The sequence below is a fragment of the Schistocerca nitens genome, chromosome 8 (genome assembly GCF_023898315.1).
Source record: "Schistocerca nitens isolate TAMUIC-IGC-003100 chromosome 8, iqSchNite1.1, whole genome shotgun sequence".
Lineage (NCBI taxonomy): Eukaryota > Metazoa > Arthropoda > Insecta > Orthoptera > Acrididae > Schistocerca > Schistocerca nitens.
The window spans coordinates 315827916-315900004 of record NC_064621.1 but is presented as its reverse complement, the minus strand read 5'-3'; the positions used below and the strand labels follow the sequence as shown (position 1 = coordinate 315900004).

Below are 72089 nucleotides of genomic sequence, written 5' to 3'. Positions count from 1 at the left end.
TTTTAATTCACAGTAGTGTATGTTTAGACACACTTGTACTTTGCCCAGCATTAAAGTCTGATGTTAGTTCCGTCACAGTTCACAGCCTATAGTACTTTACCAATCTGCCCAGTCTACGACGTCCGACATCTGGAACAGCACTATGTCTGGACGTGGTTTCGCGCTTTCGTCCGATCGCGTCTTGACTGTGGATGCACCGTGTATGGGTCAGCGATGCCATCGTATCTGAAGATTCTTGACGACGTACGCCATGAGGGTAACAGTCTGTCCACTGGTGCCTTTCGTACCAGTCCCATCCCCAGCCTGTGTGCTGAGGCAGGTTAACCACCGCTCGCCATCCGGCGGAAACTCCTCATGGTGCGACCGGAGTGTCAATTCCTTGCCAGTCCTACCTCCCTTGCGTACCCTACCGTTGCCCGACCGCCTATGGAACGTCTCTTGTCCAGTCGTCCCAGGGCAACGAGACCATTTGGGATTCGTGCCTAGCATTTGCTTGAGTCCCTTGGTGTGGAGCGTGTGGAACCCCGACTCCAGGATTTTACCCGCCTGCCTCCCTGGTTGCTCCAGAGGCCCAGCGTCCTTTTAGACTTGTCAGAGTACCGGAGGAGCTGCACTCCTTGCGTTTGTTTTTACCTCCTTATTTTACGATATTTTAAACCAGCATCCCGACCATGTACCAGTATTTACGAATGGCTCTAAACAGGGGGACTCTGTTGGTTGTGGTGTTGTTTTCCCTGATCGAGTCGTCAAGTTACTGCTTCCTGTGGCGTTAACCATCTTTGATGCCGAATTGTTTGCGATGTTTCGGGCATTGCAGCAGATGAGATGTGTTCCCAGTCGTAAGTTTCTCATCTGTTCTGACTCCCTGAGTGCCCTTCAGACCATGCAACACTTGTACCCAGCGGATACTGCTGTCCAGAACATCCACGATGCCCTACTCCACCTGCAACGTCAGGTGAAGGAGGTATGTTTCTGCTGGGTGCCGGGGCACATGGGTATTAGGGGAAACGAACTGGAGGATGTGGCTGCCAGAGATGCATGTTCCCTCCATCACGTTGTTGAATGTGCCTTCCCCCTCAATGCTCTTACATCCCTTTTGCGTTTTCGTGTAATGCGTAAATGGGAAGAGGAGTGTCTGGCAGTCGGTGAAAATAAGCTGCGTCTGGTCAAGGCCACCACGCGGCCATGGCGTACGTCCTACCAGTCATGCAGGCGGTATGACGTTCTCCTCACTCGCCTCCGCATCGGGCACAGTCCCTTAACGCATGGTGTTTTACTCCGGCGGGAGGACCCCCCAAATCTGCAGTGCTTGTGGCGTCCAGATTACTGTCCGCCACATTTTACTTGAGTGTCTTTTATTCTGTGACCAGAGGGCGATGGCTTCCTGGCCACCGGATTTGCCCTCTATTTTGCAACACGACTCAACGACTGTGGTTATGTCTTACGGTTTTGTGTTCTGTCCAGTTTGTTGCCTTGGATTTTAGGGAGAGGATTTTAATGTGCTGCTGGGTGACTGGCTCACCCAGGTTTTAGGTAAGAGGTCCGCCAGTTGTTTCACTTCGATTTCTCTTCTGTTTTCCTTTTTTAGGGTGCTTCTTCCCCTCTTGTTTTGGCTCTGTATGTGACGATTTGGAACTGCGTCAGATGTGTGTCTTTTAGCCGTTCTCCTTGTTCGCTGTCCGTCTTCGTCCCTTCACCGCATGTGTTCCTGTTTCTATGCGTTTGGGCGCTGATGACCACGCTGTTTAGCGCCCGAAAACCTCAAACCACACACACACACACACACACACACACCCTCGTTCAGCCACGTGTTGAAGACACTCACCACAGTAGTCTTTGGACAACTGACAAGTCTTGTAGTTTCCAAAATGCTTGTCGCGAGCTTCTGGGCGATGCAATCTGGCTTCGGTCAAACTCAGATACATCGCGGGCCTTTCCCATTTGGCAGACGGACAGCACATTCACTGATCGACGAGCACCATGTGTGTATCCAGCTAGCAGTCATTCCTCGCCAGGTGACGCTGCTATCGCCGACAGATTTATATCGATAGTAGGTTGGTGATCTTCATGTTCTGGCCGATAGTGTATGTCTCTCCGGAAGAATTACCACAAAGATTTGTCGTATCCCTTGATGATATAGAGAAAAGGTGTTAAGTGTTTCACTATGACAGGCATTTGCGGACGATGACAGAGAAGCTTTAATGGATGTGCAACAGATGCAAAGGACCGGCATAGATAAATGAAATGTAATGCAGAAACTGCTTCGAAAACACGTTCTTTCTGCTCCAGAACTCTCTCTCTCCGCCGGATTATTAGCTAAGGTTCGAGTATACAAATAGGCTGCACTTTCCGAGTTCATTTCCAGTGATTTACGAAGCCCATCTAAAATGCGCAGATGTCACAGTATTAATATTCCGTCGCGCTCTTATCCCTTTCCATAATAATTACCGCGCGGCGCTCGGCTTGTCAGTAATTAAGCCATTCGCTTAATTAGCAACACCTTGCGGGCCCACACCGCGGCGCCACCGCCTAAGCCCCAATAATCCCCGGTGGGCACACGGGGCGTTCCTCGGCAGGAGCGCCGCGACCGCAGCGCCATCTGCGCCCGACGCCAGATTGAGTGCCGGCGTTAGCGGCGGCCGTCTGGACGCAGGCCGGTCGGTGGACGGCGCGGCGTGGGTCACCGCCGCCGAGTGAAATTTCACTTAATCTGAGTTATCCCGTGCGACAGTGCGCGGAGGGCCCCTTTCATGCCGCACTCCACGCTGTCCCGGATACCGCCGGCACCTCGTCATGTAATTTACTGCGCGTAATTGCTGCGCCTCTGTGCGGATTATGGGCGGCGCCACGCAGCGGGGGGATTAACTGCAGCTCCGCGTTTGCGACTCTGGGGGTCCCTGTAGCCGCGCAGCTACTGCGGACTATCGGAACCGTAATGAGCAACAAATGCGCGCGGTTTCCTGTTGCGCCCGGAACAAGTCCGCGTGTGTAACGGCGTGAGCTTCGTCGGGGGTGTTGAGAGCTGCTGGAACGGCCGTACTAGGCGACCGAAATTGGATATCACGGTGCGCTTTGCTGTTAGCATAATCCCTAGCGGCAGTGGAGGACTTTGCGGTCTGACGACTCGGAATACACGTAGGCGAGGCCACCGAGCTCCCTGCGTGTAGAACACCCGGTGAGATAACTGCGGTAGGCTGTCTTTGCAAGATTCTCTGCGTCGACAAGATCGCGACCACGATCGTGCGTAGCCACCATCTACATGGATGCAGGCCTCGCTTATCACTGCTCACCTGTGACCACCACTATTTTCGACAGTCGAGAATCGGTGGCCACTGTCATAATACTGTATTTCCCATTGACTTCACCTGTCACAGAAGTAGTATTTAGACATAGTTGTTGTAAAGTTAGGTTTGCGTTTGTCAGATAATTGCGAAATTTAAAAATACAAAAGCTAAATGGATTTCAAATTTAATTTCAGTAAAGCATTTGGCCCTTTTGGGGCACCGTCGGATTGGCAACAAACCAAGAAAACAATACAGGATAGACGGAGAGACATGGTCCAATCTTGTACGACTTTGCTACTAAATACTGCTTAACGCTTATTATCACTGCAAGAGAAACTGCACATGCAACCCATCCGCGATGAGTCATATGGAATAAGAGGTGTACCTAGATACAAGAAAGAAATTACGACAATAAGCTACCCAGCGTAAGGAGATGGGAAAGTTTCAAAAACTCTTTGTTACCTTAAGCACACGAGCAGACACGACCAGGGCAGCACAGCATAGGGCCACGCTCACAAACGTTCAAACGCGGTATCGGCTGTGCACCTTTATTCAACAGTTACGTCTAGTGCTCACACAGATATGATTACGACAGTCTACAAAACACACACTGTGCTAGTGTGGCAAAAGAGAACTAGATATGCGCAAAACTAGCCATAAGTCTCGTACAAGAGTATAAAACTATGTAAAACAAATAAAGGAAAATGCATATATGCAAATCATAAGAATTCATATAAATTACGTAGTACTAAGTATATAATAAGATGCTCAGACACGAACAAAAGAAAAATTTTAATGGATGGTAGCATGGTGTACAGCGTTTGAAGTATGTCATTAAAGCCCAGTAAACTCTAGTAAATTGGCTACATTTTAAAGTGCATGCCCAACTCATTTATTCATCAACCAACAAATTGCAATATCAAACCACCCGCATCAGGAGTTTCAAAAAGAAAAATCTATCCTTAGACATTACCAAAATACAAATATAAAAAATCAAAAAATGTAAAACACAAAATATGTCACATAAAATCAAGTAAAATAAGCCCCTAAAACACCCCGTAACAGTCCTCCCCCTAACGTTTCTTATACCAAAAGGGCAATATTAAAATAAAACTGTGGTGTGAGAAGCCCTAAAAGAAAAACCGAAAAGTATCAATGCAGCAACACTGTAAAAACCAGTAAAACTGAATTGTAATACACTTGATTTTAGTAATCAGTTGATCGTTCAGCAGATTCTCCCCATCAACCTCGTCTCTCCCTCTGTTTTATTCTTAAGTGAATCTTTTCTTGTTTTGTAAACAATCTATGACGTCTCAGATGGGCGAAACACTCTTCTGCAATGAAATAACATTGCAGCTCACACTATTTTACTAACTGGAATAATTCAAAACGATTGTTGTAGCATCTGGGCTGAATGGAATGGAATAAATTTAAATAGAAAACTTTAATTTTTCTGTCGAAGAAATGAAGCGGTGTTCATGAAGGTCTGGCGACGGTAGTAGTCATACTCTACATATTCACCCCTCATCCTTCAGTGTAACACTGTTGCTTCCTGCCCAAGGGTGACTTCACGGAAACTTTTTTTTTACTAGCATTTTGTCTGTTTAGAATATGTCCCATCATGAAATTCATCTCCACGTCCCTCTGAAAACGCCTTCTGTGCAATATTTTCTTCTTTCGACGTAAGAGGAACAGATCACTGAGAGGTATGCCCCGATCTGTTGCAGAGTTTTGGAGCATGTTCGGTGCTCGCATAATATTAAATTTCAGGATACTTAAGTATCTGCCCTGTAGGAACCAACGTGGGTTCCGAAGAAAACTACCGTATGAGACCTACCTCGCTCCGTTCTTCCATGAAACCTTCATAGATTCCGTGTGCCTTAACGTCCAGATGGCATTCGGTGCACATTTGCACTGAAGCCTAGTGAACGACATACGAGTGTGCGGGATATCCGACCAAATGAGTGACTGGATCGAGGAATTTCTTGGAAACAGGACACAATGCGCTATACTGATCGGAGAGAAATCTTCAATTTATAGATCCTGGGAGTGTTACAGGATTATTGCTTATCACAGTACATACGAATGGCATAAAGTAACGTGGGAAGTACGATGAGACTTTTTGGGGATAATGGTCTTGTATACAGAAAATTGTAGCGAAGTGTGAGAAGATCGGGCGAAGGTAAACGCTTGGTGCAGGAAGCGGCAGTTGACCTTCAACATAATGAATATATAGTTACAAAGACCCTTTATCGTATAATTATACGACTGCAGAACTATCAAAGAAGCAATTAGATAAAATGTCTATAAGCAGACATGTAGAGTGATTTGGTGAGGAACTACCAATAAAAATTAATACTTGTTAAGACACATGCTGGAAGGGCTACAATAGAAAATTAATCCAAAAACGAAGGAAACAGCTTACAAAACACTCATTCAACTAGTAATGGAATATTGCTCGCCAGTCTGGGATATGTACCAGACAGGTCTGCTAACAGTAGATAGAGACAAAATCAGTCCAAAGATGAGCATCACGTTTTGTTACAGGTTCAATTAGTACGCGCAAAAGCAACAAGGACATGTTCAGCCTACTACTGTGGGAGGCGCATCAGGAGAGGCGTTCTACATTAAGAAGTGAGTTACTGTTGAAATTCCGACAAGTGTCGTCCAATATATTGCTTCCTGCTCCGTAAATTTCGCAAGAAAATATAACGAGGACATGAGTAAAAAGATACGAGGCCACATACAGGATTACCAGCAATCGGCGTTCCCGCGATCCATTCGCAGCTGTAACAGGAAAGGGGAAATGTGATAGAGCTACACGAAGTATCTGGCACCATATACCATACGATGGCTTTTGTGGTAAGCATGTACATGTAGTTGAAAATTTGATAGCTCACAGGGGCAGTACGTACGAGTGTGCCCTATGAAAATGTACAGGGGCGCTGTCGTGAATCATAGACACGTCATTTGATAGCGACCGGAAACACTGCCTTTTGGCAGTCCTTCCTTAACCTCCCTTACGAACGTAATCGATTAGCAGCAATCATGCCATTCCCAATAATTACTCAGTTTCCCACTGTCCGATGGTTGTTGGATTTTAATCTTTTATCGGTGATTGTGAATCGTAATTGTTTACACTGCTTACTGTTGCTACTTGGTCTGGGATTTGTGATGATACACCCATCTTTCGTCCATGGTGATGCTGAAAACTTTAATTTTCCGTTTTTGATCTCATGTAAATTCGATGTTGATTACCGATTACCAGACGTTAAGGACTTTTTTTACATTCGTATGTTATTTTCGTACAGTCCCCTAATTCACGCTTACTCTATTCATTTATAACTGTGTCATACGTTCTCCAGATATTAGAAATGCACCTCAGGTGCAACTGTAGAATTCAATTCTTACCAATGGAAGTGTTTCAGTTTTATGTTTGACGTGCTGATGTTGATATACACACCTGGAAATGGAAAAAAGAACACATTGACACCGGTGTGTCAGACCCACCATACTTGCTCCGGACACTGCGAGAAGGCTGTACATGCAATGATCACACGCACGGCACAGCGGACACACCAGGAACCGCGGTGTTGGCCGTCGAATGGCGCTAGCTCCGCAGCATTTGTGCACCGCCGCCGTCAGTGTCAGCCAGTTTGCCGTGGCATACGGAGCTCCATCGCAGTCTTTAACACTGGTAGCATGCCGCGACAGCGTGGACGTGAACCGTATGTGCAGTTGACGGACTTTGAGCGAGGGCGTATAGTGGGCATGCGGGAGGCCGGGTGGACGTACCGCCGAATTGCTCAACACGTGGGGCGTGAGGTCTCCACAGTACATCGATGTTGTCGCCAGTGGTCGGCGGAAGGTGCACGCACCCCTCGACCTGGGACCGGACCGCAGCGATCCACGGATGCACGCCAAGACCGTAGGATCCTACGCAGTGCCGTAGGGGACCGCACCGCCACTTCCCAGCAAATTAGGGACACTGTTGCTCCTGGGGTATCGGCGAGGACCATTCGCAACCGTCTCCATGAAGCTGGGCTACGGTCCCGCACACCGTTAGGCCGTCTTCCGCTCACGCTCCAACATCGTGCAGCCCGCCTCCAGTGGTGTCGCGACAGGCGTGAATGGAGGGACGAATGGAGACGTGTCGTCTTCAGCGATGAGAGTCGCTTCTGCCTTGGTGCCAATGATGGTCGTATGCGTGTTTGGCGCCGTGCAGGTGAGCGCCACAATCAGGGCTGCATACGACCGAGGCACACAGGGCCAACACCCGGCATCATGGTGTGGGGAGCGATCTCCTACACTGGCCGTACACCACTGGTGATCGTCGAGGGGACACTGAATAGTGCACGGTACATCCAAACCGTCATCGAACCCATCGTTCTACCATTCCTAGACCGGCAAGGGAACTTGCTGCTCCAACAGGACAATGCACGTCCGCATGTATCCCGTGCCACCCAACGTGCTCTAGAAGGTGTAAGTCAACTACCCTGGCCAGCAAGATCTCCGGATCTGTCCCCCATTGAGCATGTTTGGGACTGGATGAAGCGTCGTCTCACGCGGTCTGCACGTCCAGCACGAACGCTGGTCCAACTGAGGCGCCAGGTGGAAATGGCATGGCAAGCCGTTCCACAGGACTACATCCAGCATCTCTACGATCGTCTCCATGGGAGAATAGCAGCCTGCATTGCTGCGAAAGGTGGATATACACTGTACTAGTGCCGACATTGTGCGTGCTCTGTTGCCTGTGTCTATGTGCCTGTGGTTCTGTCGTGTGATCATGTGATGTATCTGACCCCAGGAATGTGTCAATAAAGTTTCCCCTTCCTGGGACAATGAATTCACGGTGTTCTTATTTCAATTTCCAGGAGTGTAGAAGGGTACGAAATAAGTGTTCGACAGTGTAAAATTCGGCAAGATGTTCGCAATTCTAAGAAAAAATTGGGTGTACGCTGTAAGGAAAGACGGGTAAAATGCAACATGTATATGAACAAAGAAGGAAAAATAAAACTGTAGGACCAAGAACGAAGCTTTCGGATTAAAAGGGATTCATGACAGGAATGCAGTTTTTGTCCCCTACTGTTCAATCTGTAGATCAAAGAGGCAATGCCGGAAGTAAGATAATTTCAAGGGTGGGATGGAAACTCAGGGTAAAAGAATGTCAATCATAAGTGAGTAGTCTAATGAGTAAAAAATATGGAGTGTACAAAACATGGATTGAGAGTAAACTGGAAAAAGACCAAAGTAATGAGAAGCATGAGAAATGAGACTAGCGACGAACTTAAGATCACAGTTGGTGACCACGAAGTAGAAGAAGTTTAGAAATTCTGCTATCCTGAAAGCAAAATAGCCTATCAGCGACGAAGCAAGGGTGACATAAGATGCCGACTAGCATAGACACAGAGGATTTTCCTGGCGAAGAAAAGGCTACAGGTGTCAAACATACGTCTTAATTTGAGAAAGGAATATCTGAGATTGTACGTTAGGTGCACAGCATTCTATGATAGTAAATCATGGGGTGCTAGAGATGGGAGCAGAAGAGAATCGAAGCGTTTTAAATGTTGTGCTACTGAATAATATTTGTAAATTAGACTGACAAAGAATTACGAGATTTTCCAGGGATCGTGAAGAAAGGAACGTATGGAAAATACTGTTAAGAGAATGTGACATGGTATAATGTTAAGAAACAAAGTAATAACTTCCGTAGTATTGGAGGTAAGTGTAGAGGGTAAAAACTGTAGGGGAAGAGAGAGACTCGAAAGCTTCCGGCAAATAATTGAGATAGGTTGCAATTGCCACTCTGACATGAACACACCGGTGCATGAGAGCAATTCGTGGCGGGACGTATCAATTCAGTCAGAAGACTGATGATTCAGAAAAAGGGTGGGTGGGGGGTATTGGGGATGAACAGTCTATACCTATGATATCGGTACCAACAGCATACATTCAATTACTTCATGATGTAGAGATTTTAGAGCATCGGAACGGAAATACGATTGGGGTGGGTGTAAATTACAGCCTTTCGACGTTTTAAGTCCATGCTGCCTTCGTAGTAGTTTCAGGAAACACAAGCAAAGCAGTGAGAACTGAGCACTGTAATGAATATACCAGATATTAGTGACCAAGCCATTGTTTCAAAGACATTTCACAATATTTGCTAAGCTAATTTTATCCTACTTATCGAGACCAAATACCTACCTGTGGTAAAAATTTGGCTTTTGTGGTTCCCTGTTGATATACTACTACAACTGATACAATGCTTGCTCATTATTTACCTAATGTGCCTCGGGTCGATGTAACTGAAACGCAGCAACAGAGTTATACGTTTCCATTGCAACAGCTGCAATTGATTTACAACAATAAGAGGAAATCCTCCGACCGTTCCCGCATGTTCGTTAAAATTTTAGAGTAAATTCAACAGAGTTTTGCACGAAGTCCACCGAAGCCAACTCATTGCGCCAGGTGAGAGTTCGCCATTCCTCACGTACGATCTCGCATGTTCTGCGGCAGCGTTTGTGTTTCACACTATACGCAATGTAGTTGCTCAAAATCCTTCATGGCGATGACAAAAACCAACGTGTACCGTTCTGTGATTTCATTTTGGCCTTGGAGATAGAAGTACTCATTCCCTTTTACGGTTACTCTCCGGTGTTGGGGCTACGTTGCATTTAAACGGAAAATGAATCATCACAACAATCTAGTAACGAAAATACAGCAGTCGCGTATCACAGTCGAGCACGACAGAGACTCCAAAGTTAATTTGCCGAGAAGACGACTGATTATAGGCGTCATGTACGTGGTTTTGCTGGAGATCTGACTTTTTCCATATTTACGAGAGAATACAAGAAAACAGATTTTGCAACAGGACTGAATACCACCACACAAGCACCCGCATATAAGAGCATGTCTTAACTATGGGTTGCCTCAACGTTGACTCGGCCTTGAGACTCGCACCGGTCTTACTTTCTAGAATTGTACTCCGAGATCGCCTGATCTCACGGCATATGATATTTTATGTCGGTATTTACTTAAGGCTAAGTATATGCCCCTTCCTTTCCACTTTTTTGGCTGAAATGGATCGCGGCATAACAACAACTACGTATATTTCGGTCGTGATTGCCTAGTATCGGAAGAGTTTCACTGTAGTATGGATGTTCGTCGCCCGTTCGGTGGAGGTCACGATGAACTTTTGTAGAGGGTGAATGAAAACTTTGAATACTAGATATAGCTGTAAAGAATATAAGGTTGTATGCGCTTGCATGGGAAAGACAGTTTTGGTTCCACTCCTGTGTCAATCTCTTCTTTCCAGAAGAGCACTTGCACCTTATCTGAAAGTTATTTTGTAGCTGTACTCGAGTCTATGGTTCTCCTACATGTTTTGCTCTCTACTGTTCCCTCCAGTACCGCTGAGAATATTACCTAAACCGTTAACAAACCGTTAACAAAGTCCTGACACTCTATCACTTTCATCAGTGTTATCCGCATGTTCCTTCCATCGCCGATTCTACTGAGAACCTCATAATTCCTTGTCAGACCACCTGATTTTCAACATTCCTTTGTTGCACCATATCTAAAGTGCTTCGATATTCTACTGTTCCCAATATCCGACTATCCACGATGCAATACCATACGAAGTAGTGCTCCAATTAGGGCCTATGTTTGGCACTGTAGCCTTATCTTGGTTAGGAAAGGCCGCTTTTTTTATCCTCGTTTCTTCCCCCGTCATGCTTCCAAGACAGAAGAATTCTTCAACTTCCTCTTCTTCATCAACACCAATGTCAAGTCTCTCGCTGTTCTCATATCTGCAACTCCTCATCACATTCGTCTTTTTCAGGTTCTCTTAATCCATGCTCCCAGTGCATGTTCTGCACTCACTACACTGTTCGCTCCATTTAACAGATCCCGTAATTCCTCTTCACTGAGAATAGCTATGCATTTAGCGAATCATATCATTGACATCCTTTCAACGTGAATTTTAATCCCCCTCTTGAACTTCTTTTATAATTTTTGCTAATGCTTCTTCGACGAACAAACTGAACAGTAGGAGGCGAAAGACTGCATCCGATCCTACACCCTTTTCCATTCTAATAGTTCCCTTTTGGTTCTTGTAAATGTTGCGTACTATCCATAATTCCTTGAAGCTCACTTTCAATTATCTCAAAATTTCGATCATCTAGCGCCATTTCACACGACAAATGCAATGTATGTCGATTCTCCTTCACTTTAGCGTCACCTATTTAGTCCGAACTATCTCACTGATGTCTTTAAGTCTCCTAAAGCCAAACTGATCGGCATTCATCCGATCCGCAATATTCGTTTTCGTTATCCTGTATATTACGTTATTCCGTATAAATGTTTTATACGATAGTTTTCACTTGTACATGCTCTTGCTATGTTTGTAAACTTGTGAAAAACAATTTTCCGCCAGTTCTACGGTAAGTAGCACAATGAAACTATAGATTCTGCAGACTATTCTTACAAGCCGTTTAGTTGCCATGTTACCACAACAATTTTAGGTTTTCTAATGGAGAGTTATGCCTACTGTTTTATTTGATGGCAAGCCTTCCAGAGGTCATTTGAATTATAATACGCACATCAAAAAAAGATTTGCATCATTTGGGTTCCAAGAGCTTCGGAACCTGTACAGAAAATTGCAATAGAAATCAACATAAACATCATTTCCTCCCATTTCATTGCTCATGAAAACCACACATTACGTGATGTACCACCACACAGCGAGACCTTCAGAGGTGGTATTCAAGATTGCTGTACACACCGGTACCTTTAATATCCAGTAGCACGCCCTCTTGCACTGATGCATAACTGGATTCGTCATGGCATACTATCCACAAGTTCATCAAGGCACTGTTGGTCCGGAATGTCCCACTCCTCAACCGCGATTCCTCGTAGATCCCTCACAGTGGTTGGTGGGTCACGTCGTCCATAAACAGCCCTTTTCAATCTGTCTCAGGTATGTTCGATGGGGTTCATGTCTGAAGAACATGCTGGCCACTCTACTCGAGCGATGTCGTTATCCTGAAGGAAGTCATTCACAAGATGTGCACAATGAGGGCGCGAATTGTCGTCCATGAAGACTAATGCCTTGCCAGTATGCAGCCGATATGGTTGCACTATCTGTCGGTGTATGGCACTCATGTATCGTACAGCCGTTACTGCATCTTCCATGACCAACAGCGGCGTTTCGGTCCCACATAATGCCACCCCAAAACAGCAGGTAACCTCGACCTTGCTGCACTCACTGAACAGTGTGTCCAAGAGCTCAGCCGGACCGGGCTGCCACCATTCACGTCTCCGACGAATGTCTGGTTGAAGACATATGCGACACTCATCGGTAAAGAGAACATGATGCCAATCCTGAGCGGTGCATTCGGCATGTTGTTTGGCCCATTTGTATCGCACTGCATGATGTCGTAGTTGCAAAGATTGACCTCACCATTGACGTCGGGAGTGAAATTGCGCTTCATGCAGCCTATTGCGCTCAGTTTGAGTCGTAACACGACGTCCTGTGTCTTCACGAAAACCATTATTCGACATGGTATCGTCACTGTCAGGGTTTCTCCGAACCATAATCCTTAGGTAGCGGTCATCCACTGCAATTGTAGCCGTTGGACGGCCTGAGCGAGGCATTTCATCGACAGTTCCTGTCTCTCTGTATCTCCTCCATGACCGACCAACAACGCTTTGGTTCACTCCGAGACGCCTGGACACTTCCCTTCCTGGCTCCAAGTAACAGTACGGACGAAATCGAACCGCGGTATTGACCGTCTAGGCATGGTTGAACTACAGAAAACACGAGCCGTGTACCTCCTTCCTGGGGGAATGACTGGAACTATTTGTCTGTCGGACTCCGTCCATATAATAGGCGCTACTCATGCAAGCTTGTTTTTAATCTTTGGCCAGGTTTAGTGAAGTCTCTGAACAGTCAAAGGACTGTCTCTGTGATTCAATATCCACGGTCAACGTCTATCTTGAGGAGTTATGGTAACCGGGCTGATGCAATACTTCTTTGATGTATGTCTAACACAGTGCACACCATATTGAGCCACCACCGCCATTCACAGTGCCTTGTTGAAAATCTGGGTCCTTTAATTCGTGGGTTCTGCACTACACTCGAACCCAACCTCCAGCTTTTACCAACTGAAATCGGGTCTCACCTGATGAAGCTATGATTCTCCAACCGTCAATGATCCAATTAATATTGTTACGAGCTCAGGTGAGGCGCTGCAGGCGATGTTGTGCTGTTAGTAAATCACTCGCGTCGGCCGGCCCAGGATCCGTGCCGGAGCTCTTGGCGTTGCGCGTAGGTAAGCATTCTATTTCGCCGAGTTAGCTCTGCTTTGCCATCTTGCGGGTATCTATCAGTGTCAGCCTGAAGACAGAGGCGGCGCACAGGTGTATAGTCCTCTGCTTCTATTTCACCAAGGCTTCCTTGGAGGACGGAGTCTTATAACCTATACTACGTGGCTGAATTATTGACGGTAAGCTTCAGCCATAGCAGTCTTATAGAATTAAAAGTGTGATGTTTGCCCGTTCCAGCAACACTGGAGGAGGGTCTCTTGTAGCAGCCTTTTACTGTGAGCAAACTGTGTTAAGTTCTGCGTGACTAATTCTGTTTTAAGGCTTTTCTCCTTTAATAACTTTAGTAGTAAATGATTGTTTCCCTTCTTAATATCTAGTGGGTGAAACCGATTCTCACTACTTAGGTAATATTCACAAATTTCATGGTAATGCTTAAGTTATCTTCTAATGCACAATCGTTCTTCTGAAGATTTAAACCATATTGCTGCTGTTTTTCTTGTATCTTTTTAGTTAAATCCTTTTCAATTATTTACGTTCTTTTTTAAGGGTTTTATCTTTCAGCAATTTGCAAGAGAATTTTGTTTGAATTAATAATGCTGGCTCAAGCATTGGGGCTTCAAAGGAAAATTATTGTTCTGTGGTGTAATAAGAGGTCTCCTTTGTTTTAGAAAACCTGCTATTTTGAAAGTGTATTTTAGGCTACGTGCCTGGACGCTGCTGCTGTTGGCATTATCTTCGTAAGGGGGCTGGTTGCAGCCGTTTCCCTTTAATCAAGAGGGATCAAAATTTAATTTTGTCATATGCTTGAATATTGCTTGATCATTACTTGTAATCCAGCCTTTACAATAAAGTGACGATTTCTTAAATTTATGGCACCTCAATTATGATCCTACTAATCCTAGTTTTGATCGTAAATTGCTTAGCTCGTATGACTATGGGAAACGTACTAATGAAATACTGATTTCTAAACTCAGCGTCAGTTAGAAACTGTTTCGTTGAAAGGTCCTTATTCATCATCGTATATGTAGTGAATCGGATAAAGTCAACTGGGAAGTCTGAGTTTCAGAACACACATCTCGTATGGGCAGACAGACAGGAATCTTATTTATCATAGCTATACATGTACCTGAGGTATAAATTTCTCCTGCAACGCTGTCAGTATCTAGTTGATTGCCGAAAAATATGACAGTAAATCATAGGTCAGGTGACAGAGCAAAATAAAATGTAGTCGCCAGAAAGACTGGGAAGCTTGGTGGAGTAGCGTATTTCAGTGTAAAAATTTGTACTGATTGTTTGGAACAGTGTTAGAATGATCGACTTCTCTTGTGGTATTGCAGTTGAGTCGCTACCATGTAGGCGAGATGTAGTTTGTATATTCTTCGACGCTTTTAAGTAAACAACCGGCTACAATATTTTGTGATTGCGATAGACGTCAATGTAATGACATTTAGTAGTTTTGGTTATTTTTTAAATTATTGAGAGATTGATGATTCTGAACAATCTGTGTACAGTGACACTATGAATGGTCTTCCAGGATCCTCAGCGAAGACTACAGTATTATATTTACTCCCGATATTACGTACAAAATGCTGGTTACGATCTGTGATGCTGACATTATGGTTTTTCTACATACATACATCATAAAAAGTATTGCATCACCAGAGTTCCGATAAATGCTGAAGATAGACGTTGTCTGTCACAGTCTCTTTGACTGTGCAGAGATGTCACTAAACCCGTCCAAAGATGTAAACAACCATGCATGAGCAGCGACTATTAGAATGAGTGAGTCCGACAGCCAGTCATTCCACCAGGAAAGAGGTACACGGCAATTGTTATCTGTAGTTTAACCATGCCTAGACGATCAGTACCGCGGTTCGATCACGTCTGCATTGTTATTTTGTGCCAGGAAGGGTTCTCAGCAAGGGAAGTGTCTAGGCGTCTCTAAGTGAACCAAAGCGATGTTGTTCGGACACGGAGGAGATGCAGAGAGACAGGAACTGTCGATTGCATGCCTCGCTCAGGCCGCCCAACGGCTACTACTGCAGTGGGGGACTGCTACCTATGGGTTATGGATCAGAGGAACCCTGTCAACCACGCCACCATGTTGAGTAATGCTTTCCGTGGGGACACAGGACGTCGTGTTACGACTCAAACTGTGCGCAGTAGGCTCAATGATGCGCAATTTCACTCCCGACGTCCATAGCGAGGTCCATCTTTGCAACCACGACACCATGCGACGCAGTGCAGATGGGCCAAACAACATGCCGAATGAACCACTAAGAATTAACATCACGTTCTCTTCACCGATGACTGTCACATATGTCTTCAACCTGACATTCGTCGGAGACGTGTTTGGAGGGAAGCTGGTCAGGTTGAACGCCTTGGACGCAATTGTCAGCGTGTGCAGCAAGGTCGAGGTTTCCGGCTGTTTTGAGGTGACAATGTCTGAAGCAGGTGGTCATGGAATGCACCGTAACGGCTGTACGATGCGTGAATGCCATCCTCCGACAGACAGTGCAAGCATATCAGTAGCATATTGACGAGTAATTCATCTTCATGAACGACAATTTGCAACCCCATCTTGCACAGCTTGTGAATGACTGCCTTCAGAATAACGACATCGCTCGACTAGAGTGACAGCATGTTCTTCAGATATGAACCCCATGGAACATACCTGAGATAGATTGAAAGGGCTGTTTACGGACGACGTGACCCACCAACCACTCTGAGGGGTACACGCGGAATCGCTGTTGAGGAGTGGAACAATCCGGACCAACAGTGTCTCGATGAACTTGTGGATAGTATGCTACGACGAATACAGGTATGCATCAATGCAAGAGGACGTGCTACTGGGTATCAGAGGTACCGGTGTGTACAGCAGTCTGGGCCATCACCTCTGAAGGTCCCGCTGTGTTGTGGTACTACATGCAATGTGTGGTTTTTATGAGCGATAGAAAGTGCGGAATTATTGTTTAAGTTGATCTCTATTACAGTTTTCTGTACAATTTCCGGAACTCTCAGAACCGAGGTGTTGCAAAAGTTCTTTTGATGTGTGTATAATGAATATTTTGCTAGCAATAAGAAAGTTTTAAGAAGACAAGAGGAGCTTAATGTTTGTGCATTGGAGAAAGAGAATAAGAGTTTAGAAGTCAGCTACAGAGGTTGTTCCTTTTATTTACTTTTATCCTTCTTAAGAACGTGTGACTAAACTTGAAGACCAAGATATACAAATGAGGCGCAAGTGTTGAGTGGTGAACATGTAAACTATCCATAAGTTCATCGAGACACTGTTGGTCCGGATTGTCCCACTCCTCAGCAGCGATTCCGCGTGTATCCCTCAGAGTGGTTGGTGGGTCACGTGATACCAGTGTAAAAGCATCATTTTAACAGGCACGGGACACCAGCGCCCGTTTCCGGATTCGAACGAGTGTTTTCGGCCGGGTATGAGGAAGAGGATGGCGAGAGTGTGTCTACGGATGACTCCTTATGACATAATTCCAACATTTACTTATCAACAGCAATATATTGTTTGTGGGGACTCTGGGCGACGCTTGCGTCCACTCGTAATGTTCTTGGCGGTGACGGAGGTGATAGGCTGACATTCACATATGCGACTAAAGTTGCGCTGGCGTAACTCGAATCTGCTGCCAGGACAGCGGCGCTCCGGCCTCTAATGTACTTCTGAGGCCACGGGCCTCTGTTGTGATGACCGCTGCGTGGGTATGGCAGTGGGACAGGTCAGTGCCCCGTCTCAGCGGACATATCATGCGGCTGTTGTCTGGCGTCGGCGGGGCAGTGTCCCCGACTCCTTCCCCAGTCACGGCGTGCCTTGTGGCAGCGCCTCAGGACGACGGCGACGGTGCGTTGCCACAAAGCACCCCAAGCGATGACTTCCATGTCAGGCCACAGCCAGTTGACGGCGTCTGAGTGACTGTGGTGCCTCCTTGGAGACGACGTGCGTTATGACAGTGACTAATACGATGACTGTGATGTCAGTGACGACTCCGAACTGGTGCTGGTGCTGGGTCACACAGGCTCTGTGTCACTTCAACACCTCACGGCGCACATTGTTGACAAGCTGAAGGACTTTCCTTAAATATGGCTTTCTGTCGCTGATATCTACCGTTCGTCTTCCCCAGTAGGTCGGTGGAATATTCCGGTGTTGCTCGGCTGTAATTTACCTGGTTACCGCCATTCCTGTCGACACCCTGGCGTGCGGCGAGGTGCTTGTCACGTCTTCTGATGTGCGGTCAGCTAGCTGTCGGCGCAGCGTTCTGCTTCAAGGTGCTGATCTCGGAACTCTACCAACCTACGCCATGGTATCGTAGCGCTGAACTGCGCAACCGAACCTGATGGACATACGACTTCTGGCTCCCAGTATTCCTTCACATTTTAACTAACTTAATCATTCCTATCTCTCGACCTTGTACATATGAGCCAGATTTCAGTATAATTACTAACAACTTAATGCACATGAAGGCGAATAAAACAACGTAAATCAGGAATGTCTTGATAAAGATGAATAAGTAGTAGAAGATTCAACTGCATTCAAAGAGAGCCAGGAAAATGAGGAGGGGGAATTTTTAATTAGCATAAATGAAGTTGAATCTTCCTAAGATTTACGCAAACTGTCATAATAATTACTAGGCCATTGATCAGCAGTCCAAAATTTGGAAGATGGGCTGTAAACCTTCAAAATTTAGTGCTAAATATAAATTAGAGAGAAATAAGGGGAAGGTGAAAGGAATTCCAGAAAGGATTGATAAATTTTTAACTACTGTTGTTCAGTTCTCATTAAGTAATGTAAGTATTTCTGATTAGAAAGTACCAGACAAGGTCGAAGTTCCAAAACAGGTCAGAACATTGATGAAGCTTGTATGTTTCTCGATCTCGATGGGTGTGCCACAACTAACATTCCTTTAAGTGGTTGTGCTGAGAGGAGTGCTTTTGCAGTGACTTTGTTAAGTGATTTGAAGGACAATAATTTTCCAAAGGTTTTATATCATAATTTACTGAATGTACATTGTGCGTTGCCCATTTCCGAATTAATTATTTTTCAAGTGCCCTACATCATGATTTAACATTGCGAAATTCCAAGTGCTAAGAGTTCAACCCAGTTGGAGAAATGTAAGGTATAAATAGAGCACTTTGTTCACTGAGGTGAAAAAAGACGTCAGTTGTAAGAGATAGGTGTACTCTGATCCATTGGTAGTATGGTGTATGTAAAGTGTAAAGTTACTGTTGCTCTTGTTTTGTTATTTTCTACCTTGATAATGAAGTAATTTTTATAATTTTTGTATAATTTTTCCATACTTGTAATCTGTTTATGGAAAAATGTGTGTGTGTAATTATTTTCCATTTTAGGATAATCTTTGTGTTCGTAAATATCAGGGACAAAGTTATGCGTTTCTATTGGGTATAAAGAAATATTGCGTGACTTGCCTGTTGACTGTGGTTTCTCGTGAAATCTGCAGCATCTGCGTGGTGAAATTGGCAAATATTGTAATGGTGAGGAATGGTTTAGTGTCGTAGTTTTCACTAGTTTTTCATTAGGTTTTTGATATATATCAGACGTAGGATGAATTATAAGATTTATTTGGACTTCAGGATGATACAGTATGATAAATCTTGTATTCCATGTGATTTGCAAAAAGGACAAAGTAATCAGTCTGCTTTCATGAATATTTCATCTACTGCTGATAGTCTCGGTGTACGTGTGTTTTGCAGCTGTCATATTCGTGAGACAAAGTAACAAGTTTGCTTTCTTGAATCTTAACGGTTGATGGTAGATTACTCTTTATGTCTACTGAAGCTGTGTGGGATACGATAGTCATTTGGAATTTAGAAAGGCCGTGTGGAAGTACGTTAGCCACAGAAAATTGATTTTAATGGTGTAATAGATTAATTCTTCGATTTGTCAATTAACTGATTTGTGTGATTCATACGACACAGCAATTTCTCTGGTTTTCAAATAGATGCCGTATTGAAACTTCCTGGCAGATTAAAACTGTGTGCCGGGCCGAGGCTCGAACTCTGGAACTTTGCCTTTCGCGGGCAAGTGCTCTACCAACTGTGCTACCCAAGCACGACTCACGCCCCGTCCTCACAGCTTTACTTCTGCCAGTACTTGCTGTGAGGACGGGGCGTGATTCGTACTTGGGTAGCTCAGTTGGTAGAGCACTTGCCCGCGAAAGGCTAAAAAGGTCCCGAGTTCGAGTCTCGGCCAGGCACACAGTTTTAATCTGCCAGGAAGTTTCATATCAGGGCACACTCCGCTGCAGGGTGAAAATCTCATTCTGGAGATGCCGTATTGATTCGATGATACAACTCACCTCTTCATCTAAAAATTTCAGAAATAAAATAAGAATGAGTACTATAAACTTCATAGTGTGAGTAGGCCTCCAGTCGGGTGGATCTTCCGCCGGGTGCAAGTCTTTCGATTTGACGCCACTTCGGCGTGAAATGATGATGAATAGGACAAAACAACACCCAGTCCCTGAGCGGAGAAAATCTCCGACCCAGCCGGGAATTGAACCAGGGTCCTTAGGACTGACATTCTGTCGCACTGACCACTTTTTTTTATTCCACAAAAAAGTAACAAAAATGACTACAATGAAATGACATAGATGAGGCGACAGATAATGGCAGTAATAAATTGCAGCATTCAAAGAATGAGGAATCATATTCAGTCAGCTACCGGGGATGCACCACTTCATAGTGATCACTCGTATTCGTGTTTGAGCGTGTAAAATTATTGGCTACCGGGAAAATTACCATTCTGATCTGTTCAATATGATATGTTGTAATTCCAGCACAACATATGTTTCCTCCATTACCCTAAATACGATGCCTCACATTGTTCGACATCTGTCCAGTATCCTGCCATTAATGAAGCGTGGGCTTGTAAAATGGAGATGGTGGTGGTGTGTTGGGGCTTATGGGCGCTCAACATCGAGGTCATCGGCGCCCTGACACACATTAAAAGGAACGAATGTGGACAGACCTAAGAAAACTAAAGCACACACTCAAAGAAAGCAGGAAAAGAAGGAAAATGCTACATAAGAAAGTAAAACCTAAGGAAAGGGGAAACATAGCAACAAGAATGTCACAGGAAATTGTTATTGGCTGGCCACTTACATAAAATATGGGCGAGCTTGTCACACAGTGACCAAATTAAAATCCTCTCCCTAAAATCTTTGTAAAAACATTTGACAGGGCACAGAACTTTAAAATTTTAACCACATTCGTCCGAGTGTTGCCTAAAAGAGATGGCAGATCCGCTGGCAAGTCAGCCGCGACCCGCTGGTCAGAAAATAAAACGCAATCCAATAAAACGTGGCGCACAGTGACCTGGACGCCGCAAGCACCATAAATTGGAGGGTCCTCTCGCCAGAGCAGGAAGCCGTGCGTGATAGGGCTGTGGCCTATTCGAAGCCGAGTGACGAGAACCTCGTCCCGTCGATGGGGCTGAAAGGAAGTACACCACACACGCGTTGTGGGCTTGACTATACGGAGCTTATTGTCAGTCACTTCCAGCCACTCATCCTCCCACCGACGCATGACCCGTGAGCTCAACAGCGAGGTGAGTGCGTGCAAGGGGATAGCACACTGAGATACTTGTGGGGCGAGACCCGCCTCCTTGGCTGCGAGATCTGCCCTTTCATTCCCAGCAATGCCAACATGCCCCGGAACCCAGCAGAAAGCTACAACCTTCCCCAGTCGCTGTAGTCGGAGGAGGGCATTCTGGATGGTCTGGACAATTTTGTCTGCCGGATACAAACGTTGCAATGAGTGAAGGGCAGTGAGTGAATCGGAACAGACAAGAAATTTAGGAGAGGAAGAATGTCTCATGTGCTCCAGTGCCCGCAAGATCGCAAACAATTCTGCATCAAAGACCGTAAAAGTCTGAGGCAGTCGGGCCTTGAGGACACGATATGGAAAAACAACTGAGCAACCAACAGAATCCCCTTGTTTCGACGCATCCGTAAAAACAGCTACATAGTCGTGTTGCTCAGATAAAATGGCAGAAAATGCTGCATTGAAAACGGTGGCAGGAGTGCAATCTCTCTTGCACTGCAATAAATCTAAAATCACTCCGGGCCTCTTCAGTAACCAGGGTGGCAGGCGGTTAAAACCTTGGATTTGGGGTTGTACAGACTCCACACCGAGGGACTCTAGTACACGTTGTACACGGATCCCAAACGGCAACGTAGCCTGGGGACGGCGGGAAAAAAGGCGGTCCAGAGGTGGAAGGGCAACAAGATGGTGAGCAGGCGATCTGGGAGCTGCAAGAGACTTACAAGCGTGGCGCACCAGCAGGAGCTGCCGCAGGATGGTAAGTGGTGGTTCGCCAGACTCAGCACAGAGGTTGGGTACGGGACTGGTCCGATAAGCACCCGTAGCCAGTCGGATCCCAGCATGGTGAACAGCGTCAGGGATCCGCAAATGAGATGGCCTCGCTGACCCATATACTGTGCACCCATAGTCCAGCCGTGAACGCACAAAAGCTCCATAAAACTGTTGGAGACGCGCCCTGTCCGCGCCCCAAGACCTGTGGCTGAGGCACTTGAGGATGTTCAGTACCTTCAACGTTCTGGCTTTCAAGTCACGTAGGTGTGGCAGCCATGACAACCTGGAGTCAAAAATTAGGCCCAGTAACCGCACCGTGTCTCTAAAATGTAGGACAGTATCCCCCATATGCAAGGCAGGCAAATTAAAAATATGACGAGAATGATTAAAATGAACACAAACACACTTATCGGCAGAAAACCGAAAACCCGTCTTTGCAACCCACTCCTCTAACCGCCGCACTGTTAGCTGCAACTGACGGCTCACGGTTGCAACACTGGAGGAGGAACAGAAAACAGCAAAGTCGTCCACAAATAAGGAGCACTGTACTGGACTCCTCACTGTAGACGTTATACTGTTGATGGCTATGGAAAAGAGGGTAACGCTTAAAACACTGCCCTGGGGGACACCGTTCTCTTGCTCAAAGCGATCGGACAGTGTGTTACCAACGCGGGTCCGAAAAAACCGCTGAGACAGGAAAGACCGAATGAAAATCGGGAGACGGCCACGAAAGCCCCATTGATGCATTTGTGCAAGAATACAGTGTCTCCAAGTAGTATCACAGGCCTTACTGATATCAAAGAAGATACCGATACAGTGATGCTGACGGAGAAAAGCCTGCTGAATAGCCGCCTCTAGGAGGGTCAGGTTGTCGACCGTGGACCGAAATTTTCGGAATCCACACTGAAAGCGGCTAAGGAGCTGTCTGGTCTCTAACAGCCAGACCAGACGCCGGTTAACCATCCGTTCCAGGGTCTTTCCGACACAGCTTGTCAAGGCGATACTACGATAACTACCGGGACATGTGCGGTCCTTTCCTGGTATGAGGAGAGGGATGAGAATTGCCTCCCTCCACGTGGTGGGGAACACTCCTGTCTGCCATATGAGATTAAAACATTCGAGGAGGATTTCCTTTGACGTCGCTGGCAGATGTCGAAGCATGGAGTACCGGATGCGGTCGTAACCTGGTGCAGTGTCAGAAGTCTCAGTGAGTGCCGATTCAAGTACCCACATGGAGAAAGGGGAATTGTAGACCTCAGAACTGTTCGACCGAAAGTCCAAGGTCGCTCTTTCGACAGTCGCACGGTAGCGACGAAACGCTGGATCCTGATTTGCAGTGGCAGTACTTTGTGCAAAATGCTCTGCCAGCGTCTGAGCAATGGCTTTGGGTGTCGTTTGGAGGCATCCCTGGTTTAGGACAGCAGCTATTGGTAAACGGCTACGTTTACCGGAAATCCTCAGGATGGCTTCCCATACTCTTGTGGAACAAGTGGAACGGTTGATGGAGTCCAGGAACTACTGCCATGACCTTTTCTTGCTCTCTTTAATGACACGGCGTGCCCTGGCTCTCGCGATTCGAAAGGCGGTAAGATTGACCGCTGTTGGGCGGCATTTAAATCGGCGAAGAGCCGCACGCCTGTCCCGGATGGCTGAACGGCACTCTTCTGTCCACCAAGGCACAAGGCGCCGCTTAAGAGTGCCTGAAGACTGTGGTATGGACAGGTCAGCAGCATGATTGACCACAAGCGTGATGTGATCCACCCATTCCTGCACTTTATTGTGGCGGTCAAAGACAGCCAACTGAGTGAACAGTGGCCAGTTAGCCCTGCCAATCATCCACGATGGTGGCCGCTGCTCCAGCAATACACCATCCAGGAGATGAATGCGGATAGGGAAGTGATCGATGGAAACATGATGCAGGTCATGCACTCTGTGTACTGTTCTGCCTGAACAGGATCAATGTGTTAAGCCCGCACTGGGCGCAGGGAGATAATTAGAAGCAAGGTGAGTGATGGTATTAGTCTATGTAACACAGTGTGTCAATTTAAATTTGTTCTTCATCTGGGAATTTATATCATCAAGAGGAAAAGTATACATTAAAGCTTGCGTCCTGTCCCTTTTTCGACACGCAGTCGATGCGAAACCATATATATTGAAAAACTATATATATTGAAATACTATGGTGTACACGTATGACAGTTCCTAGGGTTTGTGTATAATAACCTGAGTCCTTCAGCAGAAGAAAGACAAGGGAAACTTCTGTGATTCCTCAGTTTAAGAGATATAGACTGTTCTGCACTGTTAGGGAAGTTCAATTTTCAATAGACTTCCGGGAAAACCTGCAACTGTCGCAATGAAGACCATATTCAGAATTATAAATTCAAAGGCATTTTTGTACCATACATTCAGTTCGAACAAGAATCCTCTGTAGTGGCTATGAGCTATTATTTTTCTGTCACTTTTAGATGTGTGTACTCTCTAGGTTTCCCTTTCCTTCAAGGGTTTCTGACATGCAATCTGTAAATTAGACATGTATTGTCTGCTTCCTAGACGAGGAACATTGTCCAAGATACTTCCTGGAAACCAAAAAAGAAGTGTGACATTGTATTTTAAAGTCATTTAGTACCCACAGAACACTTAAACACATGAATAGCTTGGTGAAATGACATGAAGTAAATTAAACACCCGTAGCCATAAACTTTCTGTTGTTAGAAAAAACTGTAGAAAAGGTAATACGAGAACTTTGTCCGATCATAACTTGAAACGTATTTCGTGAAGCCCTTAAAGACATCTTCCTAGTGGTAAACTTAAAACTACCCACTATCAACATAACGTATTACGGAAATGTGCTGCATTCTGCACAGTAACTTCTTTGTGCATCGGAAATGTTTAAGAAGTGGGAGAAATCTCTGGGGTAAGTTTACTTGACCTTTTTCGGCAAATACATTATAAATAGAGATAGATGGCTGATCGTTGATGGTAACACTAGTGTTTATAGTGCACTGTATGATTTTTATATTGTGCATCAAAAGTTTTCTGCGATTTCTTATTATTACGAGATTTTAATTCAGTAGGACCAATCACCACCTTTACGTTCATTTTTTCTGCGCAGCTATCATGAAATATACAGCGTGTAACAAAGAACTTATGGCCAATATTTTAGGAAACATTCCTCACACGTAGAGGAAGAAAATAAGCTACATTGAGATGGGTCCGGAGAGGCCTTATTTCCGTGTTAGAGCTCAGTTTCTACGAACTATTCAGTACATTAATCCCCTATTTTGAAACGAAGCCTCATCCACAACTAGCACATTTTCACTAATGTGAGGGTTGACACACTGTTGAATAAACTGGACGAAGAAATGTACCCGTGCAGGAATATCTGCTGCGAATAGTGCCACCAGACGCTGTATACGCTACGGATGTTGCAGGTTCTCATGAAGCGCTCTTCAGACAGTCATGCGGTCAACCCTACTTGTCGCAGCTAACGGTCTTACGCTGACACAACGAGTGTCAGAAGTTCCTCTTCCACTGAAGGTATCTTCGTCCTTCAAGGCTTCTCCTAGTTGACGGTAGTAGGCCTGAACTTACTATGCTCCCTAAGACGACGAACAATGGCGTGAACGTCTTCCTGCCAGTGCACTGTCGTTCTGGAAATCTCCCCCGATACAAATATTAGGATTCAAGGACACTGTTATCTGCTAATTCGTACAGAAAATAGTCGTCTGTCAACTCAGGCCGGCCTCGGTGGTCGAGCGGTTCTAGGCGCCTCAGTCCGGAACCGCGCGACTGCTACGGTCGCAGGTTCGAATCCTGCCTCGGGCATGGATGTGTGTGATGTCTTTAGGTCAGTTACGTTTAGGTAGTTTCAAATTCTAGGGGACTGATGACCTCAGATATTAAGTCCCATAGTGCTCAGAGCCATTTGAACCATTTTGTAAACTCAGCGTTTGAGTACACTTCCGTTAACACTAAACCGCTGATGCTAGGTGCTACATGCTATTAGAAGGATTAAGTTAGTCACGTGTCTACACAAGCAATGAAGTGAGTCACACGCCAAAATTAACTTCGTTTCATTGGAACAGCAACACAGGCGGCTAACGTAAGAATTAGGCTGTACTGATTAATACCTATCGATCCCTAGCTGATGTTGAGCTCTGGCGCAAAGATATCCTTTTGCTACTCTGAGCAAGAGGGTGTTAGCCGCGGCAATAGGACGGATGTTAAGCACGGGGCAAGCGCGGAACGAGAGACCGAGATAGAATTTGAATTTCTGTTCGTCGGGGAGTAAGCTAGGAATTTTCCTCGTGTCTGAGTCATGTGAGTATCCACCCATGATAACGCTAGGCACTGGGTGTAGTGTATTGAAGTCGCCGCCGACCGCAGCGTACGCTGAAAGAGAGAGAGTGGAAGAGTGGGAGGGGGGGGGGGATATGAACAGGGAGCAGCTGGTGATTTTTCTGTCCTACTAGTCGTGGCATGGAGGGCTGACGCCGTGATGTGCCGAAGCTGTGCTTTTTGTCCTGCTACTTAACCGTCGGTGGCATTCGCCAGACTCCACCTAGGTGTATATTTTCCTTCACTTCCGTGTAGTTGTGTTTTATTTTGCTGTGTCATGGATTCGAAATCTGGTGGTGACAAAACGTCGTTTTTTTTCGGAAGTGTTAGCTGGAGCCTGCGCTCCGCTTAACATGCTCCATAAAATAGTTTCCAGTGATTTTTACTGGATGTCAAAAGGAAGCGACTTTATTGTAATTGTTATAATTCAAGATATTTTTCTGGTTACTGGTATATGCTTATTATGAGAAGTCATTTGAGAATCGTGTGTCTGCCTTCATGTATGACCTGACTTTGCTTCTCTTTCCGTTTTAGAAGCACGTTGGTTATTGTTACTCTAGAGGTTATTTAATTCAGGGTGCGGCCGTACTGGTAGTTAGTACCAACGACAGCCTTTGCCCAGTGAAACTGAGCACGCCCCGGTCTAAGCAGCATACCTCGTGTTTTGTGTTAGCTCGTCTGGGTAAAGGTTATTGGCTGTACTCACATCGCATGCAGTTGGCTTGATTGGTGGTGTAATCTTTTTGAAAGTTCCGTTTCAGCATACCTAGTTTCCTTAAATTGCTCAATGTGTAGGCTCAATGTGTAGGTTCACTGCCATACAGATTGTTTTACATGCGTATTTCTGTGCTTACTAGGCACATTCTAGCGTTCTAATAAACGTGTAATGTAGAGTTTTGTCTTTGGTGTGGACAGGCCGTGATTGTGTGTTCAGATACGAGCACAGTTCCAGGCGGTACTGGCGTCGATCACACAGTGTGATACTGCTGCCAATGGTCATCACTGGAGGAAAGGGGGAAGGGGGGGCGGGAGACGTGAAGACGCGAGGGACGTCCAGCACGTCCCACGTGTCACCCTCTCGACGCACTACTGAGTCCGCCCCGGGTATTGGCCGCAGTGAGGATGATCCCTCTCCTGTGGTCCAGTAGGAGGTTCCAAGGTGTGGCAGGCAACGGAAGACTTCCCGGGAGGCCGATCTCAAGGCCTCTCCGGTTTGGCTCATGAACGGGTTTCGGGCAGTTTCTGTGTGTGACATTGTCCCTGAGCCAGATACATTCACCCTGTCTGAAGTGATTAATTGTGTAATGAAACGAAGTATCTGCTCATGTACCAAAGTGTCCAAACCTTGTATTGCAGTTATCTGGTCCTAAAATGAAATTTTGTAAATAAAGATACAGTGGCTTACCGCTTAAGGATCTCAGCATCCAAGCAAATCTGCTTCATGCTCAAACCTCTGCTAGTGTGTCACTGTACATTCAAACTAAAGGTAACCCTGACAAGAATTTTAAGCTATCCATGTAGAAAATGTTTCATGTAATCCTGGTACGTTCTGTATCTGTTTGTTTCCTATCAGTAATATTACGAAAAGGAAGAGCAGAAAATAAACTTTAACAACGATATACAGCGTTTCTGGACCCACGTCCATAAAACACATTTTATTTCTTGTATCTGTGAACAACGTTGTAGATAGTCGAAATGTCACAGCAAAATTCAAAAGGACTGCTGTCCTAAGAGATGGTATGATGTTACGCCGTTATGGATAGGTATTTCAGTGGAAAAGACATCGTCTAGTTTTAGTGACTGAAGTAATCTGGATAGCTACAGAAGAACATGTAATTGTGGATTGCAATGTCACGCGAATCATGCTGTAATCCAATTGAAAAGAGAGGCCAACAGTGCACTCCTACTTAGTTTTTGTAACATGGCCACCACACGTTTCAAAAATGGCTCTGAGCACTATGGGACTCAACATCTTAGGTCATAAGTCCCCTAGAACTTAGAACTACTTAAACCTAACTAACCTAAGGACATCACACACACCCATGCCCGAGGCAGGATTCGAACCTGCGACCGTAACAGTCCCGCGGTTCCGGAATGCAGCGCCAGAACCGCACGGCCACCGCGGCCGGCCCACCACACGTTTGCCTGTGAGTTCGAACTTCTATAGATCCCATCATTTTAAAACACAACGGTTGGAAAGTGTGATCATGATCCCCGGGTGAGTATAGAAACAGATGGCATCGGAAACTGAAATACAGAAACATGACTCTGAAACCATAGTTCCGGACCCAGTTGCTAAAATGAAAAGTTGACAAGATTTAATGAAGCATAGGCTATGCCGCAGTTTTGAATCAAGATTTTAGGCATCCATTGTTAAAAAAATTAGGTATTAGTAATTTTAATCATATATTGGCCAACATTGTACGCATCTACCTATACGAAGTGCTGCTGAACTCAAATCCTGCAGACACGGACTACAAGAGTGACTGTGGCTTCTCTGTCTTACACAGAATGGCCCAAGAATATTAAGTCTAAATTATGGTAATGACAGAGAATCGTAACTGCTCTGAGACAAAGACAAAATGGCACGAAATTATATTACAGGGACTACATGATAGCCAAGCAACACTGCATATGAATTTGGTATTTGAAAGTGGTGTTTTTCAAAAGAAGCAAATGCGTTCGGCAATAATTTATTTGTTGTGAACTTAAAACGTATAGACATACAAAGGTCTATAACGTACCTATTCTTGAATATACCTCTGTTCAGACTTTAGGTGGACATTATCAGTTGCAGGAACTTGCAAACAACTATGGAATATGTGGTTCTGACATTTGGCTGAAGGAACGCACAGAAGTAACGTTTGGGCAACAGGTGTCATCCGATCTAAAAGAAATTTATCGCCGTGGAAAGAAAAAATCTCCTCCAAAGGTACTCGTGAAGACCGAGTACATAAATTTAATAAGATGGTTTTTGATTTTTTAAGTGAAGATTCGTTTAAACGCACTAAACCTTTCTGTGAAACTCGATATTTTTCTTACTATGACGATCCCTGTGTTATGTTTTTCAGATGTACGACATGCAATGCAACTCCTTACGAACGGACAACAACCAATCACTGCACCATGGCTAAAAAGCAGAAAATGCCCTAGTGTATTGAGAAAGAATGAAATAACAGTCAAATATCGAATACAAGCAGAAGTGTGAAAGTTTCAAAACCTCTTTTGAAAAACTCACAAATGCTTTCAACCCGAACCGCTTTGAAAAATCAGGCAGTGGATGCGATTCGTTCAAAATAAAGACATTAGCAATAACATAGAACACTATTTGGTATTGTTAATAACGAACTGAACTGTAGAACTCTTGATCTGTTAGTTCAAGTGAAAATAACCCTCAATGAACTCACGCAACCAAGACCTATTGCACATGAAGCGAAGGATTTCGCTAGCCGTAGATATTTTAGCGATTTTACATATTTATTTTATAATTGGTAACTTGCGTATGCCAAACTGTTTTAGGACTCTGATATCTGGTACAATACAATGATAAAATACGTCTCTGATCGTCTCACTTTATACGGGACCTGTGAAGGGTTCTTTAGTGTACAAACAAATGTGCTCCTTGAGTGACGTAATGCACAATTAAGGAATATATAAACCAATAAAACGATTTTCTGATATTACAGCGTTAAAAAATTCTTCCCAAATATTTTTTAATGCTTGTACATTTTTCCCAATTCTTCTTGAGTGACCTGACGTGCAGTTACAGAATATAAAAGTCAATAAATCGACGTTTATTGATATTACAGCATTAAAAAATTCTTCCGCAATCTCTTGGATATGTTTGAACAGCTTTCCATCTTGCTTTCCGTTGTCTGACTCGATAAACAGTGGACGTAAGTAAACAGTGGACAGTTTGCACCTGAAGGTGGACTCTCAGGGTCTAAAATGCGTTGCATGTATTAACTACATTGGAACTGTTTTGTGCCAGAAGACGTTATTATTCATACTTCCAAGTAATGTAACATGGCGGCGAGTGAGTGACGTGCGTTAGCTTGGCTCGCAAGTTTACGTGAAATCTGGAGGTGTTTCAAGCAGTTAGGCTAATCTACATATACTAAAGCTGTATATCTACTGCCGAGTGTCGTATTTTACATCACATACTGAGCACCAATTACAAGGATTCGCACTTAAAATGGAAAATCGCCGAACAACGCGCAGTGCAGCCAACGGCCAGGCCGGCGACAGCGCAGGCGTGGAGTCTACACCGGGAGTTGCGGGCGCTCCACCCGGCATCGCTGCCATCGCCGCACTCGTGAAGACTGAGGTGAGTGCCACGCTGCAGGCTAAGAAGACGCTCGGTCTCGTTGTTCAAACCATAACTGATGCCGTCACTGCAGCAGTGGCGGACAAAACACTGAAAACTCTGGAGGCGATTGCGAGTGAGATCCGTGCACTGGACACATCGTTAAAAGCAAGTGAGGAGAAAGTACGACTGCTCGAACAGAAATTGATCGAGAAGACGGACGAGCTCGAACAATATCAGAGACGCAATAATCTCAGAATGTTCGGCATTCAAGAGAGCAGCATAGAAAACACAGATGAACTTGTGATAAATCTTGTCCAAGAAAAGCTAGGCGTGCAGGTGACTCTGAGTGACATTGACAGAAGTCATAGAGTGGGTCGTAGGTCGCCAGGTTCTACAAAACCAAGACCTATAATAGTGAAATTTATGTCATATAGGAAAAGATCTGAAGTCTTCAGGGCAAATAAGAATCTCGCGAAGTCGGGTCTGACAGTACGTGAGGATCTGACCTCTGAAAGACTAAACATTATGAAGAGCGCGATTTCTAAATTTGGGCTGCAGAACGTATGGGCAAATGACGGCAGGATAATGGTTAAGACCGAAAACGGAAAGAAAACAGTTTGCAGTGTAAATGAACTCGAAAGCCTGTGCTTTAGAAGCTAAATCATGTCTAATCTTGCTGCCACTAACCTGTATGTTTATATTGTTTACACTGTCAACTATAGCTTAACTATTGTATTATCAAATTGTTCGTTTCTCTACATAACTATTTTTTTTGTCTCTAATTATTTTTTCTCGTGTAGTTTTGTTATTATTTGTATTATCAACTTTTCATTTCTCCACATAACTGTTTTCATCGTTAATTATTTTTCTCATGTAGTTTTGTTAATTACTACATAAGGTGGTCTCATTTCCATCCTTAATTGGCAACCCATCATCATACTTTGGTTGTTATACTCATAAGTGCAATTAATATCACGCTCTGCCGTTCCGTGCAGATGACTCCCGTTGTGTTTAGCGAAATTCCTTCCCCTGCCAGCCCACGGCTACTTCCACAACCGTTGCAGACCACGCTGACCTTGGCCGCAGATCCCGTTGCCTCCCTGGGGACCCACCCCCTCCCCCTCCCGGCCACTTTCACTGCACAAAACTGGGAGGACACCCCCTCACCTCCCTCACCCCCCTCCCTTCACACGCCTTCCGCATTCCTCATGCCAGACCCTCTTGTCACCGCTAACCACGACCCGCAAACATCGGTCGGCAGCCTCCTCGGGCAATCAACACCCGAACGCACCAAGCTGCATATTGCACATGCAAATGTCCAGTCTCTGCCACCTCACTTCGACGAGTTCAAATATATATTTCAAACTGCTGATATATACGTAATACTTTTGTCAGAGACTTGGCTCAAACCACGTATTCCTACAACTTCCGTAAACCTAGATGGCTGTATCTTTCTCAGGCACGACAGATGCAACAGACGAGGGGGTGGAGTAGGGGCGTACATATGCTCTGATTTGTCACTTACAGTACAACACACATCCCACAACAATGTAGATAAACAAGAGGAATATACGTTCATAGAGATAAAATCACTTAACAGAAAGTGCTTAATATGTGTCCTTTACAAACCTCCTAAAGTAGGCGGGTTCGCCTGCTTCGAAACTGCCCTCTCTAGTCTCGAATCGTCATATGAACATGTAATTATAGCAGGTGACACTAACATTAATTTTCTCCGCAATAGTCCTTCCACTGGGAAATTCAAGAGAATGCTTTCTTCCTCAAATATGACGCTACTTCAGCTGGCACCTACTCATCACACGACTACCAGCCACACTTTCATAGATATATTCGCAACGAAATCTTCAAACAGAATAATCCGCACCTCTCAAATATCTGCGCCCGGCATGTCTGCCCATGACATCATTTTCATGACGTATTCACTAGAATGTCCTAGAAAGAAACAAAAACTGTCTACATACCGAGACCTCAAACGCATAAATTTGCCTGAACTCGAAAGTGAGGCACAAGAAATAGTTTGGGCGATGACCTCTACTCCCCTCACGGACATAAACGACATACTCCAGGATTTCACTAACAAAATTACTCAACTATATGACAAATATGCTCCAATAAAGACCAGAAGAGTAAAAAGGCAACCTGCACCTGGGCTGACTGATGAACTAAAAGAGCTCATGAATCTCAGAGACGCTGCACATCGAGCATACAAGATACACCCTACACCAGAAAATCATACTGTTTACAAGCAGAAACGAAACAAAGTCAGTCAAGCGGTGAGAAACGCTAAGCTCAGGCATGCCCGTACATTAGCTGACAATGGATGTAGACCAGCTATCCTGTGGAAAAATCTCCGCAGTCTCGGTTTATGCAAAATAAAAGTTGCAGAAAATCCCATGGTCCCAGCTGAAGAACTAAACAGTTTCTTCACATTACCTACAACTATAATTGAACCGCACAAAAAAAAAGAAAACAGAGAATCATTGATTACTTCATGGGGATGAATGACTGTAGCAAAGAAGATTTCTATCTACAGCACGTCACTTGCAGTACTGTCAAGAAAGCCATAATGCGGATTAGATCAGCATCTACTGGACATGATGGCATCACTATCCAGATGGTTATTTATTATTGACCAACTACTGCCCTCTATAACAGACATTTTCAACGATCCATTAATCACAAGTGGTTTCCCTGAGGCCTGGAAACTGGGACAAATTAAGCCACTGCCTAAAAAGGACATCGCCACAGCACCCTCTGACTACTGCCCCATCTGCCTTCTTCCTGGACTATCAAAGGCCTTAGAATATATAGTTCATGACCAGATCACCAACTACCTAACTACTAAAAACCTACTAGACGAATACCAATCTGGTTTCCGTAAACATCGAAGCACAACATCCGCACTGATAAAGGTGACAGATGACCTGAAACTTGCCATGGACAGACAAGAAGCGACTATCATTTGCTTCTTAGATTTCAGCAAAGCATTTGATACTGTCGACTTCGACATCTTACTAGCCAAACTTAGCGGTCTAAATTTCTCACCAAGTGCAATGCAGTGGTTTCGCTCATACATGACGTCTCGTCAGCAACGCGTCCTGTCTGGGAATATAACATCACAATGGCGGCAGGTAGAGTCCCCAAGGCTCAGTATTAGGTCATATACTCTTCTCTCTATATGTCAATGATGTGTCATCGGTTCTGACCTATTGCAAATATCATATGTATGCTGATGACCTTCAGTTGTATCTAAGTACGAAACCGAGCAAACTGAAGAAATCTATTGAAAATTTCAATACTGACCTCGATGCACTGTCAAAATGGGCACAGGACATAGGTCTAAAACTAAACCCATCTAAAACCCAAGCGGTACTTGTTGGTCACTCTAAGCTCATTAGCACAAAACATCGGGAATCCGTACCATCTCTTATCCTAAATGGAACAAATATTAACTTCTCTCCCTCAGCAAAGAGTCTGGGAGTTATAATAGATGAAAATCTAAATTGGACAGAGCACGTAACTGCAGTGTGCAAAAAAGCATCAGCATCCCTTCATGTCCTACAAAAATGTAAAAAACTCTTCCCTTTCGATCTGAAAAAGAAATTAATACAAACGCTTATACTCCCAATCATTGACTACAGTGATATTATCCTACAAGGCCTCTCTTAGGAAAGTTCGCGACGTCTAGAACTGGTCATGAATGCCTGCGTCCGATATATCTGCGACGTTCGACTTTTTGATCACATTTCACCAGCATATGCAAAATTGTCCTGGCTGCGTGCAGACAAACGCAGAGATTTCCATATACTGTGTCATCTACTGCCTTATAAATGTACACTGTCCCTCATATCTCTCCTCGTCCCTAACACTCATGTCGGAACGACATGACAGAAACACACGTTCCCATTATAATAAAATCCTCTCTGTTCCACTGCATCGCTCAGTCACCTTCTCCAAGTCCTTTACAGTAGCAGGAACCCGACTATGGAATAACCTCCCTCGTTATGTTAGAGAACTTAAAAACATGTCCGGCTTCAAAAAACAGTTAATGACGTATCTACTTAAGCAACAGTAATGCCTTCCTCTGTACATGAATGCACTTCACTTCAGTACTTCCCTCTTTCCCCCTCCTTAAATCTCCCTTCCCCAAAACTCGCTACACTAGTAAACATCTACTTTACACACCAAGACATTAATGTACATCTGCACAAATCTTCATTACTATTGCCAATTTTTCTCATGTTTATCATTATTATTTGACTTTTTTTACTGTTATTATTATTGCTTTTATCATAATCTGTATGTATAGCACCTGTTGTAAAAATACTGCCACATTTACTTTATTAGGTCTTAGTAACTACTCTTTATTCATATTGTCACTAGAGTTATCTAATTTTCTCATTTAAACTATTGTCATGAGGTAACTCTGATGTGTGAAATACTGCATGTGTGGAAAACTGGTCCGATGTAAGAGAGGCCCTGATGGCCCTAATCTGATCAGGTTAAATAAATAAATAAATAAATAAATAAATAATTGGTGTTCAATAAGAATACTTTTATCATAAACATCATGTGCCTGTCGTGGACAAAATGCTTTGGAACGTTAGGTTCAGTTTGATCAACCAACTGCTTAGCAAGATACGTTTTTAAACAGGCAGCCGTCAGTTTGAAAGGGGACCATGAATGTAAGCTGTAATGCAGTGGGAGTAGTTTATGTTAATAAAGTACTGAGCATACATTTATGTCTATCGACTCTCAAAGTACAGTCTTCAGGACCCGTGACTGCTTGTAAAGTTGGAGTCCTGCCAGTTTGGGTTAGATTTTGGGGCACCGTTCATCAGAGTAGCTGTGAAAAGAATTAGTTACGGTTCTGGCAGTGTGGAGCTGGGTATATCGAGTAGGGATCAGATGACCCTCCAAGCATGTAGCCGTGGAAAGAATTAGGCAAGGGTCTGGCAGTATAGAGATGAGTAAATCAGCCAGGAATAATACATACCAACTTAAGAGGTATAGAGAAAGGTTAGAAAAATAAAAAGTTCACGTATCACATGAAAGAAGATTTATTCACGGTGATTAAATCAACAAAGGTGGAGGAGTCCGATAGGACTGTCGTTCATCCTAAGATGGCGGCCCTGTAGGCAGCAGGGTATGGGGCGACGTAGGCAGCAGAGTAGGGGGCGGCGTAGGCCACGGGGGCTGCGGCAGCGGTGTAGGCGACGGGAGCGGCGACTGCGTGGGCGGTGTAGGCGACGGGGGCGGCGGCCACGTAGCTGGCCAGCAGGCCGGGGGCCGGCTTGGGTCCGGGGGCGGCCAGGCAGGCGGCCACCACGGCCAGGACGACGATCACCTGCAATTAACACCTGGTTAGTCAAAGTGAACTCAGTACATCTTAAATCTGGTAGAAGTATTAAATAAAATGATAATTAATTAGGCTTGGAATCTCATTGAATGGAATAGAATTGTCTTTAGTGATGGGTTCCGCTTCGAAGTGATGTGTCTGGAGAAGCCCCGACGGGGTCGGGATACCATACCGCCCGCCTACAAGGAGAGATGGTCTGGGTGCCATCTCTTTTCATGGCAGGAACTCTTTGGTTGACATCCACGAAACCCTCACAGTACAGCGGTAGGCCAGATATATTAAACGTCGCGTTTTGTTGGTCCTTACGGCCAGCTATCCCGGGCTTACATTATAGCGACTTAATGCCCGCCTGCGCAAGACGGGAGTTGCAGCAGCTTGTCTTTGTGGATGCCAAACCTTGCCTTGGCCAGAAAGATCGTCAGATCTCCCTCGAGTTGAGAGCTTTAGGAGCATTATAAACTGGGCCTACCAACCAACTCGGAACGTTGAAAACCTAACATCCTGTTGGGACAGAATTTGCAAGGATGTCGCTGAGGAGGACATCCATCAACGCATCAGTCGATTGCAAGCCAAATAACTGCCTGCGTAAGGGCCAGAGGTGAAAAAACGCCTAATTGAGTCGATCGGTTTTTCAAGCGCTGTCTCTTGTACAAATTTTCAATTTTTCCTGAAATCGTAATTTCTGGTTCAAAATGATTCAAATGGCTCTGAGCACTATGGGACTCAACTGCTGTGGTCATCAGTCCCCTAGAACGTAGAACTACTTAAACCTAACTAACCTAAGGACATCACACACAGCCATGCTCGAGGCAGGATTCGAACCTGCGACCGTAGCAGTCGCACGGTTCCGGACTGCGCGCCTAGAACCGCGAGACCACCGCGGCCGGCCCGTAATTTCTGTATGGTGCATCTTGTCTTTGTCTTTCGATATATTTTTTAGTGACATTACCGAAAAAATGCCTGTTGAATAAGTTAAGTTACTGAAAAATACCCTAACGAAAGGCAGCAGCTCGTGGTCTTGCGGTAGCATTCTCGCTTCCCGCGCACAGGGTCCCGGGTTCGATTCCCAGCGGGGTCAGGGATTTTCTCAACCTCGTGATGACTGGGTATTGTGTGTTCTTCATCGTCATTTGATCATCATTGACACACGCAAGACGCCGAAGTGGTGTCAACTAAAAAGAGCTTGCAATACGGCGGCTAAACTTCCCCGCATGGGGCCGTCCGGCCAACAATGCCATACGGTCATCATCATCACATAACGAAACATAAATTTTGTTTAAACGTGACTATTCTCAAAATGATACATTGGGTAACGAAAGTAATTTTAAAAGCAGAAGAAAAGTATCAGAAACTTAAATGTTCGCGTGACAAAAAATTAATAAATAGGACGCTTTTAATATCAGGAAATTGAGATATTTTCCTTGCGAACAAATTCACGAGCTGTCATTTTCACTAAAAAAAGTGCATGATTACAATGGCTATGTACGTAATTCTGACGTCCATTCAGATCATTCGTGACAGAAAATAAAAAGAGAGACATACAATGGAATATTACGGATAATTGCAAATAAGTGTTTTTGCTGTCGAATATATGACGAAAAAGAAAATGACTGCGTTAAAATTACACACATCCATTTCGTTCGTAATGTTCATAGCTGTGGCCATTATTTGTGGGTCTAAATTATAATAAATTGCAGCGCAGTGACCCGCATTAACCTGATTCCTCTTAAAAACTGTCTACCGTGCATAATTACTTGTGATTAATTCTAGCAACTAACATCTGCGGCCTAGGCTATCAGTACGTGTTATGTTGCCAGTCAGACAGCAAGGAACCGTAAGAATGTATGGTATAGCCGCCTAAGATATTTACATAACAGTGTTCCATAAAGAAATTCACTTTAACGCTTTTCCAGAAAATACGAAATAAGACATTGGCCATTAAAATCAAATTTTTGCAGATTTCGATTCACAACGCGTTATTCTACATAATGTCGTAATATCTTATCTACTGCTCAAAAGTCAAAAACGTGCTGTGAACGACCCTCTTTCCAAGTCTTCGCATTTGCTTCGACATGTAACTGGTACTAGTAGAAATAGGGAGTAACAGCTGTTTCTCTTCTGAAATATGTTAATTACTCGATGTGTTTCAACGCTATATTATTGGCATCCACTGGGCCCTATGTAAACGGAATGCACTATCACAGGTATCTTGTATATTAACTGGTCTCATTATGAAACTTCCTGGCAGATGAAAACTGTGTGCCGGACCGAGACTCAAACTCGGGACCCCGGTCCGGCACACAGTTTTAATCTGCCAGGAAGTTTAATATCAGCGCACACTCCACTGCAGAGTGAAAATCTCATTCTGGTCTCATTATGTTAACAGCATGTGTGCACTGTAGCTATCCAACAAAAACTGCAGCAGTTATTGTTAGATGACTGGAGAGCATACATCGTGTAGATAGAAAACCATTACACCAATGAATGTACACCGTACCTCTCCCAATGCACCGATGGTTTGTTGTCACCATTCAGTGTGCATAGGGGCCTGAGGATGGCACTAATACTTGTCGAGTAATTAGTGTATTTTGTAAAAAGAACGGCTATTCGTACTCCTCATTTCTATGAGTTAATGATAAGTCGCCGTGTCACGTCCATTTGAATAAGGGTCATGTTAAAGTATGATAGATATATCTCTCGAGTATCTCTTTTCGTCTCGTACAGGGCCATGATTACTTACAATCAGCATAGTATGGAACTTCCTATATAAATTCGTAGGGTTGTGGCTGAAGAAGGCCATTGTAGCCATGGTAAAATCATCGGTTCATCTCTGATACGCATATACAGTATAACACTGCACCACATCCTGAAAACTACCATGATAAGGTACATTCATTCAGCTATGTTTTAGTCCACGCTTCCTCTCTACTGTGCGATACAGTACCTCCTTCGCTTGTGAAAACAATCACTAGCTGAAAATACTGATGGCACGTACTTGACGATTCACCGAACTTTTCTCCGTATAGTTGTCTCTACAGAAAATAAACTGTTAGCGGTTCAAATTGCCAGGGATGAGTTATTTGATCGACCGTAAGGTATCATACAGTCATGTTACATTCCGTGAGTCTGAAAATGTTACTGTGTGCAGCTAACAATGTCCGTGCGAGATGCGTCGCAACGACTCTGCACCAGGTAATGTCAGCACTGCGAAAATAGTTTTGTCTTCCCAGGATGTGTCACAAGGGAAAGGATCGCAGTGAGTCGCCTGTCCATCGACAATACTGGGCGAGGAAGTGGCAGCACTCGGTCTCTCAGACGACTTCCTTTTCTGCGCACAGTATCATAATGGACGTATCCGTGTGTGGAGGGTCAGAGAATCACGATCATTGAGAGGAAGCATTCATCACCGTCAAACGTTCCCAGCACAAGGCGTGGTAGTTGGGGTGCCATTGGGTTAACAACTCGACAAACCCTGTTTCGAACAGCCGATGATCTGTGTAGCAGCCGATACGGTGGCTGTGCCCTGCACTGAAGCCATCCTTCAAGTTATCTTTCAACAAGATAACGAAAGAGAGCATGTGTTTAGTACTGTTCAGACAACAGGAGATCTTTCGATTGTAGCCTTGGCTAGCAAGTTTTCCAGACCACTAACACAAAGGAAACTCGCCAGCCACTATAACTGATGGGCTCTGGCATACGGTTGCACCTGGATGAAATGATATACCAGTACCTGTCATCCAGAACCGTTTCAGATACATTTCCAGCCAGACTGGAGACGTCATGCATATTAAAGTTGGTGACTCTGTGTACTGAATTTCTTACACTCCCGAATTTTGCACAAATTAACTCGTATATAAATCCTAGAAATTATTGCACAATATCTAAAATTGTGTTATCTAGCAGTTTTTTGTGGAGTTACAATACTAATTACCAGTAGTGTACATATTTGGATTTGGAATTTAATAAGATATTTCAATTTTAAGTGAAAAATTATACACGCTAAAGCTTATAATATTACAGGCTATACATTTTATTTAGTTAGACTGACAGGCAGATGATGACACCGTGGAACTACCTTGGACCATTCACAAAGCACCACCGATACCACAGCACGGAAAATACAAAAATCACTCTCTACATGTGTGTTCACTCATCTCAAAAACACGATGCCGGAAAATTATATTAACGTCCTTTGCCGTGACATGGATCACATGTCAGACAAGGGGGCGTAATTTCTTAATAATAACTTACACCATTCGGTGGGATACTGTGTAGAGTTTATGAATTTGTTCCCGGCCGCTATGGACCAGAGGAGTGTAACTGCATCGCTATAAACAACCTGACATTTCCAAGCCGTTAACATCAGCATCGCGTTTAGGGCAACGAAGGCGGGAAGTGGAGAAAAGTGAGATAACGACTTAGTCTTCAGTAGACAATGACGTCACAAGAGTCGGAGCTCGAGTTCACAGTGGTTCGTCTTTGGCCTGAAATGTCATTGACTGTAGTAGAATTGTCTTCAGTGAGAAGTTCTGCTACTAACTGAGCCTCGATGAACAGAGAAACGTGCCTGGAGACTACTTGGACAGCGGGGCGTGCCAACCTGACCGCCATCCGCCATACGGCCCAACAACCAGGACATGGTCTGTGGTGCCATTTCATTTCATAGCCGGACCCCTGCATCGTAACAGCTGATTGGAAGGGCGAAGATAATCTGCGTCCCGTTTTGTTGTCCTTCATACCAACCCATCGCGAGCTTACGTTTCAATGAGATCATGCCCGTCCGCACACCGCGAGCGTTTCAATAACTTGTCTGCGTGCTTGGGAAACACCACGTTTGTCAGCAAGGTCGCCGGATCTCTCACAAATTGAGGAATTCGAAGCCTTATGGGCAGAGCCCTCCAACCATCTCGGGATTCTGATGATCTAATGCGCAAATTGTACAGAATCTGGCACTATATGATTAAGAAGATCCAACTTTATCAATCAGTGCAAGCCGAATAGCGGTCTCCATAACGGGCAGAAGTGGATTAACACGTAATTGACTTGTAGAGTTTGTAAAGCTTTTCCTCACGAATAGTCCGTCCATTTTTTTAGATTGAACTCTAAATGTACACCACATCTCCAAATTTCCGGCCCAGTAGGATTATTTCTTCGTTAAGCTTTTTTTTTTCTTTTGTTTGTCTTATAGTGGACATCTGACTCCTTTGGTATTTGTATTATCTACAACGCAGACTAAAAATATTAAACACCTCCCCTTTTAGCTGAGAAGCCCGTACATTCGAGAACCCATACCCTGTAGAATACATATCAAACGCGTTTCCCTAAAGGTTTCAGTTTCAGAGTCCTGAGATAGGCGTTGGTAAAAGACACCACGGATATGTTGTTCGTACGAAATCCATGGCAAGCGAACGGCGTCGCCACTCACCTGCTTGTACATGTTGCTGTCTTGTTGGCTACTGGTAACCTGTGGCTACAGCCCGTTGTCTCGCGCTTATATACCGCTCGAGTAGGCCCGGCACGCATCCAAGTCACGTCTTGTGACGTCGAATGGCCGAGTCGAAGGCAGCGTGTCTTGGCCAAGTGACGGGAGCCCAATGAAAGAACTCGTCATAATAGATTCATGGGATTGATTTCTAATATTACATGTGTGTGACGAACAGTAATGCTAAATAGTTGAGCTAATTATGACAGAGTCAGTTTAGTTAGAGCAATTTTAGAAGTTTCCGTGTATTCGTATTCATAAAAATATCGACTGAAAAAATAAGGTGTTTTGAAGCACACATTGCACAACACAATGCATTACGAACTTACAGGCTATCGCTAGCAAGCAAAAATGTTCCATGCTTGTTGGACATTCAAATCAGGTGTCGTATTATTTTTATATTGTGTCACACAAACTTGATTCTTAAGTGTTAAGGGGAGTTTGAACGCCTTATCCGGACAATGTAAAATTTAGTGACTTGGCTTCCCAGTATTTTACGAACCACTGTAGCCACTAACATGCAACTTTAACAGGACATTAAACAGTATGTTCTGATTCTACTGAACTACAAGACTCACGATATGTATGTTATTACTCTCTGAAAATTTGAATACTCTACTCGAAGTAGTTTCTGAGATTTACGGAAAAATGTAAGAGAAAATGTAAATTTTCATCACCTGCTTCTTTTTCCAAGTTTTTCCTTCTTTTCTTCTTTCTGAACTACTTAGTGGCCAACTGTGCTGCATAGTCTGCTTTATCAGTGCGAACCTTGTCCATCCATTCAAGTTCTCTGAAGCATTTTGCGGCAGGATTAATCCAATATGCTGTGGCACTTTCACTCTACTAGTGTTTCCATCATTAAAAGTAATAACACCATCCACTGACCGCCTACTTTAGTGTCTTCATTCCATCAAAAACATGCAGGCACGTTTTCTGTAATTCAGGATTTGCCTGGTTTCCTGTAACTCAGGACTTGCCTAGTTTCTGTAAACTGGTTCTATGATATCCATGACCACTGCTGTGATGGTATGTTTATAGCTGTATGACCTGTTTGAGTACTAGGCGTTGTGGTAACTGCACCATGAACCAGGTCCAGAAAGGCAAAGGTGGTGTACTGGTTTTCCATCAGTTGACAGCCTGTGGAAGAAGGTAGTCCATACTGCCTGCTCCGTTTTCAACAAATCCTCAGCATTATTAGTTTTGGCGCCATTACTTACTTTTTGAGAGATTTACCAATCTATTCGTCACTTTTCATGTTAAAAATCTTAGCACTTCGACACACAACGCCACTTTATACTACGAAACGATAGGATACCGTTTTTGACAGTGCTACCAATAGAAACACATTTAGTCTTTATAACACAGCAATCCACATCCTTCTACATAAAAAAATTTGCGATTTTATATCTTGAACTAACACATGTATATGTTGCAACATTTTCCACCGGTGTAGATTATATTTAAAAAACAAAAAAAAAAAAAACTTCCCATGTGAGTTTATAAGTGATATATGAATCAAGTTGTTAAGAAAATTGCAAGTTATATAATGAGATAAAAATCCGAAAATCTGAAAAAACTATTTACCGTTCTTACTCCCCTTGACTTACCCAAGCTTACCTTCTCCGAATCAATATTATGATAGTGGCTACAGTACTGTGCAACGTCAAAATATATTAAATAGTTACAGCTGGAAAGAGACTTCGCCATAATTATTTGAGTGTTGAACATATGGTTGCTAAGTTCTATATTTATTTAATGTCTTACAGCATAATAATAATGGCAAAGCTACATCACTATACACACAAAATCTACTTGCATGAATTCGACGAAACAAACCCATGACTGGTTCATTGTTCAGTTGTTGTGGCATTTTCTAACAACAAACTGTTATAAAGTGCTTACTAAACTGTCGCATCAAGTATTCCGTTAGGAGAAGGAGATTAGTGTTTAACGTCCCGTCGACTACGAGGTCAATAGAGACAGAACACAAGCTCGGATTAGGAAAGGATGGAGAAGGAAAGCGACCGTCCCCTTTCAAAAGAAGGATCCCGCCATTAGCATTAAGCGATTTAGGAAGATCGCGGAAAACCTAAATCGGGATGACCTTACGCGGGTGAGAGACGCAGTCCTTCCGAACGTGACTCCATTGTGCTACCCTGCTCGGTAAAATATTACATAGTATAGAACATACCTCACATCTTCGCCTTAATTGATAATTTTTGAATTCATCATGTGCGGCCGTGACAGAGAATCTCCCAATACCTGTATTATGCGGCAGATGTATTGAAACAAAGGGAAACAAATAATAAAACAAGGAATTAAGGAATACGTAGAAGGTAATAAGTTTTATGAACAATGGCCCTCAGTAATTATTACTCTACTTCATCAGTATACAGGGGAAGGTGTCTGAAATATAAGAGTGAAAAACGTTTGAAACTTTGTCCTCAGTTTTCTGATGCAAAACTCTGTGACAATGGATGTAAACGCTGTTTTGATAATGCCTTTCAAGTACTCGCAGAAGTTCTTACACAAAGCTTAGAAAGGGAAAAGTAGAAAGTGTACCGTGATGAGTGAAGACAAGTCCGCGCCTCTGGTAGCGCCGGCTGTACTATCGAACAGTTTGTTTTGAAAACCAGCGAAATAACAAAGGAACACGTGTCTAATTAGGAGATATCGAAGTTTTTTATATGGTAAACAGCCATATCTTTTAATCTTAGTAAAGAAAGGAGTCTGATCCAGTACAGAGTTTTGTACAGGTGAGTTTCAATGTTTTTCATAAATATGTGCGTATTATATCTTACGTCTGGAGAAGTTTTGAGAAAACATACTGATTCACTGACTAATAGAAAAATGACAAGAAACCGCAAGTCGCCAACTGCTTTCAACATCCAACACACGCCGTAACAAGAAAAGGAATTATTAATTTTTAAAAGAGTCTCTCTGAATATGCCTATCGCGACGATTAGACAATTTTTGTAAGCAGATGACCTGCTGCCTGGTGAAACGAAACTTTTATTTCATTATACATTCGTGACCAGTATTAATTATATCGAGAATACAACATAAAATTATATATAATGAAACAGAGATAATATTGGTTAGAGGGTCCGAAACGAAAATGACAATTTTATAGGTAAAATTGAAAGTATAAAACAAATAAATGATTCAACATCTGTATGCGAGACATTGAAAAAGTCCTATATTAATCCCAGAACTCTGTAAGGTGTGCCGAGATCAATAATTTACTCCAGCTTCAAACTCACAAATACAATGCTATATGGCTGCTCCTCAGACTTAATAACATGCCTAAGCTGAAACTTGTAGACATCGCTTTCTGCTACTTGTCTTCCAATATTTGATATAGGCATATTTCAGGCACTCCCATAAATTATAGTATTATTTCCTGCTCCCGCATATTGTCTACTTTCACCAACACGCCCTCTCTTTGACAATGACATCGGTTACCCGTATCGCTTTTAATCCAGCTAAACTACTTCGCCGGTCGGGGTGGCCGAGTGGTCCTAGGCGCTTCAGTCCGGAACCGCGCGACTGCTACGGTCGCAGGTTCGAATCCTGCTTCGGGCATGGGTGTGTGTGATGCCCTTAGATTAGTTAGGTTTAAGTAGTTCTAAGTTATAGGAGACTGATGACCTAAGATGTTAAGTCGCATAGTTCTCAGAGCCATATTTTTAAAACTACTTCTTCGGCCAATCTACAATGAATTCGTCTGGATAACGTCTCACACAGCTCTTCTGGTTTCGCTTACAACGCGTAAGTGAAATAGCGTTGAAGAGTACAGTCGTCTGAACATCGCCATTAATATGTAAAATTAGAATCGAAGTTTCGGGAACAGCTACTATTAAACCGAAACGAATCACGTCAAGACTAGTCTGAAAACAGTATTTATTTAACCGAACAAAACCAAATTTCAATTGTTCTGGCAGTATAGCTATCAGGATAGCTCTTTAGCGTAAACTGCAGATCACAATAGACACATTCACATTAAACAGTTAAATATAATACTGAAACAACATGAAGAAATGTAATGCCCAAATAAAGTGTGAAAGCGGTTTAATTTTGCTGTCGTTTATTGAAAAATAATTACTTACCTAACGTAAAAGTGAAATCAGTTAATTGAATAAACCAATATTATATTAAAATTCTGTACAATGTACGACGTAATGACGATCAGTCGTTGATCCCAATTTCACAAAAATTACAAAACGACTTAGGACACATAATTTAGTTTGGAATACTACGTGTGCCTTTGGTCCAAGGCGCAAGTAATATTCCAAACTAAATTATCAGTCTTAAATCGTTTTGTAATATTTGTGAAATTGGTATCAACGACTGATCGTCATTACAGTGTACCGTCTTAGCACCAAATTTCAATCAACAAAGGACGTCGACACATTGCACTCACATGCTTGTTTCCCAAGTTGATGGATACCAGAGAGATGGAGTACCACATACAAACGAAACAGAGTTAGTAATGACTTAAACATGTCTTTGGTCTCACAGAAGTATTTAATGATAGTTGTTTAATTGCAGCATTTAATAATATTTGTATAATCGCAGCACACGCTACGCCCAAACAATCATTTGTTGAAATAGAACTGGAGGTCTAATCGGTAGCGCCTATGACAAATTTGCCATTTATTGTTGCATTCACGATGACGAGCGAAACAAAGTAATCGAAATTAATTACGAACATTAACAGCTGGCGGTCAGTTTACCGATGGGTCAAACTTACATGCAGATTTGGCGACGTTTCGTACTTTTGCTACCTCGTTATAAATAAAGGTAAGGTGGAAGATCACAATAAAATTGATGAAATTAGTGTTTCTAGCATCTTCCACTTACCGCTTTAATTTCCGATTTCCCCTAGAGCACTTGTTCCTGATCTTTTGAGACTATTACCACAGCAGCAGAGTGACACCCACTACCCTCAAACAACCGCCCTCTGCCCCCCCCCTCCCCACCACCCTCCCCCAGCTACCGACCCCATCTACATCAATGGCTATCTAAACTTTAGAAAGCAAAAGAAGTTTTGATGCAGTTTTTACCAATTCAACCGGCCAATTTACTTTTATATTACCGTCATCCTGGGAGATTTTGGTTTACAACTGTGTCACTTACCTTGAAATTTACAATAAAGTGGTTAAAATGGCTCCGAGCCCAACGGGACATAACTTCTGAGGTCATCAGTCCCCTAGAACTTAGAACTACTTAAACCTAACTAACCTAAGGACATCACACACATCCATGCCCGAGGCGGGATTCGAACCTGCGATCGTAGCGGTCGCGCTGAGGCGTAGCGCCGTATAACGATCCTGCCTTGGAGGCATTTAAGTGCGAGATGTGTCTTAGAGCTGGATAATGACAGATGGTGACGCGAGACTGGACGCACACGTAGTTTATGTATCAGCCGATAGAGGACTATGCTGGATAGGGGGACTGTGATGTTAGATTCGATCGTGCCCACTTGGGTGCACTAAAGTAATAGAATGTTTTCATAAACTGTTCTAGTATTTTCATAAAGTGTTATTATTTCTGTTTGTGTATGAAAAATGTTATAAATGTGTTTTAGCAGTAAGAATGATGCGTGAGTGTGGTTTAAGGTTAATATGAAGATAATTGTCTAACGAGTTATGTAGTAGGATATAGTGTAGGAACAATTCGAAGAAGTATGGATGTGGACAAACGGGATTTTTGTAGAATAGATTTGTAAAGTAAGTTTATGGTAAAAAGAAAGTTAATTCAGGTATAAATAACAATAGAAAATAACTTTATACATAAGCAAAACTTCAGCATATTAGATAATTACGTCGGTAAGAAGTGCAGTCGTTACGTTTACTATTTTGCGATTGGTTATTGTTGAAAAGCGCGGAATGACGCGGGAGAATGTTGTTTTGCTATTGGCTGTTAAGTAAACTGACCAATGGTAAAGCGATATTTCTTGCGCGCCTTTCTCTGCTGGTAGAAAAAGAGTATTCTAGAGAGGAGTCGAGGCCCAGCCATGAAACAGATCGGACGTGTGTAGTAGTAGTTCCGATGGAAACGATAAGTTGCCGGATCTAGCAGTGTTTCATACATCAAAAGTGTTGGAAAGTGACGGCATAGTTATTCCGATGTGTGTGTAGAAATTTCGGAATTTTTAAGTGAATTTTGTGACGAGAAAAGACATATATTCCGCGTGGCCTATTGAGCAGGTCGGTGGCAAAAAAATGTGACTGCATTTGGTACCGATAGACTTAATATTTGGCGAGCATTCTCAATCCAAAACAATCAGTATTTTTGTAGCTATTTTTTCGGGAAATGCAACACCATGAGTGAAAGGGATTATGAGTGACTGTGTTAAGACTACCACGGGCTTGGCAGTGATATTTGTTCACTTAAGTTTCAGAATATATTAATTGACGACAAAATTTCCAACCTTTCATTTAGTGAAAAAACTTTCTCCCGAAACGTAAATTAGTGACTTTAACTGCAGCCTGGTTCACGTCGAAGTACAGTAGGTTTCACACGGCTCTACTACTGATGATCTGCTGAGACAATGTTCACAGGTAGGTGCAGGTCCGTCGTAAAGGGACGGAAAGAACCACGCCACCGCAGCGCGGTTCCAGACTGTAGCGCCTAGAACCGCTCGGCCATTGAAATTTACATCTGCATAGTGTCATAGTTTTGTTGGTCCAGAATAGGAATGTCTTGTCATTCCATGATTACGACTAGCGATGATTTTCTTCAATGCATATTCACTGCTTTTTTACGCTCTGCACGATCTGAAGATGAGTGTAGAAAGCAACCCGAACTAGTTATCGTACTTCAATTGTATAATGAAAATTGCTGTTCATTTTGGTGAAAATTTTTAATATTAAAAAATTTCTGTGTAGAAAAGAATTTTGCGGATATTTTTCTTTTAAATAACAAAAGGTTAATGATACTTTGTTTTCGTAGATGTTCTGTTAACACACGAGCTAATGAGGCAATGACACAGTTGTACTGCGTATTTGTAGCAAGCATTGTCATAGAATAATGAAGCGATTCTGAATTCATCGTGAAGGATACATAGAACTTCTTCTCGGAAACGAAAACTAGCTACTCACAATTACGAAATGTGCCTCTTCTGACTACTCTTCGCCCTAGTAATACTGGCATGACAGACATCTGGCACACGAACTTCAAATCAACCAGTTTAAAATATGTGCAATAAACTTAGGCCTTTTGATTGTAAATCACTATATTGCTGGGCTCCTTACTTCTGAGATGGCGAAACATGGAAGACTTCGGCCTGCCAGCGCTTTGTGTCTAACACCAGGCACTAAAAATGATAATAATAATAATAATAGTATTTTAATAGCAAAGGTGATAGACGCTCCAGGAATGACAACCACCAGAACTTTAATAACAGACAAAATTTTAATTAACAGTATCGTCAAAATTATCAGCAACAGGAAACACATTTTGGTAACAATAGAGGTTTTTCCCCACAACAACAACAAAACCAACTGGTTAGCATACCTAACCAACAATGTAATGTGCAAGGTCAACCAAGCTTTAATGTTTCGCCACCTACACGTATAGCGTCGACTCCGCCAAATTTTAACGCACCGCAACAAGGAAATCAGTACGTACAGAAAACACATCATTTCAATTAGTATCGCAACGCACCGTATAGCAACGACTATCATGACAGACGTAAAAGTAATGAGCACAGATTTCAGCGTACATTTAATAACAGTAGGTCTTTCCAGCAGCAGAATCATCCGCAACAACAAATTATCATGAACGAACCAGACAGTCTATATAATCCCGAACCTAACACGTCAGGAAGAAATAACAGAACAGTACAAATAATTGAAATGCCACAGCATCCTCCCGCAAATAACAGCACGTCAGAAAGAATTTGACTAGATGTAGTACAGGTTGCATCTTCTAGCAACGTAAGCTATACTTTTGACACACAGAATCTTGTTCACGAAAATGTTATTACTTTTGACGACATCCGAGACACACTTTTGCATGAAAACAAGTAATTCAAAAAACCATTTCCAATTACAGACACACTTATCATTTTGTATTGCAGGTCATACGTTCGACTCAAATTTTTGGATTGTTCCCTTATTGATAACAGACGTTATTTTAGGTACGAATTTTCTGGTAAAACGTGACGCAATTATTGACTTTCAAAATTCCTGTTTAATGTTAAAGGATGAGAATGTCCAACTGGCATTAGAATTTCAGCACGCTTTATCTGCAGATGAACGGGCAATTAACCGAACACAGGTATTTTCTACATCGCGTAACACGGACTGTCATTCCACATTGTTCACAGATATGTACGTACACAACTATAATACACCAGACGAAGCCGACTATGACGTTGTGCAAATGATTTCTGATAAAGTTAAACAAAGCAGTGCAAATACAGACGACGAACGTACTGAGCTACGCAATATTATTTTACAGCAAGCTCCAGTTTTTGACAACGTCCCTGGTACTATGTCCGGCTTCATGTATGAATTTCAAGTTAAACAGCACGACACGTTTAAAGCCAAACATTATCCCAGTCCATATATTCACAGAGAGCAAGTTAAGAAAGAATTACAAGCTATGCTAGATCAAGGAATTATTGAACCGGCAGTTAGTCATATTGTTAAGAAAAAGTATGGATCACTTCGCCTCGTACTTGATTCGCGTCATGTCAACGACATTATTATTAATGAAACAGATCGCCCACAGACACTAGAAGAACTTTTACAGAAGTTTCATGGTACTGCTACTTATTCCACGTTAGATTTGAAATCGGGATTTTGGCAAATTTAGCTCCTTCCGAACTGCAGAAAGAACACAGCTTTTCTCTGTTTTGGTGATTGTTATCGATTTTGCAAATCACCGTTCGGTCTAACAATTTCTTCAACTGCATTTATTCGAGGTTTGAATACTATACTTCCAACGGAAAAAAAGACCGAATCACAACGTATGTAGACGACATTCTTATTGCAGAAGCTAACTGGTCTGAACATAATCAGATCCTGGAACAACTGTTACAAACTTTTCGTGCACAAGAACTCACAGTTAATCTTAACATATCGCAGTTTGGCAAAACTTCCATAAAATTTCTTGGACATGTAATTTCAGCAGAAGGCATTGCGCCTGACCCGGAAAAACTTCAAGCTTTACGTGACATTACTGTTCCAACGACAAAGAAACAATTACGCAGATTTCTGGGATTAATTAACTTTTTCCGTAAATTTATTCATTACTCTGCTTTAGACACCCCTAGATTATGCCAATTGATGGGTAAAAACGCTATTTGGTCCTGGGATAGCCAAGCACATTCTGAATTTGTTAATTTGAAACATGCCTTGTTGAATGCACCTCTTTTATCACACCCAGATATTACTAGAAATTTTTCCATTGCCACCGACAGTTCTAACACCGCTTTAGGCGTACAAATTTTTCAGGAAATTGAACAAGACGGTACTACAGAAATTAAAAACATCGCCTTTGTAAGCCGCATTCTGTCACCTGCTGAACGCAATTATTCTGTCACAGAACTTGAAACATTATGTGTTGTATGGGCATTTACGAGATTTAGGCATTTTCTTTATGGAAGACATACGACCGTTTACACAGATCATAGAGCTATACAGTTTTTACTTTCCGCAAAATTTACACACGACAGCTTAAGCAGATGGAAAATTTAATTACAGGAATTTAATTTTACAGTTGTTCACATTCCCGGTACACAAAATATTGTAGCAGACGCACTATCCCGTTCTCTTAGCAACAATCAGCAAGACATCGAAACCAACTTCTGCCAAGCAAATTCTAGCGTCACGTATATTCAACAAGTCGCATTTGAAAATTTCATTTCATCGTCATTACGAGACATAGCACAAGAGCAGAGCAAAGATAACGTGTGGAAAGAAATTAAACGCCTTTGGTAAGATAAGAATAATGTTACCATTAGAAACCATTATACTGTACGCAATAATATTCTGTTTCGCCGCTCTCACCCTGACAGCAACAACTGATTATTATGTATTCCTGACGAGCTTGTTAACAAATTAATTTGGTATACTCATTTAAATTACGCACATTATGGAGCCAGAAAATGTTTTCTTATACTGAGACAGAACTGTTATTTTGCCAACACGGATAAACGTATTCGACGAGTTTTAGCGTCATGTAAAATCTGCCAGAAAGCTAAATCAGACACGACTTCACATATTCCTCCGTTACATCCAATTGCATCCGTTAAATTGAGACACATGGCCGCTGTAGACATTTTTGGTCCGATTCCCAGATCTACAGTGGTTCACTATGGAATGGAAATTTTGCCATGGGAATGAAAAGAAACGCAATACCTTGTCATGAAGAGTAAATGGATAAGAATTGACAAGCATTAACATGAATATACTATACACACTGTATAATAGCAGTCTTAACTAATTATTTTTCTTTCAGAATACGAGGCAATTGATGCATGCTGTCAGACAGAACTACACATGTTAATTTTAGTGAAGAATATGCTAAAAGTAAGGAACTCTGTATTATGAATAGTTGTATGAAGTAAATGGTAATATGAATATGAATAATGAAGTGTCTATCTTTTGCAGTTATATGAAGAATATGGTAATATGAATAATGAAGTTTTTCTTTGCAGATGACGTTCATGATGAAGTTATAGTAATACGAACAATGAAGTTTTCCTTTACAGATGATGATAATGATGAAGTTTTTGTATTTTGTATTAGTTAAGAGATGCTATGTAGTTATTTAAGAATTTGTTAAAGTTCGTTTTGACAGTATGTCTTATGTCGCATAGTGTAATGACTGAATGTTTTGGGAAAGACAGCTAGAGTACATCCATATTAAGTACACGTTTCATTACCTGTTAATTCGAAGTTTATTTCTTTTCAGCATAATATGAATACATTTCTTCTTTCAGCTCAATAATCTACTTTGTATTTTTTCCAGGAGAAGCTTTTCATGATACTTATATGCTATAAGCACTTAATTATTAAATCTGTTCTAGTACTTGCATTTTTCCCCAGTTGTGTCTGTCTTTTATAAATATGATCACATATACTGTACTTGTTTCATAACCTTGCTACAGCTGACTCATAACAAATGGCGTTATTAATCCATATTACCAGCAATAAGTCAAAAGCAAATATTTTCATGCCCCAGCAACTATCGATCCCAACGCAATGCATTGCTAGCAAAAAAAATGCTACCAGTTTAAGATATATTTTTAGTCCTAAAGATAATGCAAATTTTTCTGTGTATTTATTCCATTATGTCTATGTATTATTGGACTACCGACCTTGAGTAATAGTTCCAATGTCTTACATTTTAAATGTGTCTTATGTCACTTGCATGATATCATATATAAACACCAGTAGCTTGATGCTACACTCAACAGCTCCTGTTTTGAATGATGACTAGTGAATAATACTGAATAATGTTTTGTAAAACTATATGAATACTTTGTAAATGGCCAATGAGTGCCAATAATTACTGCAGTCAGATTAGTTATGCATAGTGTTTTGTAATACTCAGTACTTGCTACATGTTTAGTAACTGGCCAATGAACGCCACTGGTTACTGTAACGAGATGACTTATACATAAATGCAAAGCCAATGATTACTATAAACTGTAATGAGATGACTTATGATGCCAATGATTACAATAATTAGATGACATGCATTATTGCTATGCCAATAATTAACTCATTTTGGATGATGACTTCAGAATAATGAATCTAAAATGCTTTGTAACTGGCCAATGAGTGCCAATAATTACTGTATTGAGATGACTTATGAATAATGTTCTGTAATACTCTATATATACTACTTAAATGCTGTGTAAATAGTCAATGAGTGCCAATAATTATTCAGATCAGTTGATACACTAGTGTAATTCTGAATGATGACTAGCATAAGACTTAATGTATCATTCACCTTCTGACCTAATTACCAGCAATTACTGCAATATCCATATGCCCTGTCCATCCTCATGATCATGGAGCACTATATTTGGTTTTTGCACTAATTCTACGTTGATGTAAGAGAATGGATTCTACAAGAATGTGGTGTAGACATATCAAGCTGTCCACCACCTTGAATGATGGAGATGCTATTGTGGACCTACTGTTTGGTGTACCTAATGTACTACCAAAATGATAACATACAATATTAATGCAACATTTGAGTGTCTTGGCTACACTGATAAATACTTCAGGGAAGATAACTTCAGATTGTCTCACTTGGTGTTGTGCTTCTGTAGAAAGATATGGACTTTCAGTGCAGCTGCGTGCTACCTACTGTTCTACAACCATGATGCTATCCTTCCCATTCCTTTCCTAGTTCTTGTAAAAATGATAAAGACTTTTACAGTGTGTGTGCACTTTATGTTACTTCTTAATGTATTTAGTTCTTGTAAAAAAAATGCTAAAGACTTTTACAGTGCATATGCACTTTATTTCACTTTAGTTCTTGTACAAAATGCTAAAACTTTTACAGCGCGTGTGCACTTTATTTCATCTCTTAATGTGATCAGTTCATGTTAAAATGTTAAAGACTTATCCAGTGCGTGTGCACTTTATTTCATTTCTCAATATGTTTAAATTCTTGTAAAATGGTAAAGACTTTTATAGTGTGTGTGCACTTTATTTCATTTCTCAATATGTTTAAATTCTTGTAAAATGGTGAAGAATAGTGCAGTGCGTGTGCACTTTATGTCATTTGTTAATAAATTTCGTACTCATTGCGTATACACTTCATCATTTCTTAATATGTTCTGAACTCAGTGCGTGTGCACTCTATTTCATTCTTAATATGTTCTGCACTTATCAATAATGTGTATACTCTGTGACTGTAGCCTTAGTATACTAAATAGATTATGGAAAAATTTGTTGCTCATGGCAAGTCCAATTGACTCACCATCGCTGCCAAATTTTTGCCTCCCCCCCCCCCCCCCCCCCCCCCCAGTGGAGGGTTATGTAAGAGGTCCACTGAAAACTGATTAAGAAAATCTAAAGAAAGAAGAAAGAAAAATAATGACGAAAATTTTGGGACCAACATGAACCGAGAATGGATGTAGACTACAGAAAACGTCCAAAATTGAAGAATATTTTAACATAGAGACAGACACGAGGGAAAGAAATCTCAAAATCTATGGCCACGTAATGAGGTTTCCCGAACACAGACTAACAAAAAGAATAGTAAAATACCTATATTCCCTCGGTAATGGAGAAGAATGAATCCTAAATGTTAATAAAGACTTGGAATTAGCCAAAAATCACCAAAGAAGAAATATACGTAAGGAACAATAGAATAAGAGTAGAAAAATGGGAGGTTAAGCCAGAGACAAAAGCTCGAAGATCCGGAACAAAATGGAGGGAAGAAAGAAGAGCTAAATTCTCGCACCAATGAAAAACTGGTGGGCAAATAAAAGGAACCAGAGTAACAAGAAGAATGGAAAATGAACCATCTTTACGTGGCGTCTTCCACTATAGGAAGTTGCGTCCAGTAGTAATCGTTAGACTAATAATAGTAACAAAAAGTATAATAATGATAAAGTGGAGGCTCTGCAGCAGGGTGGTAGCCACTACACAATTACTGTTGTGTTGAGCGGTCAATTAATTCATACATTGTTATGAAGTCATTAACGAAGAAATCTGGTTTATTACGGGAGCTTCCTCAAACTCTGAGAACACATTTCAGTGAGATACGTTAGCATATGTGACGTACATGTCTCACTATCATAGACACGTGGTTCAAAGTACAAAGTATGTAGTGGATGGACAATGTGAGGAAGACGATGTTCATATTTTGTTTCACAAACTGTAACGCACTGTGTCAGGCGTTAATGCCACTGTTTGAGAAAAGAATGTAACTATTGGTCACTTGTGTAATCAGTGCAACAGGAAATAGTACTAGTAGTAACAATCTTTTAAAAACAGTTTAGTCACCTTGTAAGAGGTCCACGATTAATGAATTTGTTGCTAGCGCACTCGAGCAGATGTAATTTCGATGGATTGCTCACGCGCTGCCTGCGATAAGTAAGCAATAAGAGAATCTCAGACCAAAGAGCAGTGTTGACAGCAGTCTGGTGTATCGTGTTGGCTGGGCCGGTCATGGTGGAGCGATGGCGGAGCCTGAGCGTTGTAGTATAAGGTGAAAGCAGCCTCGCGCATATGTAGTATTGTTATATTAAGTCCCATGTAAATGTTTAAAAAAATCTCTTAATAATTATCTTTCTCATAAGAAGTAACTTTTGACAATCATTCATTTCAATTTATAGAATTTACTAATTTCTCCAATCCATGGTCATCCTGATTAATGTAAAGGAAAATCATTTGTTTCTTTTTATACATGACAAATCTATCGGCTAGCATTGCACAGGGCTGTGCCAGAAAAATTTCTTATAGGAGCAGACATATACGCGTTATCCGGCGACCATATTGAGGTAAGAATTTTAAAATTATTCAGAACGATCTTTCAGGGCCATGACGCAGTGCTGCTGACGTCCAAAATTCACCAGTTTAAATTCACATTCAAATATTGAAAGGTTATCTATGAGTCACATTCTTTTATCTGGAGGTTAGTCACATTGTATTATTGGTAGGTTACAGAATTTGTTTATTGGGAGATTACGCTGAATGTGAATGATACAAATAATTATATTTTATTATTGGGAGGTTACGAAATTTTACTGTTGGGAGGTTTTGGAGTGTATCTGTTGGAAGGTTGCGCTGAATGTGAATTATATACTTATATTTTTTTACTGTTGGGAGGTTATTAGACATATTATTTATCTGTGGGGAGGTTACAACCTGATCGAAAAACAACTCCACATTTTTTAACCCTAACAAAATTTAATTTCACCTGTCAGGGTAACCATTCCTCTAGTGGGATAGGAACTTTGCTTACATTCTTATCCATGACAAAAATGTGTGAGGTGTGCACTAGTTTTATAAAGATAACTACGTGAACGAACATCAGTGTCCTTTATATGCATTCTAATACGTTAAGTGATTCTAAGCGTCATCGATTCAACGAGTCCTCGGTAGGTTACCATAGGCAGACCACATGTTTACCCATTTCACACATTTCACGTAAATGACGGACCAATGGCTCGCGAGCGAGGAACGGGCGCACGATAGCGTCCCAGGTGTACCCCATCGCGTTCAGGTCAAGTGAATATGGTAGCCACGCCATCAAAGTGAGTTCGTTCCAACACTGTAGCACGCTCTCACCATGTTACACTACAGTCATCGTGCTGGCAAGTATCATAATGCATGAGGCGATGTAAGTAGTCAGCAATAATGTTCAACTCGTCCACAACTGTCTTGGTGCCTCGGATTACTGCCATGTCCCATGGATGCGTTGGTAAATGTCCCCCGTAGAGTAACACTGCCTCACTGGCCGGCGTGTGAGGAGTGGTACATGTATCCGAGCAGGCGACGCATTTTCATTGATCCATGGTCAAATCCCCGTGTTTGTGTGCCTACTGTAATGGCAACTGACGTTATCATTCGGCTAATATGGTAGAGCATAGGGGTCTTATGAAGCAGACTCCCGTGTTAAACAATCTGTATTGAGTGATGCCGCCACGCGGGGTAGCCGCGCGGTCTTGAGCGTCTTGCCACGTTCGCGCGGCTCCCTCCGTCGGAAGTTCGAGTCCTCCCTCGCGCATGGGTGTGTGTGGTGTCCTTAGCGAAAGTTAGTTTAAGTTACATGAAGTAGTGTGTAAGCCTAGGGACCGATGGTCTAAGCAGTTAGGTCCCACAGGAACTTACTACTACCAGATTGAGTGATGCGGTCCGTAACATATCTGTAACAGCACTGTACTCTGTCCTCTAATCTGCCACATAGTCGACAATCCTATTCTACATACTGGACAAGTGCTCTACCTCCATGGCCGGCCGAAGTGGCCGCGCGGTTCTGGCGCTGCAGTCTGGAACCGCGAGACCGCTACGGTCACAGGTTCGAATCCTGCCTCGGGCATGGATGTGTGTGATGTCCTTAGGTTAGTTAGGTTTAACTAGTTCTAAGTTCTAGGGGACTAATGACCTCAGCAGTTGAGTCCCATAGTGCTCAGAGCCATTTGAACCATTCTACCTCCATGTACTGTGAAGAGGCGTAGACGACCAAAAACCTGTCGCCTCCTCTGTTTCAACGTCCTTGAAGAATTTCCATTCATTATGAGGATAGTATCACACCAATAGCCGACGAATTTCTCCGTTACGGAGGCGTTCGATAGCAGACGTCGGGCCATGGCAGTCGCTTCTGTTGGTATATTTCCCTGTTTGCAGCAAATATCGTCGCTATAATGATTCCCCATTCGTCTTTACCCCGTTTACATACATTCCTTACCTTGTCACGTGCCCGCAACGTCCCCAGGCGATACTTAATCTCTCTCTCGCATATGGTCTTACAACCATGTGTTCAAATGTTTGTGAATTCCTAAGGGACCGAACTTCTGACGTCATCACTCCCTAGACCTACACTCTACTTAAACTAATTTGTGGATAGAAGAACACACACGCCCATGCCCGAGGGAGGACCCGAAGCTCCTGCGGGGGGGGGGGGGGGGGGGGGGGGGGGGCGGCGCACCTTACAGTCACATGAAGCAGTGTCTGTCCTCATTACATTTTGTATATAATTTTCAACACATGAAGCGCCTCTCAGTAATTTGTCGTATTGTTGTTAGCCTCAAGTCAGTGTCTTACCTTTCAATAAAACGAGTCACCCATCTCATTTTCAGGGGTCTAAACTGCATTAAGCTATGTAAATTCACTATCACGCCATCTGTACCCTGCACCTCGCAACATGTAGACGTGCGTGAGTAAAGGTAACACCTCCACTAATGACTGGAATTGTGCTTTTATGCTGAATAAAATGAAGAAGTTATTTACCGCTAACCACGACTAGGTGGCATTGTATATTAGGGAGTAACAAGAAAGAATGATATTTTTCAAATATGTGTAGATGAGATATTGTATATTCGTGTCAAATGTATTCAATAAATTTCGTGGTGTGTTATTGAAGAACAGTTTGCAAAAACAATATTAATTGTATCATAATGTGTAATGCTAGAGAGAGAGAGAGAGAGAGAGAGAGAGAGAGAGAGAAAGACAGACAGACAGAAAGAGTTTAAGTAAGACTCAAATTATGTAAATATAATATTACTCTGTTTACATACTTTTGACAAGACATCCAAAAACAATAAAGGGAAAATATAAATTTGAGACTGAATTTTGGGGCGCCTGAAGTTTTGAAATTCTTAAGAGAGACTGTGGCGAGCGATAGTTTACAAGACAATGTGTGGTGAGCTCAAGTTTAAGTGCATATTGTGAATTAATGTGAAGTGAAGTAAGACGGTGCTAGCCAACTTATGTGCAGTTATTGCGACGAATATTAGCCACTAAAAGACAAGATTGTGAGAGGATAATGTTTAAAAACGGTGGGTGAGCAGAATATTTACCAGGTGCATCGCAACGACGGAATGATGCTGAAACCGTGACCTCTCTGCGCCAGAGGTGGCAAATATTCTTCGTGTTTAACATTAAGTCGATAGGAGGCCGTGAAGATTTGTAAAGCCACACTTCAAGATAATAACCACATCCATAAAATGAAACGGTTTTGGTATGCAGCTTTACCAACGTAAGTGAACTTAAGTTCTAATAATATCCAACTTTCTCCAAAGCTGATAAAAACGTTTAAAGCAGATAACGCTATTGACCTCTCTCGTGGAATAAAAATCAGGAACGGCGTAATAAAATTTTGTGATGAGAAATAAACACCAAATAATGTAGTATCCTCGTACTAATGTTTCACTTTCTCAGCTTTCCGTGAGGAGTTAAATGAGCAAATGTTATTATACATAACAAAGTCTTTGCTACAGAACCTCTAAAGCCTCGTTGACGCTGGGGCAACATCTTGTAAAATTGTGGCATGCAACAGTGCCGCATGCTACAAGACGCACGTTGTCGCATGATTCATGCGGCATAGACAACCCCGTGCGTCATTTCGCAATGTGCCGCAGCTAACCCCCGAGCTGAGTGGGTTCGTGTGCGGCATTTTCTGTGCGACAGCGGTAAATTCGAAAATATGGAGTGGTCCAACAAGAAGCATTCAGAGAGGACTTCTGACAAACTGAGGTTTTGTGCAACACATGTGAAAGTAATTATAAAAAAAATGTAGTGAAAACAGACACGAAATCTCGCTTCAAAATATGAAATCGATGAGAATGCTATGAGGAAGAAGATTAAAAACCTGAGGAGTGTATTACATCGGGAACACATGCGTGTGACGAGTAAAAAAAGCGGCTCAGCGGATAATACGGAAAGAAAATGGTTCGCATATGAGTCATTGAAATTCATCTTAGAATGGACAGCTGAACTGTAAGTATCTCGATTTCAACAACTATCCATATTTCTTAATTGAGTACTGTAGTATACGAAACCATGTCAACAAATTGGTTCTATAAGCCCTCTCAATTAATCAATCAGTCAATCAACCACGGCAACAAAATTTTCAATAAGTATATTTGTAAAATAGGAAATTTTATTGTGTTCTTAGAAAGCCCCGTTTTTTAAAAAAATTGCTGTGATGAATAGGCTACATGTAGTACCTTCTACCAAATTCTTTCGAATGAGTATGTAATCGGTAGATGTAAACTGTAGTTTTAAGAAAGTTGGTAATTAATATTCTTTCCTCCGACCTTGGTAACTGCCCAGCATATGGTTTCATTATAAGTGTGATCAATGGATATGCCACGTCCGCTACTAAAAGATATGGTGTCAAATCATCTCTTCCTGGAAGAGATTCTGGGGAGGAATGTTTAATTTGTTTTCCGTTAACGCTTTATGAAACGAAGTGTTCTTAAAAACGCCTCCATCTAATATGCGGCCCTGTCAGCCAAAATTTATATATTGAAAGCAGTAATAAGCGTCTGCAATCGCCTAAGGACAATGCTAAATCTTTTTAGTAGTTAATATATTCACTTTCAGTATTGGCAGGACACATAATTTGCACATGTTTTCCATGTGTGGCCCCTACACAGTGAATGAAGTTCAACATCACTTCGAAATTTCTAGCAACATTCTTCGCTATCCTTTGGAATCTGAAAAGTAAATCATTATCATTACTTTCCCTATTTTTTTCAGAATGACGACACAGAGGACACAGATACAAAAGATGGAGATGCAAGTCAGCCATCTGAAGACAATGTGCCTCTGACACCAATTACGTCTCATAGGGAAACTCAGAGAAAGAAAATTACTAAACACAAAAAAGAACAGCTCAGGAAACGGAGAGAGATGCTCAAGTTGAGGAAGCTCACCCGATTTTAAAAACTCTTAAAAACAGAGATGAGTGGAGTGTGTATGGAGAGTTCATCGCCAATGAAATGAGAAAATTTCCCCGACAACACAAACATATGTGAAGCACATCACTGGAACTGTGATATTCAAAGGAGCGTTTGGGGGAGTATGAGAAGTGAACTCCCAACATCACATCATTACCGGTTGTCGTACCGGAAAACAGTGTAGAAATAAGCTGTCCAGAAGTTAACTGACAATTATACTTGTGAGAGTGAAGAATTCATTCACGTACCAGGTACATCGGAAGAATTTCATCAGTTTTTGCGATTTAAAAAATTATCGATATATTTTATACCAGTTATTTAGTTTCGATTATAACTTACTTAAAAATGAAAATGAAAAATTATTTAAATAAAGTGAGTAGTGAATGTAATTCTTCAACACTGATGAAATATCTTTAAATACTTCTGGAATTATGAGGGAAATAGCAGAATATGATACTTTGAATAAGTACATTAGTGACTTGTACGAGTGCCCAGTGGCTAAAAATCGTAATACGATGGGCAGTCGAATTCTTGGTGAAATACTGCCGTGGCAATTGGTATCTTTCTTTAGAATAATAGGTGTAGTTAACTGTAGTAAATAACTGAAGTCGTCATTGGACGTTATCCAAAAATTACTAAATAATGCACCATCATCTGCTGCTAGATGTCCCAGTATACTCGTTCTTGGGCCTTCTTTAAATATTCTTCTCTTCCACTATCGTTTCCTTTTCCGTTTATTTTCATTTCCATTGTTAGCTGCATGAGCGATGACCAAGTAAGCACCGCCGCAATTACTTTGTCACCCATTCTCCTACAAGACCGACTCATTGTCGCACAAATTCTGTTGCTTTAATATAAATTAACCTGCCGCATGCAACATAGGCCGCAAGATGTTGCCTTTTGGAGCATACTACAAGATAACGCACACCACATTTCCCTAGCATGCCACAATGCTGCAAGATGTTGCCCCAGCGTAAATGAGCCTTAGGAGTCCATGTTAAATAATTAATGTATTTTTAGGATGGAAGACAGCCAAATGTGAACCTCAAGTAAGTGAAAATTGATTTTAAAGCGAACTGGATACTAATGTGAACTATGACTAACTCAGTTTTACAAGAACAGAATAGACCCTTACTTTCCAAACTGTTACACAAATTGTAGTTCAAACCCATTTTTTTACTTGTGCAGCGATCAAAGGTAGTTAATGCTGCTAACCCTCGTAACATACTACACACTTAATTTTCAAAATATATTTGCTGCTGTTGTGAGATATGTTGTTTTATAAGCCAGAACAAGAACTTGAAATTAATTAATGCATCTTCTGTATTAGCTAAGACTTTTTTAGTGTTAATTCGTAAATAAATCAGTTATTTGCCCATGACACGTGTAATATTCGGCATATGTTTACCTTTTCTGGAGAATTATTAATTACTTACGGTGTTTTGATTGTATATTGTGGGAAATTGCATTTGGATGGTATTTCTTTCCCCTTTTGTTGTCGCTGTTGATGTTGAGCCGCTACTGCTACAGCTCGGTCCGTGGAATGGAGACGCGACGGGCAGTGATGGCTGTCCCCGTCGGATAATGTGGAACAGCTCCTGTAAACCTCTAAAGAAAATTGTTCCTCGCTTAATGTATGAAAGTCCGTTTGCGAGTTCGCACAGTCTTCTCAGCGATGCGAACTGCTGATTTTAATTGTCTGTTATGGTTTTATGATGATTTGATATGCCCGGTTAGTTAGTTATTGCAGTATTGAGTGAATCATTCATCACCGGCGTCGTTTCACACCACTGAAGCGAGGAAAAATTCATTTGTGGTTCAGAATCAGTAGTTGTTGTTACGTTCCTAGGCAGAATTGTTCACTACGGCATGACGCAGTTTCAGAGATAATCTATAATGCTATCTTGCTTTCGTGCGTCGTAGTATTATTACGGCAAAACACTTCTTTCAATGCTCAATGTTCGTCAAGTCACTCTTTCAATTAAAATTTTCACAGTTAATTAATTTTTATCATGAGCTATCACACAGTTCAATTGAAGATGGAGCCAACACGTGAGATTTCCATTACTGACGAACAATTTTTATTGTTCCTTCTTAGCAGTTAGTTTATAATCATCACACCACACGCCCACCGATGGATCAGATCAATTACGATTCTTTTCAGTTCGTTGATCGTGACAATCACGACAACTTTCACAATCGGCGTATTTATATTATCTTCGTGTGGTCGTATTAATGGTTCCTACTTAAGGCTAATCAGGTATTGCAGTCTTCGATACTACGTCCATTCTTCGTTGTAACTGTTCACTTTGATGAAGGTTGAGTCCAACAATAATATCTCCAATAATTAAAGTTCATTAACTCGTCGTACACTATCAGAATTCACTTCAGTTCAAGTTCTCAAGTCAGAATAACTGAGAACAAAGTCCTGGCCTCTTTATCACTCAATAGTACTTTGTTTTAATAGAAACAATCTCGTGGCGTTCCGTTTGTAGTACTATAACAAACGGTGCTCTCTCACGACTTGATAGCAAGCAAGCTAGCAAGTGACTAACATTTCCATGATCAAGCATTGTAGACGCATCGAATATCCTTTTTGCCGCGTTTACAACTCTCTTTCACAAAAAACGTTATCTCTGACTGACATATTACTTTGGACTTAACTTTCGTTGTATTGATTTGCTGTTATTACTGAGATGTTTGATAGCTAATTAAAAATAACCTTTCTTTCTTTCTACCTTTATATTATGTCATACTAAGTAATTATTGAAATTGATGTTCATCAAAACTTTAGGGTGTTACATTATTCTCGAAGTTGCTGTACCTGTCAGGATAACACTGTTACCTACTTCAAATTATCATGACATTCTTATTTGGGTTTTCGGGTTTCTTGGGGTGTTACAACAGGGAGGTTCCGCAATTGAGGGTATTTTCACACAAGCCATGAGTGACTTGAACGTTTGCAAAGATGAAATAAGACTATATATTGCTGGCGACCGTTTACTTTATCATTGGTATTAATATTCACTCGCATGCAGTGTAACTGCATGGTGGGACATTGCGTTGAATTCCCCCCCCCCCCCCCCCTTCCCCAGTCCCCCGCCACCGCCCACCGTCCTGAAACTTTTACAGGGTGTTACAAAAAGGTACTGCCAAACTTTCAGGAAACATTCCTCAAACACAAATAAAGAAAGATTTTATGTGGACGTGTGTCCGGAAACGATTAATTCCCATGTTAGAGCTCAATTTAGTTTCGCCAGTATGTACTATACAACCTTCCACCTACGCTCAATGGAGCACGTTATAATGATTTCATACGGGATACTCTACCTGTGCTGCTAGAACATGTTCCTTTACAAGTACGACACAACATGTGGTTCATGCACGATGGAGCTACTGCACATTTCAGTCGAAGTGTTCGTACGCCTCTCAACAACAGATTCGCTGACCGATGGATTGGTAGAGGCGGACCAATTCCATGGCCTCCACGCTCTCCTTACCTCAACCTTCTTGACTTTCATTTATGGAGGCATTGGAAAGCTCTTGTCTACGCAGCCCTGGTACCAAATGTAGAGACTCTTCGTGCTCGTATTGTGGACGGCTGTGATACAATACGCCATTCTCCTGGGTTGCATCAGCGCATCAGGGATTCCATGCGACGGAGGGTGGATGCATGTATCCTCGCTAACGAAGGACATTTTGAACATTTCCTGTAACTTAGTGTTTGACGTCACGCTGGTACGTTCTGTTGCTGTGTGTCTCCATTCCATGATTAATGTGATTTGAAGAGAAGTAATAAAATGAGCTCTAACATGGAAATTAAGCGTTTCCGGACACATGTCCGCATAACAAATTTTCTTTATTTGTGTGTGATGAATGTTTTCTGAAAGTTTGGCCATACCTTTTTGTAACACCCTGTATGTGCTCTCCATAGGTAAAGTGAATTACACATTACCAATAATTCTAGTGACTTCCACAATCTCAAAGAAGCGAAGGGTGAAGGTAGATTAGTGAAAGGACGGGAGGCTTTGCAGCTGAAACTATGCCGTCGTAGCTTCATAGTATCCTAAAATACGCGCACCAGCATTCATAACTATTATTGAGCAACTACAGTTCACGTCGTCAGCGGGATGGGAAACGCATTTAATGTCACGGCGACGTAGGATTTTACCGAATTCATTTGATACTTCGGTGGCTTACGACTGATAGAGCACTGTCTTATTTTTCTCATCGTGTTCTGTTTGCCAGTCTTGTACATTCTTCCGGAAGCCACGTCTTTTTCACCACATCGATTTTTTTTCGAGCTTGATGTGGTTGAGATCCATTGGTGGGCCTTCTTTGCCGTATATTGCGCAAGCCCCATGGACCAGTGAACTAGAACACCCTCAGATTGTGAGATGATGGCAATTGGAGACCTGCAGGTAGAAATCACTGTTGGTTGCTTTCCTTAACATATTTTGTCCCATTGTGAAATCCGCATTACCAGGACGTCCAGTACTAAAAGTTGGTCATTTTCTTTCACCCCCAAGGTGAATCTGATGCTGGGATATATAAAGTGCAGATGCTGGAGGAACTCTAGGACCCTTCATACTCGTGCGGTCATACGACAGTTCTGTCTTCAACGTATCTGAAGAAACATAGGGTGAAGTGTTTTCAGAACTTTCTTTTAGAAATGCTCCATTAAGTAGTTCACCATAACTGGTGGCAGGGAGTACCCAATACATTTGTCCCTAACAGTTTCCATTGAAGAAAACAATGTAGATATAAAGATAAAATCCATTAGGTACATTGTTTGGTGACTAAAAATTTTCCTGATCAGCTTGACGGACGCAAATAGCGACAAACTGATTGCGAAGGAGATCTGATCGAATCTCCCCACAAGCAGACTTACGAAGGCGGGGTTCTTGCAGCCACTGAAAGGACGTACTAAGTTCTTGAATAATACAAGACTTTCGGAATGCTGTGTCGGATCGGGTTTATACGAATAAAATTATAATTTCTGCCTTCATCAGAGATAGCAATTTTCTTCAACAATTAATGCAATAAACACTTCTTTCAAAACAGCTAAGACCGGTACTACTCGTAGATTTTCCATCTTCTTACGGAAAAGAAGATCTTTACATCGTTTTGTTCCAGATTTCTTGAACATATTGTGAGTTCGAATATAGTAAATTTCGTTGTGACGGAAAAGCTTCCATCCACAAATCAGCACGGATTTAGAAAGCAACGCTCATGAGAATCTCAGACTGTAGTTTTGTCACGTGATCGTGCGAACCATGGACGAATTTCCGCGAAATTATTACGCCGTGAAAGGTGAGTGTGCCAATCATGTACCACGAAACTTTCACCTATTGTTCGTGTGGTCTGATCAATGTAGGAATCGTTACATTCGGTAGACTCCAGCCGTTCGCAGAGCGAGATCACCTTCCCCGAGACGAGAAGAGTGCAGTTCTTTGTGACTGGGAGATTTCTTAAACATTAGACCAACGCTAAGAATGTGAGTACAAAGGGACTGATGAGTGAGCCGGTAATCCTAAAACATAAGATACTGTTAACGATTTATGTCTAAATGGTTGTTGATGCAGAAATTCGGTTGAATATCTAATGAGACTACCTGTATAACTCTACAGGGGAGCAAAATCAATAAAATTATTGGTGCATTGAGCTGGCATGTGATATTTGGTTGCGTATTCACATTATTCGATCGTTGGTCGACATTACAATTCAATGAATATGAGAAAACCCAAAGGTAAGTTGATACTTCGAAAGCAAAAACAGTTTAGTAATACACTAGGACGCATACACAAAAGTTCGGATTCTTGAGTGATAGCAGCAAAACTGTGAGCGCAGTGAACATACAGACCGGCCACACAGGCAGACTTAAATATACACTCCTGGAAATGGAAAAAGAACACATTGACACCGGTGTGTCAGACCCACCATACTTGCTCCGGACACTGCGAGAGGGCTGTACAAGCAATGATCACACGCACGGCACAGCGGACACACCAGGAACAGCGGTGTTGGCCGTCGGATGGCGCTAGCTGCGCAGCATTTGTGCACCGCCGCCGTCAGTGTCAGCCAGTTTGCCGTGGCATACGGAGCTCCATCGCAGTCTTTAACACTGGTAGCATGCCGCGACAGCGTGGACGTGAACCGTATGTGCAGTTGACGGACTTTGAGCGAGGGCGTAAAATGGGCATGCGGGAGGCCGGGTGGACGTACCGCCAAATTGCTCAACACGTGGGGCGTGAGGTCTCCACAGTACATCGATGTTGTCGCCAGTGGTCGGCGGAAGGTGCACGTGCCCGTCGACCTGGGACCGGACCGCTGCGACGCACGGATGCACGCCAAGACAGTAGGATCCTACGCAGTGCCGTAGGGGACCGCACCGCCACTTCCCAGCAAATTAGGGACACTGTTGCTCCTGGGGTATCGGCGAGGACCATTCGCAACCGTCTCCATGAAGCTGGGCTACGGTCCCGCACACCGTTAGGCCGTCTTCCGCTCACGCCCCAACATCGTGCAGCCCGCCTCCAGTGGTGTCGCGACAGGCGTGAATGGAGGGACGAATGGAGACGTGTCGTCTTCAGCGATGAGAGTCGCTTCTGCCTTGGTGCCAATGATGGTCGTATGCGTGTTTGGCGCCGTGCAGGTGAGCGCCACAATCAGGACTGCATACGACCGAGGCACACAGGGCCAACACCCGGCATCATGGTATGGGGAGCGATCTCCTACACTGGCCGTACACCACTGGTGATCGTCGAGGGGACACTGAATAGTGCACGGTACATCCAAACCGTCATCGAACCCATCGTTCTACCATTCCTAGACCGGCAAGGGAACTTGCTGTTCCCACAGGACAATGCACGTCCGCATGTATCCCGTGCCACCCAACGTGCTCTAGAAGATGTAAGTCAACTACCCTGGCCAGCAAGATCTCCGGATCTGTCCCCATTGAGCATGTTTGGGACTGGATGAAGCGTCGTCTCATGCGGTCTGCACGTCCAGCACGAACGCTGGTCCAACTGAGGCGCCAGGTGGAAATGGCATGGCAAGCCGTTCCACAGGACTACATCCAGCATCTCTACGATCGTCTCTATGGGAGAATAGCAGCCTGCATTGCTGCGAAAGGTGGATATACACTGTACTAGTGCCGACATTGTGCATGCTCTGTTGCCTGTGTCTATGTGCCTGTGGTTCTGTCAGTGTGATCATGTGATGTATCTGACCCCAGGAATGTGTCAATAAAGTTTCCCCTTCCTGGGGCAATGAATTCACGGTGTTCTTATTTCAATTTCCAGGAGTGTAGAAACAGAATACATGAAACGAACAGATTACAAATGGCTCTGAGCACTATGCGACTTAACTTCTGAGGTCATTAGTCGCCTAGAACTTAGAACTAATTAAACCTAACTAACCTAAGGACATCACACACATCCATGCCCGAGGCAGGATTCGAACCTGCGACCGTAGCTGTCGCTCGGTTCCAGACTGCAGCGCCTAGAACCGCACGGCCACTCCGGCCGGCAACAGATTACACATAGGATGTGAAGTACAGTAGCTGATTTATGAAGATGATAATCATTGGTATCATGAAATAGAACTGAAACTGCACTTGAGGCATGTGCCACTTCTATAGAATAGCAAATGCCTGTGTTAGTTAAAAAATGAATTAAAAATTGATGCGTTTCCTTTTCTGCCCCTTAATGCTTGTATTTAATAGAAAGGAATTTTATTGCTTATTTGTCATATAGTTTTCAACACTGTAAAATTTTCTACAAGAATGCAGAACACTTAATTTTGTACACGTCATTACGTCGAATGTTCCCAAATGGTTACAATCCTTACTTAAGAGTTTTTGCAATGTGGTTTCCAGCCTGTTTACTCCATTCCTCTGGTACCGAATGAAAGAAAAAAGAAAGAACTTTGAGCATGGTGCTTCATTCAGCAGTCGCTGGTAATTATAACATGCGCTCGTCATAACTATATATATATATATATATATATATATATATATATATATATATATATATATATATATATATATATGCCCGCTTCCTTTGGAGTTGCTTTCCATAACCTGCTGTGAGCCGTTTAGTCTTCAGTGTTTACGCTTCCAACTGATGTGTACTACAATGTGCACCATAGTAGTTAATTTACAGTGAAAATTACAGTGTTACAAGAGTGCAGCTTTTTGAGTATTTCAGATGTACATCTTCTGTTAAAGGAATTAAGATTTTTTCACACAGTAATTCTCTTTGTCCTCACTGCTTATAAATCATAATTTCAAGAACCAGAGAGTAGCTATAGAGATGTAACACGGAATTTTCCATTGCCTTGGCTGCCTAAAAGTTACATCTCGCCACGAAATGACGAATGATAAAACAAATAAAACGGATTAGGACAATATTTGCCGTCTGGAGTAATTTAATTTTTTTTTTCTATGACATGATCGCGATTTCGGCGTATTGAGCTTTTCGCCTGGGGTAGCAGTAGCAACATAAGCTGCTTCCATGCTAGTTAAAAGTGTAACAACTAACAACGTATTATATTGTCAGACTGTTCTATAAACCAAAACTGCTTAGAAAAAAGATAAATTTTCTAAGCTCTCTTCGATGTGGGGGTCGTTGCACATCGATCGTTTGCAAGCGACACCATCCTCGAGGTAATTATGTCTAAATGGCTGCAAATAAATGAAAGTGTAAGTCTTCTATTCAACTTTGGATTACATGCAAGAATGTGTCTCGAAACATGCAGTGAATATAACTACCTTTCTTTACAAAATTTAGACCCAAGGAACCATTTATAATGACGTTATTTCACTGTATTTCGCAGCAGATACGTAAACTAATCATTAGCAGAACACAATAGTAACTACGTAACTGTTATAATAATTCAGTTTGTCGCACCCCGCATTATTTTTATTATTATTATTAGTGGTTGTGGTCAGGCGCAAAGCATTGACAGCCTGAAGTCTCCAAATTTCTGCCGGTTCATATGTAAGGAGTTTTGCAATCAAGTAGTTTTCAAACAATAAGTATAGTGGCCACACTTGGACATGCTTCATTTTAAATATGGATGCAGAGTGTGTCCATAAGGAGAGGGGTGGTGCATTGGAAGCACGAATCGTAACAAGTGTCTAACCTCAATGGAAATAGTTAGCCGTGTTTCTGCAGCGGGGTGGAGTGAGCGACAAACACACTGTCCGTGCGAATGTTTAAAAGCTTTAGACTGAGAAAATCGTAACTGCATACTATCAGAAACATGGTCGAAAATTGCGCGCTGGATCGGTTGCTGGGACTGACATCTTGCAAGTGTGAATTTGTCTTCTTGCTTCAACATTCTATCAGGAATAATGTTACTGGAAATAAGCAGTGCCTCATCTACCTTGTTGACTCGTTAATTGGTGGTTTGTGGTTTAATAAAATACCTACAGGCACTACATATCATTTACCTTTCGTCATTTTAAAATTAAGTATTCAAATAATATTGTTTTCCATTCCAGAGTGTAATTAGGTGTTAATGTAGATGATAAGTCAGAAAAGGCTACTAGCTGTATTCTGATTTTTTTCAAGGGTAATTGTCGAGATAGGTTGGCAACCACTAGGATAATACATGGAAGTTGAGATAACGTGAGCAGTCTCCTTTCTGTTGTGGTGAACATTGTACATATTTTTACCATAGCAGTGCCGCACGAAGCAGTCATTTGCAAACCGTGCAGTGGCGTAAAACACATGTCACCAGCAAATAGCTGACTACTGCGTGAATTGGTTGATTAAAATGTACATGATAGGGATATTGATCTATCGTTGATAAAACTTGTGAAATATAAGCGCTTGGGAAAAATTAATGAAAAAAAAAACGGAAACGGATATAATTGTGAGGAAAGGGATGATATCATGTTCACATTCTAGAATACACTAAACATATCGTATTAATTAATGAAGGTTTATTGGCGGTTTTTCAGTCGGATGTAACAGTCATTGTAGCATTTCAGAGCCGTTTGGTGCTTATCCAAGGACGACAGATCCGTAGCTGTAGGCAGCAGTGTATGGTGCAGCGTAGGCCAGAGGAGCCGCTGCTGCGGTGTAGGCGACGGGGGCGGCGACTGCGGGGGCGGCGACGGCGGGGGCGGTGTAGGCGACCGGGGCGGCGGCCACGTAGCTGGCCAGCAGGCCGGGGGCCGGCTTGGGGCCGGGGGCAGCCAGGCAGGCGGCCACCACGGCCAAGACGACGATCACCTGTGACGTGCAAAAAAGGAGGCTGACGTAACTACACCTTTCCCAGTATTTAATTACCTGTTTATATTGTAGGGTAACGTTAAATCACTTGTTTATTACAAACAACACAAAAAGTATGACATCCATACCGTCTGGAATACATACTAATAACCTATGCACCACGACTATTTCAGTGTGATGAGGACATGTCCGAAAGAACGGACACCATACACATAAGCAATCTGTTTTGTTGTCGTTTGTTCACAAGGTACAGCTAAGTATTCACATATCTTCTTAGCTAGCACGAAACACCTCTCTTTTCCAGCAGACACTGGATGCGCCCTAGCATTTAAACATCACAGATATTATCCAGAAAACTTGTTGGACTAGCATTATTAAGTTTCCTGTCTTCAAGAAAACTGGATAACGCCTGACAGACGAAGCAAGGAGAGCCTAAGAATAAGGTTAATGTAAAGAAAGAAACGAACATCTAAATGCAAAGAAATTTTCGATAATCAGATATAGACATTAATTTGACCATGAAATTTCTAAACCTGCTCGGATGTGAATAATTGGCAATGGGGAATCAGAATAACAAACCAAGTGTCAGTGACGTGGTACTACAGAAGGATGCTGAAATCTGAGGGACCGGTTAACATAAGAAGTGAAAGAGTTCTCCGTCGAATGTGCACGTGAGGGAACATATGGCCAACTATATTTGAAGAAGTGGAAAGCAAGTAGGACTTTTGTCAAGGCGCTGCCCGAGTTATACAATCTGCTTAGTACTTAATTTGCGGAACTTTCAGAGGGGTTCAGAGTGATGAGTCGAAGATGGGATATTGATAAATTGTTATGTTTTCCATTGGCTGTCACACAGTTTTTGAACTATAAATACTAACGGTTTCAACTTCGAAGCTCCTTGCCCCTCTCTCATTTAGTTATTCTCATTCATATTTCTGAATTCAAATACAACACTTCTCGAAATACTGTGGGACTTGCAGATGATCAGAGCTT

At 42.5% G+C, this 72089-nt stretch overlaps 2 protein-coding genes across 2 annotated transcripts in view; both read right to left on the bottom strand.

The window, feature by feature from the left end:
• Nucleotides 1-35668: 35668 nt before the first annotated feature.
• Nucleotides 35669-41530, bottom strand: LOC126198804 (cuticle protein 19.8-like). Its single transcript, XM_049935374.1, has 2 exons — nt 41409-41530; nt 35669-35971 (listed from the first exon to the last, which is right to left on the bottom strand). The coding sequence occupies exons 1-2, from the start codon at nt 41418-41420 to the stop codon at nt 35738-35740; spliced, it is 246 nt and encodes an 81-aa protein (XP_049791331.1). The 5' UTR covers nt 41421-41530; the 3' UTR covers nt 35669-35737.
• A 29285-nt stretch (nt 41531-70815) lies between these two features.
• Nucleotides 70816-72089, bottom strand: part of LOC126198807 (cuticle protein 21-like) — a 2280-nt gene continuing 1006 nt past the window's right edge. The window contains exon 2 of the mRNA XM_049935376.1: nt 70816-71096. Coding sequence (XP_049791333.1) covers nt 70866-71096 — 231 coding nt within the window. The 3' untranslated portion in view covers nt 70816-70865. The remainder of the gene's footprint in view (nt 71097-72089) is intronic.